Genomic DNA, 66648 nt, shown 5'->3' with positions numbered 1-66648 from the left:
AATGTGAAAGTTGGACCATAAGAAAGGCTGAGCGCCAAAGAATTGAGGCCTTTGAACTATGGTGCTGGAGAAAACTTCTGCGAGTCCCTTGGACTGCAAGACGTTCAAACCGGTCAGTCCTAGAAGAGATTCACCCTGACTGCTCTTTAGAAGGGCAGATCCTGAAGTTGAAACTCAAATACTTTGGCCACCTAATGAGAAGGAAAGACTCACCGGAGAAGGGCCTAATGCTGGGAAAGATTGAGGGCAATAGAAGAATGGGACGACAGAGAATGAGGTGGCTGGATGGAGTCACTGAAGCAGTAGGCGTGAATTTAAATGGACTCCAGAAGATGGTAGAGAACAGGAAGACCTGGAGGAACATTGTCCATGGGGTCGTGATGGTTCGGACACGACTTCGCAATTAACAACAATAACAAAGAATTTCTTTTTTTTGATTTTTATTGAAACATTGTGTATGAAATGCTCATTGCCCTGTTCTGTGTATTTTAGCTATGAGTTTGCAAGGCAAATATTTGACTAGACCTGAAAATAGTTTGAGTGGCATCTTGGCCCTTGACAAAGAGTTTTTACTTGCATATGATTCCCTCAGAGAACAGATGATAAGCAAGTTACTGTATTAAGCTATTGTAAAAAGTGTACTGAGAGCCTGAAGTTTTATTTGAAAAGTTTGTTTTTCCTTGCTTCCTTGTAAGGGAGTATTCTGCCCTTGGATTATGAATTATATGATGCCTGGATTCCTATAGTAAGTAACCATCAGGATTTTAGACTCAACAGCTCTAGCAATCTACTTGAATTCCAAACTTTAACATGAAATTACATTATATTGTGCATGTTCTCTTGTATGGATAAAATGCTATTTCTCCATAATTTTCCACCAGTGTTTCCTCTACTGTATGCTGTAAAATATGAATTTAAAAACTATAACATGATGGATGACGTGTGCTAGGGACTGGAGGGAGAGGAAACTTGGAGAATTGGTAATGCTGCAAAGTAGACAGAACTCCTGGTGGTTCCTGGACAACCAGTTGCTGCACATGATGTGGGTCTCCGATTTTGGACCGGTGATATCTTAGAGAACTCTATAACCTGATATTCAAGAGAATATCAATTTATCTGATTTCTAAAAAAACATTTCTTACTTATGAGAAAATGTGATTAATGAATCAGAGGATTATATTTTATCTGCTAAATAAAATGACAAATATTATTGTAACCAATCACTGTGTTTCTATAGAAGTCCAACTGAAATGTATTTGTACTTCACTTGATAAAGTTCCATTGCTGGCATAACCTCTTAGCTGCTATTTAATCTACAGCCTTTTGTCAATCACTGAGTGAATTATATCCTTCCTAGTGAAGTGACTAAAATTAGATTAGCCAGGAGCACCCATGTGCTCACAATGGGCTTGATTAAACTCCCATCTGTGCATTCTTGACATCTGAAGAGTTGATTTTAACTAGTATTGTGAAACTGGGTGTGGGAAGAATAAAGACAGAAACATCATAATGGAGTCTCTTATTAATACGTTCAACTTATTAATGTCTCCTAAAGGCAATATGTTATTTATAATTATCAAAGTCAATCTGGTGCTAACTACTTTTCAGTATTATTTGAAAAACTAAGATTACAGTCTCTATCACCTCCGAGAACCTTTGACTATGTTGATAGTTTACAAAATATAATTTTATTGACTTTTTTCTTGTTTATTGAATCTTTACTGCAAATTAGGCTGCTAGATTTGGATTAGGGCTTTAATAGAGTCTAAATAAATATCAGTTATATTCATTGCTGATTGGTGATTTATTAAACTGATATGATTAAACTTTATTAAATTGTGGAAACACTTTAATACTTTTTAAAAAGAGCCGAGTAGTTATACTATACTAAACTTTAGAAACAAATAAAAACAAAAACATTTAATTGTTCAAATTATCAAATTATTATTTAATCAGATACATAAGTTTGGGGAGAAAACAGATAATTTGATAATTACTGTTTACTTATCTTTGGTGAAACTGCATTTCATTGATCTAAAGTGGCAGAATTTTTTCTAAGTTTTCTTTGGCATTAATTTAATATAATATAAAATTTCATTGCCATTATCCTAAAATGATAAGAATTCTTATGCTGAAACTTTCTCCTTTCTTATTGGCTCCTGTCTTTATAGGGAAGCATCTGTGATGCAAGGGAGGAGTTGGTCTTTATATTCTATCTCTTATTTATTTGGAGAATGAGTTGTTTATAAACAATTAAAACTTTAACAATAAACTGGCATGACAAATTTGTATGAAGCAAGTATATTTCTCTTTAGAAGCATAACAAACAGAATCCTCTATTTTATTTATAAAATGATAGTTATTACACTTTTTTACAGAGCCACCACTGTTTTTATTTCATGTGCTTTTTGAAATTTGCGAACTGTTTCTCCTCTCTCCTCTAAGGTCCCTTCCATTCTCTTTTCCTTACAAGGAAGGCCAATCAAATTTTTATTTATCTTGGTAGGTTTCAAGGAAACAATCATTTCATTTTTCTTTTTTGTCTATAATTACTTGAAAGAACCATTTCCAGAACCAAAAATCTGTCTATTACTGAACTACCTTGCAACGTATCAATGAGAGTTATCCATGGATGGACAAGGGTACCTGCGGCAGAATTGGTGAGGGGACTGAAGGAAACGGCTGGATTTATGTTTTAGCACCATGGAGAGCTCCTGCATTTGCTTTGCTTCCAGTAGGACAGTAAGCCTAGGAAAATAGGCTTTCCTTGACCAATACATTTAAAATTGTACTAAGTGTTATGCAAAGTTTGATTGGGTTCTCTGCTTTTATAAAGCTTTAAGAAAGACATCTTTTGAAACTGCTTCTGTTTGAGGTGTTTGTATGTATGCTGAGCATATGCAGAAGACTCCTCCCAAGCTTACTCCCAAGAATTCAGAAGGATATGAAGTGCTTCAATAAGACAAACCACATCATTGTTGCATCTCATTGAAGAGAATTGTGTCATTAACATGACACAAAGCATCTCAAGTTAAAGCCCATCAGCCTTACACAAGGTCTCATATCCATTTTCAGATTTCACAGAATTATTCATGGACATGGTTCAAGAAAACAGAATTCTTGAAGTAGAAATGCTAATTGGATAATAGATCCAACAAAGGAGGTAATATTTATTAGGCCTGTGTGAAGTGCTTGTAATTTGTCACAGCCTTATGTTTTGTGCCACAGGGGTATTGCTATTCACAGTGTCAAATCACAGCAGTGAAAGTATGTGCCTTGTCAAGGTGTTTTGAATTGCTGCAACAACTTCCTCTGGCTCATCCATTCAGTACAAGAAAAGACTGTTGGAGTGATGCAAAGCAACACAATGCAGTAACTTCACATTAGCCTTAATGATGGTGATGAGAATGTATTCCTTTGCAAAGGAACTTTGAATGTGATTTGCTGAAAGGTTAATCATTCTTCAGAGTTTGTGCAGCCCTAATATCTATGCTGTTTATTAAAGATTATTATGTACCACATTATTTTACATAAAATAGTTATTCCCATTTCTGATGTTTTTCCTACGATAGCAAAAGGCAGGTTATGTGACAATCTTCCTTCATTTTTAAACAAGAAGTAGGTTAAGTAGAAAGAGAGTAAAGTATCACTAAAGTTTCATCTCAGCCCTTCCACATGCTTTGAATCTGATTCTTAACAATATCTACCCTTGGCATTTTGGTCCATGAAACATAGTGGAAATCTTCCTCCTCCTTCTTTTTCAAAAAGATCAATATTTCAAAAGTTGTGCTGTACCAATCATTCTGCAATTCCTATAATTCCTACCATACGTTAAAATACAATAATCTTTTCTGTGATCCTTATCCTGATGCGTAAACTGAAAAGATGATCCATAAAATAACTCATAAACTCAAGGTCTTTCCTTATGTGGGCCTATGTATGGCAAATAATTATTCTGATATCATCTTTTTTCTGCCATGTCCCCATGATCTCACCTTCATCTCATCCCCAGTTATGACTGAGGGTGTCCCATTTATTTAATTACCTGAACAGGAAGGCATCCTTATTTTTTGTGGCCTTTCCAATAGTTAGAAATAGAAAAATAGTTTGGTCTATGCTTTCTTTGCTTTTTTAGTTCATCTTTCTTTTTTATAGATTCTAGTCTCTGTAAAACAATTTAAAGTTCTGTAATCTCCCCCTTTTCCACTTTTTTGCAAGTGAAATACCTTATGCAGAAATGAGATATATGAATTCTCCTGGAGGGGCTTGGCCAGTGGGAAAAAAACTATTAACCTAATAATTCTTATAAGAGCATGTTCTATCGTAGAATTTTGGAATGTTTGGAATTCTGGATCACTCCACTCAATGGCAGGTATTCTTTTAACACTGTTAAAAATCTTTCACAGCTCAGAACTCAGATAGCACAATCCCACAGAATCCTCTCCTACATGCAGGATGAATAGGGACAGCCAGGCAGCAATAAAAGTGTCATGATTGTCTCCTCGGCATCATTGGGTTACATACAGTATTTCAGGAAAGCAAACAGCACAGAGGCTAATTATTGCTTCTCTCCACCCTGACTCGCTCCCAATTTAAGATGGATCTGACTGTCACTAGTGGTGACAGATGAAGACAAAGCACAGGTACAGTTCCCATGAACTCTAGGCCTGGCTACAGCATTGGAGAGCGGCTCAGAGTACTGGAGAATGGAGGCTGTTCTATAGAAACATTAACTCTTCTGATTCTGGAATACATGCAGACAAGGGAATTAATAAGTGCGAAACTTCTGGCTCCTTGTTAAATATCTCTTTTCTATATATGTATATGAATATCTGCTCATCTGATAAACCTTTTACATTGTGGAAACTACAGTCCCACATAATCACTATCAAATGTGCTCAGAAATACTTGGCTGACATGCAGCGTATGGGCTACAGTGGCATAATAAAACCTTCTCCCAGTCTGAGACCCACCAGGTGTTTTGAACTTCATTTATTTTCAGTGGCTATGATGGATGGAGTTGATGCAGTTATAGTCCAAAACACCTGGAAGGCACCATAGTGATACCCTACAACTTCCTCTATAACTAAGATTGCCAGTGCTAAAGTTTTATATTCTGGAGGCTTATCAAATCTGGTCACTTTTGAACAGAAATAGATGTAGAAAAATATATTCAGATGTACAGAAACAGAAATATGAATACAGACCTCAAATAAAGAAGCCAGAATCATTTTTCTCAGTTATTAAAATATTTCTTGTAAGTTTCTTTGGGTGTTGCCAAGAAAAGCACTACATTTAAATTCAGCCAATGTGAAATTCAGCCAGTTTATTGTGTCTTCTTTCTGAAAAACACATATGCTGTCATCTTATATAAAGCTCTTCAGAATTGCACCGTGTATAAAGCTCTTTAGAATTTAATTAACCAGAAACATTTTCTATTTGCAAACCCAGGGATGCAGTCATAGGGGGATTTGGCATTGTGAGATGATTTTTCTCTTTCTCTTGCCTTGAAGGACTTCCTTGTCTTTCCCACCAATGAATTCCCATAAGGCTCTGGTTCATGACATGAGTCTTTTCTATAGCAGTGCCCAAAGGCTATTTAATGTTTATCCCCTAAAGCCTTAGTGTGAAGGATATATTATATCTGACTACCTTTACTTTTATATTTTGCCACAAAAGCAAAAGGAATGAAGCAGATGCTTTTTCAGCAGATTAATGTTCCAATCATAATAGGACAGAATAAATAAACATACTAATTAACAGATCAGATTGATTTATTGGAATGGTTAATAAGTGTGATACCAGAATTATTTATAAATAGATTGGTGTAATTGTTTTATATTGAATATCTGAAAATATCATATCTTCATTGAATTGACTTTAGCACTTTGACTGAGGTTTTAGGGAATCAGAAATCCTTCTTGATTATTTCATATTATGGATAAAACCTATTGCTTTTCTAACCCTGATTATATTTTTGGTAGGAGGCTATCATATTATATATGCATTGTAATTGTCCATTTCTAAGGGGCTATAAAATTGCTGCTACAGTTTTTTCAGAATTTTTTTTAAATCATTTTTTAAGGTTTGGATGCTGTTTGTTGGAGTGCTGTAATGAACTGACTATGTCTCCCTCTGAAGTTCCCAAAGGCCAAAAAGGCAGAACACAATATTGTCTTTGTGCAATTCCTATTAGACTAAGAAGCAGGATCCCAAAAGTGTAAATTACTTGGATCTCTTACAGTTGTTTTATTTGCCTGACTTGGCCACTGCTCATCCCCGTCACAAGAATACAGTCATGACTAATTTCCGCCCAATGTTGGCTCTGTTCTTCATCAGCTGTTAACAAAAGGAAGTGGCTGGATTTTCCTTCTTTTCACAGTTTGCAGATAAAAAAGCTTAATTAATGATAGTAGGGATCAGGTTATGAAGCACTGTCTCAGGGGCTTTATTGACTGTAGCTGCTATTGGTGTACCAAGATCTCATCCAAGCATGCTAATAAAACTCATCTCCTTGCGATTTTGATTCAGTAATAACAACCAAAATATTATTCAGAAATAAGAACTTGCACAGAAAACAGGAAGAACTGGGGCAGCTATTTCAGATACAAATTACAAGGTTTGATCATCATCATCATCATCGTTATCATCAACATCATCTTTTAAGTTCTAAAAATATAATTTAAGAATTATTAGATTAGTTATTATGTGTTATTTCAAATTGATATGATAATAATAGCAATATTTTTAAAAGCCTAATTTTTTTCAGTAGGCAAGAATTCTAAATGTATTCATAATGGAGTAATGAAAATGTTTGTAATGCATGAAATTTGGATTCCTTTGGGAAACAAAACTGCCCCGGTCTAAATCCAGCAGAAAGAAAGTGAAATATTTATGAATTCCAAACAGAACATTAATCGACTTATTTTTTACTTAAAATAATACTGATATTAAATATATCAATTCTTTCTTTTCTGATTTCTCAATTTTTGCTCAGATCTAACAGTTTCATACTGAAAGGAAATTAAATTGTTTCTCTCTATGTTCCGTTCACATGTCACCTGCTTTGAATTTAATTGTGCTTTATTACACAGTTCAAAGCAGAGGAGAAGCAAAAAATAATGGCTAATCTCAACACAGTGACAGACTGGCTAGTGGCAACTTCGGTCCAGAGCAGTACCAGATAGCTATGGCAAGTATGGAAATGAATGTGTAGAAAGACAACAAGCAGCTAAGCAGATTCCCGATAAGGCCTTTCTCCACAAAACAGCACATTACTCAAGTAGATAACCTGGGGCTGAGTGTCAAAAAGTAACTAAAACCAGAACTACAATTGGTTTTATGAATGGAAGCACTCTTAACTGACTCTTAGGTTAAGCCATGTGCTTCTTTAATTTCTCCACTGACTTTTTATTGCCCTATATCATATTGTCACTTTTAGTTTTTCCACAACCACTTCCATCCTTGAGTAAAAATAAAAATCCTCTCCGCAGCATTGATTCTAGCAGGGCTGAACAGAAGATAACACGGAAACTAGCAAATATTTTCTGTATGCATGACTAAGCTAGCTGGGGATGGTGGCTAACATAATGGACAAAACTTCTATATGATACTATCTATAATTTACAATGAATTGCCTTTATCAGTGAAAAGCAAGATATTTTCACAAGTGACATGAAGCTCAGTTTAATTACCACTTGTTTTTTATGCCCTAATTGTTATTTTACAGATTGATAAGGCTCATCTTTTAATAAGGCTATTTATAATTCTGATTCAGAAAATAAAGTAAAAAGGCATACTTTATGACTGCTCCTTGTTTAAGACCTCTTCTATTCCCATCTAGCTATGATGTCACAAGTATTTCATCACAAGATATATGCTTAGTCTAGCTTTCTCTAGCCTGATGTCAGCCCTTTGAGGTAAACCAGACTAGGAAACCAAAGTTATGTAGTTTAATACTAATTTTATTATCAAGTTACCATAACAATATCTTGCAAGTTTGAATGCACTTCCCTCCCTCTATCTTCATGAGAACTAGGGAGGGTCAAGCCTAAGGCATTTTCTCAAATTATTTTTATGCCTCGCATTCAAATTTCTTTTATTTGATTGTTGTCTTGGTTGCAACTCTTCCTTCTGTTACTTAAGACTATCCTTTTAGTACATTACATCTGGGTAATCCAATTCCCAGAATTCTTAGTAATAGTTATGTTGCTTGAGAAATTCTGGGACTGGCTGTCCACATATCCAGAAGGAACCAACATTAGGAAAGATTACCTTAAAATGAAAAAAAAACCAATTATATATTAAATATATTACTTTTATAATTAATATAGAATTCATGTATGTGGAGTATAGCTCTCATTGAGTGCATTGTTTGCTGCTTTTTTTCTTATTTACTTATTTGTTGATGATTCATTCACAAACAATTTTGCACATTAATCCCTTCCTCATTTTTGGTACTCTTAAACAGGGCTTTTCAACTGGTGGTACACATACCACCTGTGGTACTTTGCTACATGGCAGGTGGTACGTGACTTCTAGCCAAGTGTAGCAGGGGAGGGGAATGAGCCAAAACGACCCAAGCCTGAGGGAGAGGCAGCTGCAGCTGCAGGACTGTCTGGGCTTGGCAGAAGCCCCAGGAGCCAGCAGGGCTCCAGCTGATTGACTCCAGCCTGAAGCAGCTGGGAGCTGGAGGTGAACTGAAGAAAAAGGGGGGAGGGAGGAGAAGAGAGGCTATAAAAGGAGATGGTTTGGGTGGGAAAGAGGAAAAAAGATAAGGGAAAGAGAGGTCAGCCAGTAGGGAGGAAACAGGGACAGAGAAGCAGCAGCTGCTGCTATTGCTGGAAGAAAAGGTCCCCTGGTTTGTTTTCTCCAGCCAGGAGAATGCAATCAGTACTGATGAAATGAAAAGCCGGCATGTCAGAAAGGAGGTGGGTTTATTTAGTTCTGGATCAGCTGGTAGCTTAACTGGGTTACCATAAGGATTTTTGTACAGTTTTTACAGTGTTTTGTAATTCTTTATGTGCTTTGGTTATTGGAATATTTTAGTCTGTATTTTAGGCTAGCAATGAGTCCAAAGTGTTGACTTCCGTAGGTTTAATCCCTTTAAACAAATGTAATTAGTTTTACCCCTTTATCTTGAGTCTGTCTATGGCTTTTAGAAAGTTTAAGGTTTAACAGGTTTAAGTTAAAGCTAAAGCTTTTTGCAATTGCCAGAGCCTTTCAGTCTTAGATTGCAACATTGTGACATGTGACATGCCTGAGGCAGCTTAAAGAGAAAAAAACCCCAGAGTTTAGTGTTTCTTTATTTTGTGAGCCTTTCTTGCTTCACACTTGATTCCTGTGTCTTTAAGGGTACAGGGAAGGGATTGGGGGGGTGCATTCTTACTACACTGTGGAAAGAGAGCTAAGAAGGGCTGACCACCTAGTTCAGGGGTCTACAAACTTAGCAATTTTAAGACCTGTGGACTTCAACTCCCAGAATTCCTCATCCAGCCATGATGGCTGAGGAATTCTGGGAGTTGAAGTCCACAAGTCTTAAAAGTGCCAAGTTTGAAGACCCCTGAGCTAGCTGGCAGTGGTGCATATCAATAAACATGGATAAATTCATCATACATTTGTCAGTGCAAAGGGAAAGTGATTCAGCAAAGGAACAGCCATCAAAGAAATTAAAACTAGTACTTTTTTTCCTTTTTTTCTACAGTTTATAATATTTTATTAGATTATAGAATAAAATACAAAAATACAAAAGCAAATAGTAGGACACAATGGGGAGGAAAATGGGGGGGAAAGTGAGGGGGAGAAAAGAAAAAGAACAGACTTCCTCTGTTGCAATAGAAGGAAGCATTAACACTGAACTTCAACTTTTTACTTTTCCATAATATTATAAACTACAGTAAAAACCAACCCCCCCTTTTTTTAGTCATCAAGTTTTTGACACCTTGCTAAGCACTGGTGGTACTCAAATATTGTCATGTCCTAAAAGTGTACAATCTGTGAAAAAGTTGAAAAGCCCCGCTGTTAAATATCCAATCATTTACTGCATTACAAGGTTCCAGATTCTTCCTGAGAGATAATAGTGGAAAATGTACAAAGTCCCCGTTGTAATCCAAAATCTTACATTTTTAGCTCTGGCCCTAGCTCACAACTTGTTATTTGGGATTATCTAAGTATTAATAGGATGTCTTAAGCAATTGGTGGGCTGGTAGCAGTCCCACTAATTGCTGTGAGTCTTAATTCCTTGTTGATGTGTTTACTTAGTAATGGCCATATCTAATGTCAGTGGAGCAGTTGTTTTGAACTGACATCCCCTCTGGAGCTGACAGTAAGTATGGTTTGAAACACACAGTTCAGATGAGCAGGGCAGAACTACTCCTCTCATCCCTGCCACCACCAAACTCGTGCCTTTTCCCTGCATGTATCAGGGGACCAACTTAGATATTATTCATTAAAAACCTCAGCCAAATCTGCAGCCTTCATCCATTTGCCATGACTAATATCAGGCATTTGAACGTTTTTATTAAACTCTGCCATTTCCTCTCCTTTTTAAAATTTAATAATAAATTGGATGTCACATTATAGCTGCATTTATTAAAACCCACCAGAGCTCGCTCACTCAGTATGCTGCAGTCATGTGAATTATTAAAGTCACCCTCAACCCCTCTCACCGGGCTTTTGCTACAACTGCACAAGGTGTTTCTCCCTTCTCCATTTTATTTGCCAGACAGAATAAGTGCCAGCAAGAGACAAAGGTAAAATGGGCTGTACTATTAACTGAAATTAAAAACTAACATTCAAGTAAAGGATGAATATGGCACCAGTGCTATAGAACAGAAGCTGTTCTTAAAGAAAATAGTCAATGTTAAGAAAAGTATTTCAGAACAAATGCAAGTAGAAAATCCCAATTTCTATGATGTGTTGTGCAATGAAGCTAATTGTCAGGTATTGTGGTCTGTGAGGATGTAGCTGAGAGATAGGAGAATGAGGAGGAGGAGGAGGATGAAACGCATAGATTAGGTAACTTGCATGATTATGTTTTTGTAAACTAGGAATAAAGATAATGTTAGTACACATGCTTGGTACGTCTTGCCTGGACTGTTTTGAAGGGCTATTTTGTAAATTTGAAAGTACACTTATCACCCGTCACCTTTACAGTCCAAGAAATTAGGGAGGGTCTCTGCTGAGACATTTGCCAAACCACCATTCCTTCTGTGGGATAAGCTGCCTTTACCTCAGTGTTGCTTAGTTGCTTACCTCTTGTCTCTCAAGAAAATTCTCACAGGCAACTACAGTGGGGCATCTTCCACAGGCTAAGCAGCATGGGATACATTGAAAAATGTATCTGAACAATTCTTCATTAAGCCAACTAAATGTCATAACTTTTTATTATATGCCAGAAATGTTTATTATACGAGACACTGAAAAGAGTAGAAAGATGGATAAAGAAAAATGTGGATCAATTAAGTCATGGGATCTGCATTTAATCATAATCTAAAGATGGATGGGGAAGGGGAAGGAAAAACAGCAGACATTCATAGTCTTATCAGGTGCCATGCTGATACACAGAATGTTATCCACAGAATTCTTAAGAAAAAGAAATCAGCAAACAATAGTAGCTCATCAATATTAAAACATAAAATCCTCCAGTAGCAGGACTGGAACATTGCAAAACTGTACATTTTTTTAAAATTCTGTTGGTATTTATCTATATAAAGTCATTGCATTGTTTTCTGAAAGAGTATCAGAAGAAATTCTGTGAAATTCCTACAAAGAAGAGTAGTAGAATAGTACTTAGAATGCTACATGTTCCAGTGGAAAATTAAATTTAGAGCAGAGATTTCAAGTAAAAGGATCAAGCTTGAGACGAAATACACTAATTCATTTTGAGAGTGACTGTGCTTACTCAGCTTACTTAATATACAAAATTAAGTCATATAATAAAGTAAATCATCAGCTAATCCAGTGGTCCTCAACCTGTGGGTTGGGACCCCATTTGGGGTCGAACGACCATTTCACGGGGGTCGCCAAACAACGCAGTCCGCTATTTTTCCCCCCTTTTCCTTAGCTGTGCTACTCCCTTTTATTCTACTGGCTTTTGAAAGCCAATAGAAGAGACTCTCTTGAATAGAATCTAATTCTATTGGCTTTCAAAAGCCAATAGGAATTGTCCAGGCTGTCTCTGCCCTGCTGAGCCCGCCAAAAGTCCCATTCTGCAAATGGTGCTGCACCAGTTGAGTAGTCCTTGACTTACGACCGGTTGAGTAGTCCTCGACTTACGACCGGTTGGGGGTCGCAAATTCTGGGTAGTTAGTGATTCAGCGTTCATGAAAATTCAATGAAATGCAAGTTCAAATCCCTTTAAAATCATCAGATCTATGGGAGGTTGGTCATTTGAGGAGCGACAAACATACACTATTTCCAGGGACAAACTTAATATAAATCAGTATTATTTTCTTGAAGCTGATAGAGTGGGAGTAATTGGTGAGAAAAAAGTTAAGACTACGATTTCTCTTTATTGGGTGATTTTTCACTGCAAATTTTATAAAGAAAGGATTTCCTGCTGATAGAAAAGGTGTTTACACCTTTTATGTCTGAAAAGATAACACATCTGACTCATCAGCCTAAGCAACAGGAATGGAAGATCTCAGTATAAACGAAACATTTGCCAGCAGGTGGCACTATTTAGTGATCAATGATTTAACAACAGATAGGAAGAGGAAAAATCTAGTTTTAAACAGGAGAATCAGGTTGTTCATACAATGAGCATGTGGAAAGGAAAAGGAAAAGTATAGGCAAGCACATACTCAAAGTTTGTTTGAATAGTAAAAATATTGGTCGTGGTGGTTATTTTTGCAAATAAATAAATCTGAGATCGAGAAAGACTTTTAATTTACAAGGCTGGATAATTCTCATTTTTCCTGCTTGCTATTTTATCATACTTATTGTCATATATATTCTAGGATAGCAAATTTCTCCAGAGTTCTGTACTTGTTCTGCAGATGATAATGAAGCCCCAGGTTCAGTCAGCAGGATTCAGACCTCAAGAGAATATCTTTCTTGATAGGAACTGATAGGAAAATTCACTCTGGAATGTCATGTTTGTCCATTGTTGTTTTAATTGTATTATGAATAAAAAAAAATTTTAAAAAAAGAAAATACCTAAAAAAAAGAAGAATAAAGAGAAAGAAAGAAGAAAAGAAATATAAGAAAGTAAAATAATAATAAAACATATAAAGAAAAAGAAAAAATAATACAATCTATAAAATATTAAAATTGGTATATAAATTATTGATAAACTAAGTAATATTTTTTATATCCAACTTATGTTGTATAAAATCTATCCATTTTTCCCATACCACAAAAAACTTCTCTTGTGATTGATCCTTTAAAAAAGCCGAAATCTTTGCCATTTCCGCCAGATAGGATACTTTAAAAAACCACTCTTGCAAAGTAGGCAAAGATTCCTTCTTCCAGTATTGCCCTACTAACAACCGTGCGGCTGTAATTAAATTTAACATCAATATAACCTCCTTAGTATCACAATCGGTAACAATACCTAGCAAAAACAATTGTGGGTTAAATTTTACCCTCCTTCTAAAAATTCTTTGAATATTCCACCATATCTTAATCCAAAAGGCTTTTATATTTTTACACGACCACCAAATATGGTAATAAGTAGCATCCAAGCAACCACATCTCCAACATTTGGGCTGTAAGTCAGGATACATATTTTTTGTGGATCAAGGTGCCATCTATAAAACATTATATAAAAATTCTCCCTTAAATTCTGGGCTTGTGTAAATTTAACATTTCTCACCCAGATGATTTCCCAGGTATCTAGTAGAACTGGTTCACCAAAATTTTGGGCCCATTTAATCATACATTCTTTAATTAATTCTGGTTCTGAGTCCAATTCTACTAGCAACCCATAAATTCTCTTAATATGAGTTCGTCTTTGATCTTTTACTTGTTTAACAAAATTTTCATCTTCTCTAAGCAAGCCCACATTATGATCTATCTTCCATCTGTCCGCTATTTGTCTGTACTGAAACCATGAATATATAATATTTTCTTGTGCTAAATCTTCCAAAGATTTTAACTGCCAAATTTTACCATCCCATTTAAGCAATTGTGAATAAGAAACACTATCCATCTTAACTCCTCTCCTTATCCCCTCTATCGCATGCCAAGGTATAGCCCATAATGGTATTTTAGAATCACTTCTGTAGTATTTCCTCCAAACCCGGAGTAGAGAAATCCTTATAATATGAGATTTAAAAACCCGGTCAACTTTTTTATTAAAAATTAAATAGGCATGCCATCCAAAAAGTAAATCCCAACCCTCCAAGAGGAGTATTTCTACATTTGTTAAATTAACCCAATCACTAATTAATGTTAAGGCCACAGCATCATAATACAATTTCAAATTCGGTACCTTGAGTCCACCTCTCTCATGAATATCTTGTATAATTTTAAGCTTTACTCTTGTTTTTTTCCCCGCCCAGATAAATTTATTGATACCTTTCTGCCATTCATTTAAATTGACCTCATTCTTTAAGATAGGTATCATTTGAAATAAGAAAAGGAATTTAGGCAGGACATTCATTTTAATCGCCGCAATTCTTCCCAAAAGAGATAATTGCAACTTCTCCCAATTTTTCAAGTCTCTTTGTATCCTGACCCCAACCTTTCATAATTATTTTTATACAATTTTACATTAGAGACAGATAAAGTAACCCCCAAATATTTTACCTTATCAACAACCTCAAAATCTGTCAGATTAACCAAAGTCTGCTTATCCATATTAGTCATATTTTTGGGTAGTATTTTAGTCTTATTGTTATTAATTTTAAAACCCGAAACCCGTCCATATTGATATATCAATTGTAATAACTCTATTACGGAGTGAGTAGGTTGGGACAGGGTAACCACCAAGTCATCTGCAAAAGCTCTTAGTTTGTATTCTTTTTTGTTAACTTCTATTCCTTTTATTTGCTGTGATTCTCGAATTTTAATCAACAATATTTCCAAAGTTAAAACAAACAGCAAAGGTGACAATGGACATCCCTGTCTAGTCCCCTTTTCTATTGTAAAAACCTCTGACAAGCCCCCATTAACTATAAGTTGTAAATAGCACCAAGAGCTTGTGAAATTTTTTCTCCAAAGTTCATTTTATCGATTAGTCTTAACATAAATTGCCAATTCAATTGGTCAAAAGCTTTCTCAGCATCTAGAAATATCAATCCTGCAGAGACTTGATTATTTTTATCTAGATATTCTAATAGTTAATAATTTGTCTGACATTATTCTTCATATACCTTCCAGTTATAAAACCCGTTTGATCCTTATGTATAATCTGACACAAAACCCTCATAAGCCTATTAGCTAATATTTTTGCAAAAATCTTATAATCTACATTTAAAAGAGATATAGGTCTATAATTCTTTGGTAGAGTAAGATCTTGATCTTCTTTTGGAATTAAAGATATAAAAGCTCTGCCCCATGACGGGGGAATCTCTAAACCCTGTAATATATTATTAAAAAGCTGTCTTAAAGGTTGAATCATCTCTTGTACCAAAGTTTTATAATAAATAGATGTCAAACCATCCGTACCCGGTGCTTTACCTAATTTTAGTTCTTTAATCACTGTCTCAATTTCCTCACTAGTAATTGGACTATTAATTTCTTGTTTCTGATCTTCTGTTAATTTAGGGAAGTTGGCTTCATTTAAATAATTATCTATATCTGAGACCTGTATTTTAGTACTCTTATATAATTTTTGATAATAATCTAAAAAGATTTCTTAATCAACTCCTTCTGATATACCAATTTACCATTATGATTTATTTTATCTATAATTCTCTGTCTCTGTTGCTTTCTGAGTTGGTAAGCCAACCATCTCCCTGGTTTATTAGCATTACAAAATGTATTTTGTCTCATATACAGTAAGTTAGTTGCAGTTTGATCAGCCATCAACATATTAAATTGTGATTTAAGCAATTTTATAGATTCTTTAACCTTTTCATCTGTAGGATTTGAAATCAAAAATTTTTCTTTTAATTTAATCTCATCTTCCAAATCCTTACGTTTCTGAATCTGCTTTTGTCTGTGAGTATTATTCATTTGTATCAAGATCCCACGCATGAAGGCTTTACCTGCATCCCATACCATTGACATTGATGTTCCCTTATGCATATTTAAAACAAAATAATCCTTTAAATGCTCCTTTAATTTTTGAACATTCTTTTCTTGTCTAAATAAGTTCTCATTAATCCTCCACAATCTCCTCTCCTCTTTTTCATCCGCCAACTCCATCCAAACTGGACTGTGGTCCGTCAAAGTCCTAGGAAAAATCTTAACATTCTTTACCCTAAAGTATAAATCAGTTGTAATCAAGAAAAAAATCAATTCTTGAAAAGGATTGGTGTCTGTCTGAAAAGAAAGTAAAGTCTCTCTCCTCCTGATTGCGTTCCCGCCAGTAGTCTCTCAGCTCCCAGTCCTCTTTCAAATCAAAAAAGGCTTTAGATAGTTTAGCCTCTTTAAAAAAAGGTAGAAGATCCTTTTTTGTCTCTTTGTATATCTAACACACCATTCCAATCACCCATTAATATCACAGATCTATAATCCAACAAAGTTAATTTCTGATGTAACAATCTGTAAAATTGTTCCTGTTGTTGGTTTGGTGCATACAACCCCATTATAAGTATTTTCTTCCCATATAAACCAACCTCAATCATAACATATCTCCCTTGAAGATCAGATTCTACCAAACAGGCTGATAAGTTTTGCTTAACATAAATGACTACTCCCCGTTTTTTCCCAGGAGCAGAAGATACAAAATGAGATCCCAAACGAGCATTGGCTAAATGTTTTTGGTCTTTAGATAAAATATGTGTTTCCTACAAACAAATAATATCATTATTATGTTGCTTTAAGTAATGAAAGATTTTCTTTCTCTTTTGGGGGGAATTAAGGCCATTAGCATTCCAGGTCAGGAGCTTTACCATCTCCCTTAACCAAGAGCCTGGAGAAGACTGCTTGAAGATCTGCCATAGAAGAATGTGCTGCAGAACTCTTGGGTCTTGCTCCTCCCACTGGCAATGAAGCAATTTCTTGAAGAGATTCTTTAACTTCTTTCTTCTGTTGTTCCTTTTCCTTGCGTCTATGTGCTGCACAGGTCATTCTTTGCTCTTTGATCTCTGTTTGTCGCGACCAATCCACCTGTGGCTTTCCAGCAACCATCACACCTTGTCCTTCAGACTGTTGTTCCACCTCTTTACCATCCAAAGCTTTCTGCATCATAAATGATGGTGAGCCTGCTCCCAGGACCGAACTGTAAAACTCCTTTGCTTTAGTAACTGTATTGAGTCTGTAACGCGTCCCCGCATGGCTCACAACAATACCCGTCGGAATCTCCCATCTAAATGGCATCATTCTTGTTTTAAGTTCATTAGCTAGAAAAGCAAAATCTTTTCTCTTTCTTAAAATTTTAGATGGGATCTCCTTTAAGATAATGACATCTTGAGCAGCAATCTGAAACCTCTTATTATAGAAAGCTTGTATAATTTCATTACGCAGAGATCTCTTTGCAAAATAAATCACCACATCTCTTGGTAAATTCTTCTGTTTTGCGACCCAGGAATTAACTCTGTAAACTTTTCCCACTTCTCTAAGTATTCCATCTTTCTCCCTATTCAGAATAACAGCAAAGTCATTTACCACAATTTCTGCCAGATCTTGTTGCATATCCTCTTTCAGACCCCTGATTCTTAAAGCATATTCCATTTCCCTATACTGAGACATAACAATGTCATCTTGTGAAATTTCCATCTTTTTTTCCATGCCTTCAAATTTATCTTCCAGGGTATCAACCTTTTCTGCAACCTCTTCAACCCTTGAATCAAGCTTCTCAACCACAGAAGCCAGTCCTGATAGAGCCATAACTATATCTTGCCTCAGAATAGTGTTATTCTGCTCTAACAGGTTCTTCATTTCTCCTCTGATTTGAGTTTTATCCTGATCTAAAAGCTCCTTCATTTCCCCTCTAATTTCAGTTTTGTTCTGATCTAAAAGGTCCTTCATTTCCTCTCTGATTTGAGATACAGCATTTCCCATTATATCTTTCATGTCTTGTACAGATAATACTGGCAGAGGAGGAGAAGATGGTGGTGTAACTTTAGGTTGTTGTACCGGTGTAGCTTTAGGTTGTTGTACCGGTGTAGCTTTAGGTTGTTGTACCAGTAAGATCGCAGGGGAAGAAGCCACCTTAGGAACTGTAGAAGCTGCTTGCCTCTTTGAAGCCATTTTTTAAAAAAGGAAAAATCTTATTTCCTCTTCTTCCTTCTTAAAGAAAATACAATAAAAAATCCTGTAGAAAAAAATTAAAAGCAAAGGAGAGTTTAAAAGCTATTTCAAAAACACAAAACCACCTTCTAAAAAAAAAGTTTAAAAAGTTTAAGTAGAAAAAACTAAATAGTCCATAACATTCCGTTTGACTCGCTTTCTTCCGAGAAAAAAAAAAAAGCACTTTCAAATCGCCATTTTACTTTCACTCTCCACACAAGCAAAAAACAAAGAAAAAGAAAAGAAAATCAGCCTAAACTAAAAAGTAAATAAAAATTCAATAAGTCCAATCCTTTATCCAGCTCTGTCCGCTTTTAAAAATCACTCACCCGGTCCTTTTAAGCGTGCGGAGATGGTAGCGGCATTTCCCTGCTTGCTATTTTATCATACTTATTGTCATATACATTCTAGGATAGCAAATTTCTCCAGAGTTCTGTACTTGTTCTGCAGATGATAATGAAGCCCCAGGTTCAGTCAGCAGGATTCAGACCTCAAGAGAATATCTTTCTTGATAGGAACTGATAGGAAAATTCACTCTGGAATGTCATGTTTGTCCATTGTTGTTTTAATTGTATTATGAATAAAAATTGAAAAAAAAAGAGAATATCTTTCTGATAATACCATGAATTGTCTTCTGTACTATATTTAGCAAAATAAAACTATTTTTTCTTATGTATTGCTATTCATGTGGCATTTTAAACAGGCAGAAAGAGCCTTTATATGTTAATCCTTTTTCTTGCTTACACATTCTGCTTACACGGATAGTCATATGCAGACCCAAAGTGGTGCCTTTGTCAAGTGACAAAATCTGCACAACATCCTGATTTTAAGGACCCAGTTTTCTCATATATTTTTTCTTGAGCATAGGTAAGACTTATGCTTGGATCCAGTTAGCTGAGGCCTTTTCAGTATGAATCTGGGGCTATGCACATCCCATTTTGGACTATTTGAGAGATATTTCCTCTGTTGAACACTCTAAAAGCCACAAGAGATGAATACTCCTAAAGACCTGCCAGTGGCACTGAAGCCTATGCTGTTTCTTGTAACCAACAACAGAACCAAATTTTGATCCTCCTAGCTAGCATCTTTTAATTTACAGGGTAGGAGACAACAATGACAAACAATGATATGAATATATCTAATCTGGGTTAATTGGCCATTTTGATAGTTTGACCTTTTCCAGAAAGACTCTTGTAATGTGAAGGAAACCAGGAACTGTCCTTTGGCTTCTGTTTATAGAGCAAGGGCACATACTGCTTTGTTTCCTTCTCCTTTCTCAGACTTGACACTGAGGCGATGAATCCTTTCTACCTGATCTATATTTCTTTCTTTTATGACAAATGATTGTGTAGCGGATACATAATGAAACCCAGACCAAGGAACCATGATATTTCAGGGCTAGGCAAGAGGCTCAGAAATTTCTCTGCTGCACAAACACTAAATTATGTGTGTGTGTGTGGGGGGGGGTTTAATGAAATGGTTTGCCAATGCCTGCATCAAAGGCTTAGAGTTCTTTTTCTTCTTCTTTTTCTCCTCTCCTTTCTCTCCCGCTGCAGTTATTATTGTTAAATATTAGTAATGAATAAAGTATACTAAAGGCTTGGTTTAGTTTGAGCAACACTTCTCTTAAAACATTATTAGGATAGTGAGCCTCTCTAGGGCATTATTAAAACTTTGCAGACTTCTCCAAGAATAACTAAGACAAAAGTTAGTACTGCTTGCTTTGGTCCATTGCCCAGAGGAAAACCCATTCAAATAATGACGAAGGAACAAAGTTTTCCCTGGTTCATCCTGGCCTGCGTGGTGGGCAGCACAGTAGAGGGACAGTGGTGAAGTTGAATGCAGGTAAATAGAGGAATTTTCCAATTGGGGTCCAGGGCTGACTGACTACCCCAAGTTGCCCATAGCTATCATACTCTCTTGGCAAGGGGATAGTCAGAAGAAGAAAGCACTCGGTAGTCCCTATTTTTTTTCTCAACAGATGACATTTCCTTCCAGACAGAATTGCAATGACCCAAAGTATTTTTTCTATTTTTCCTCATCACTTAAGGTCTTATGCCAAAAACAAAACAAAACAAAAAAGAAGTTTGATTAATTTACTTGAAACAGTGGGTAATTGGGGGTAGATTCGGGAAGTTTAGCCACAGCAGGGTTAATTGAAGCTACCGAAGCATCTCTTGGAGATCTGTAATGCCCCAGCAGGAGCGCCAAACCAGCATATTTTAACGTAACAACAAATAACTTTAATTAACTTCTGTGGCAGTGACAGATTCCAAACAATTAACCTTAGGTCTGGTGCTGAGGAGGAGGTGATTTTCTTCTTTTAATTTTTAAGTGGTGTTGAAACAAGAAAGAGTTGTTTCCCTTGAGACTCTTGCTGCAGCAGAAGAACAGGCAGTCCAGTGTAACTGCAGCCTGAATTAACTCCCCAGTTGACAGATTTGATGATGGGAAGGAATCAAAGTCACCTTTCTGTACTTTAGCTACTACTCCAACTGGTACAACAGGAAACAAAGCACGGGATTATTATTTTTGGTTATCTGGACAGCTTGTCAATGGCAAATATTAGTTGCCAACAGGGATATCTCATGGTTAAATAAACTGTGATGATATAGTTCAGGAGAAATCTAAAACAGTCACATGTAGCTGAAAAATGAATCAGGCATAATAACACAACAGTAGTATAGATCAGTTTCTCAGCAATGGCAACTTTAAGATATGTATGGATTTCAATTCTCAGATTTTACCAGCCAGTATGGGGAATGGCTGGGGGGTTCTGGGAATTAAAGTCTACAAATCTTAAAGTTGCCATGGTTGAGAAACACTGGTCTAGATACTTCATAACGTTTATGATCTCCTTAGAAACACTTTAAATCATGAATGACTAACATCTGGCCCTTGGCCACAAAAAATGTGGCCTATTACAGTATGTTGCTGGATTGCTTATTCCCAGGCTGAAGGATAAGCAGAGTGCTGGTTCTTTGCTGTTAACATCAGAAAACCAAATAATATGAAAGAGCATCTCTGAGACAGAGTGTAAAATGTGTGGCTTCCATCTACTCTCCAGTGTTTCAAATTGCTGGGTCACTGACTAGAAATGGGAAAGCTGATGAACAGGGATACTTGAATGGTGAAGAATTATATATATATACAATAGAATTTGTATGCAGTCCTTACAGTTATATTCATAATAGGGCTGAAGTAAATCACAAACATTCACACTCTTCAATGTAATATCATGTAGCTTCTGTCTCATAGAAATAGCCATATATATACATACATACTTACATACATACATGCATACATACATACATACATACATACATATATATGTTAACAATTACACTAAAAATATGATCCCTGGGTATATCCATATTTAAAACTAAACAAATAAATGTGAGCACCAGGGAATACTATAAAATTTTAATAAAATTTAGTAAAATACCAATAAAATTTCAATAAAATTATAATAAAACGCCTAGCTTTCGTCAGCAACTGCTGACATCATCAGGGCTCAAGATGCCGGTCAGTAGGAGAGTCCCCTTTATAGATTGGCCAGGGTCTGCACCTGGTTCCTAGATCTTGTCATCGGGCCTGATGGAATAGGCTGTTTTCCGGTTGCCGGTTTCTTATTAGCAATTATTGCTTTCTTGCATTTCTTGCTTGTGTAAATGGCATCAGATGTTTTCTCTTTGCTAAATTTGGGATTTGGTGGAGTGTTTCCTCTCTTTTTTGCTTTGTTGCCACACCCACTTTATTTAGTTGTGTATTTCCATCGCCCCCTCCCCCGCTCCATTCAGATTGCCCCGTTGAGATGCACTGTCTCTTGTTTTCTTTATATTCCCCCCCACACACACAATCATGGTCACTGCAGGTGTTATTCAACTTAATTACACCTGCGGTGACCATGATTGCGGGGGGGGGGAGAAATATGTAAAATTCCAATTTTACGCGGGAGAAAACCTGAATAACCAAAGACCTACACACACACACACACACACACACACACACACACACACACACACACACATATATATATATATATATATATATATATATATATATATATATATATATTTTTTCTGAGGTTTTCGCGGGTATTTGTATGTAGGTCTTTGGTTGTTCGGGTTTTCTCCCGCGTAAAATTGGAAGTGTCTTGGCAACGTTTCGACGAAGTCCCATTCGTCATCTTCAGGCTGGTGTTTTCAGCTTCGTGCTTTGAGCAGCAATGTGTGGTCTTAGCTGTTTCTTCCTTTTAACTGCCAGTGGGGGTATGAACTGATTGGGTGGGAGCTTGGCTGTGTTCTGATTGGGTGGAGGTGTGTTCTGAATGGTTAGGGGCTTGGCTGTGCTCTGATTGGCTGGGGGAGTGTTCTGTTTGGTTGTGCTCAGGTTAGTCTGAGTTGCAGAGGGGTTTAAGATTTTGGGCTGCCTTGCTATTTTTTGGCTTCGCGTTCGTGGTCGTGCCTCCTCTTCATGGAGGGTGTCAGTTTGCTTCATGTATGGATTGGAGGGGTTTAAAGTGGCTAATGATGCAGCTGTGGTCTGGCTTCTGGTTTGTGGTCGTGCCTCATCATCGGTGTGGCTTTGGGTTTGTTTTTTGCGTGGATGTGTGGTGGTGACCTCCTGTGTGGTTTTTGTGAGTGTGGGTCTGGTATCATTTTTTGTGTTAGGGAGTCGTTTGTCAATAAGGGCGGGTTTCCAAATGGCTGGTAGGCGGGAGGTATCATCTCGCTTGTTCATGCTGTGTGGGCGTTTTTCTATCTCGATGGCTTCTCTGATTATTCTGTTATTAAAATGTTCACTTTTGGCAATGGTTCTGGTATTTTTAAAGTCAATTTCATGTCCTGTGGCTTTAAGGTGTTGGACCAGGGAAGATGTTGGTTCCTCTTTTTTGACTGAGTTCTTATGTTCTTCAATGCGTGCACTTATTCTTCTGTTGGTTTGTCCGATGTATGTGGTGGGACAAGTGGTGCATGGGATTTCGTATACTCCTTGATTTTCTAATTCAATTTTATCTTTGGGGTTTCTAAGGATGGTGGATATTTTTCTGTTTGTGCAGAATGCTGTTTTGATGTTGTGTTTATGGAGGATCTTACTGATTCTGTCTGTGGTGCCTTTTATGTATGGGAGGAGGGCTTTGCCGTTTTCTTGTTCTTTGTCTTGGATTTTAGTGGGGGTTTCTTTTTGGATTAGGTTTGTAATCTTATTTCTATGGAATCCATTGGATGTTAGTACATTGGTGAGAGTGTGTAGTTCGGGTTTTAGGTGTTGTTCGTCAGCTAAGCGTTTTGTTCTGGAGATGAGTGTTTATATATATATATATATATATATATATATATATATATATATATATACACACACACACACAGTTGTGCATAACTGTACTGCCCATCAGATGGCTGTTTAAGCCTTTCACATTTATATTCTGCTCACTAGGCATAAATGGTGTTTATGTCAGAACCCCATTTATAACATGATTAATTGCAACCAGACTTGAAAACAACCAATTTCCAAGAATCAAATGAACCCATATGGATCCTATCAAGAGACAATGCTGTTCTTCTATTGTTTGCTGATCCTGGTTCAAGCAACAGATTGTCCACCAGATTTTTTTTAACTAAAACATTGTTCAATTGAGGGCACCCAGAAACTATAGCTTTGTCTAAAGTTTTATAAGTTGTGACAATCAGAAAAGAAGTGCACTTAGTCTTTGGATTTCTTTCTTTCTTTCTTTCTTTCTTTCTTTCTTTCTTTCTTTCTTTCTTTCTTTCTTTCTTTCTTTCTTTCTTTCTTTCTTTCTTTCTTGATTTCTTTCCTGAGAAAACCTTTGAAAGTTAAAAGCAGATTAGGAAAGTTTTCTTTTGATTAATCAGGATTGTTTATCAATGTTTCAAAAAATACAATTTGTTCTATTTTGTAACAGCACTAATATTTTCAATTCAGCTGGACAATTAGAAAAAAAATGCAAGTTTAGGTCAGAAAAGTGCTGGCTAAAGCTTTGTAATGGTAAAGACTAGAGATAGAAGATGCAGAAAGACTTGGAAAAACTAGTGTGTATCAGCAACACAGGCTTCCTGCTATGCTGTGAGCTTAAAAAAGCCCTAGACCAAAATTATAATGTGGGTATTGAGCTAATTCTTGAGCCTGCATCCCATCGCTGAGCTATTCTCTAGAGGCGATACAGAATAGATTTGGGTACCATCAACAAAGCTGGTATGAAATTATTTAAACTGGTATGAAATTATTTAAGCCTTTTGACTGATACCTAAACAACACGGTGTAGATCACTTCTAGTGGCCATAATGTGCCTGCTTTGAAAATTATTCCAAAGAAAAACAGAATAATAAAATAACAGAGTTGGATGGAATTTGGAGGTCTTCTAGTCCTGCTCAAGCAAGAGACCCCCTAATCATTTTTGTTACTGTTCTCTGCACTCTTTCTAGAGCCACAATATCTTTTTTTAGATCATGGTGACCAAAACTGGATGCAATATTCCAAAGACAGTCTTACGAAGGCATTATAAAGTGATATCAACACTTCATGTTATCTTGGTTCTATCCCTCTGTTAATGCAGCCTAGGATTGCATTGGCTTTTTTGGCAGCTGCCGCATACTTCTGGCTCATATTTAAGCAGTTGTCCACTAGGATTTCTAGATCCCTCTTGCAGTTATCATTATTGAGCAAGTACCACCTATTCTGTACCTGTTTCATCATTTTTAATCACGTGCAGCAGCATGAATGAAGCTGTTTATTAAGTTTTCTTGCATGAAGAATGAGAAAATAGCTTACAGGATAAAAAAGAAGACACAATGTTCTGACCTCAGAAGGTCATAAACAAATACCTAATACTCTTTTTTGGAGGCTATATTTTAGGAGGCTATACTTTTAATACTTACTTTTTATACTATTATCCAGTCCCATATGGAAAGTGAAGTGCAGTGGTTTTGCATCGTTGTACAGCTATTATACTTCACTGTCTACACATGATATCTACTCATGATTTCTTGAAGAGTCCACAACTGACTGGGTTTGTATTATATGCTAAATCATAAATCATGCTAAATCATAATTAACAATTACTGAATTCACACGCCATCCATCCTCAAGTAAACCGATCAGATTATGGGTGTACTGAATAAGTTGCATGAATCAGGCTCATATTGTTGTTTCAAGACAAAATTCTTATTGTGTCTGCATTGTATGTATAAAACACAGGTTACTCCACTGTTAAGACAGAAGTGGTGCTTTCACTTTAAAATGGTTAGAATTGTTCAGGATGGCTGGATCTTATGCCAGGAGCCAGGCAGAGTCCAGGGATTGTCGAACAAAAATAAGTGGAATCAAAAAGAAAGTCGGCAGGCCAACTCATTATCTTTTATATATACACAGAACACATAAATACATCCAAATACCTGTTCTAAACATAATGCAGAACAACCAATTCATTTATAAAGACAGCCATTTTCATACATAACACAGACCAATGAACATGTTTTCTCACCCACACAGACAGTATAATATAAGATTTATAAGTCAAGAGCAGGCCAGAGTTCCTCACTCCTGACTTTGGGCAAGTGCGGGATCACTAGGGCTGTGGTGGAGGCTAAGAGCCGAATCACATTGAGATAATAGTTTAAGAAACCATATATCGTAGCTAGGAAAATTTAAAAGGAGGAATAAATGATCAAACTGCTCCACATGTATGAAGGTGGGAATAAATACTATGATAACAAGACTGGCAAAGCATGCTTATTTTTTTATGTCTGCATATTCATATCTGTCAACTCATGCCCAACTTTCTTCTGGAAAAGAAGGCAGGGGAAATACCCTCCAATAGGGCACTCTGACAGATTTATGAGCTTTTTTAACAGATAAAATGATTTACAATATCTTGTATTTGGATATCTTTAGGGCAGAGTTTAGTGAGATGACTCAGATGACAATTTGCAAGACTATCTGGGGATTATTTTGAGTTTATGGAGAGGAAGGATGTAACCTGGGTCCTCTGTGGCATACAGTATATCCCAGTGCCTGTAGATAGGATCCGTGCTTACCAGACTGGGGATCGTCTATCACAGCTTGCCAAATTGGGGACTGGAGGCACTGTTTCACAGTGTTTCTGCTCCTTCCTTAATGGGCAATCTCCATTTTTGTGCATAGGGGTACAACGATCACATCTGTATTTGCTCCATTGTGAGATGTCTGGGTTCTGTTCTCCTCATGTACTATTTAGCATCTATTTGAATCAATGGAGGCTTTATATCACTTTATGTGAAATATAATCTTTGTGCTAATGATACTGAGCAGTAATTGCATGTCTAGGCTAGGTTGTGGTTGCAATCAAAATCCTGGCCTGATGCCAAGAGGCTATGATAATGTGAATGAGCCCAAATTCAAAATAAATCTTAGCAAGACACTGTTTTCAGTGCCTGACCTATGTAGCTAAATTCTTGTTCTACCATTGGCTGTGGATAGGATTACACTTCTTTTGAAAAAGCAGGTTCCTAGGTATGGAAGTGTGTGCTCTGGAACTCAAGATAGATGCTACAGCCCAGATGCCTTCGCCCAATAACAACTGCAATCTTTTCTAGACTGAGTGGGTGTCATCACTACAGAGCTAGACCACTGCAATGCACTCTATATGAGACCAGTCTGCAGAAAATTCAGAAGCTACAATTGGTCCACAATGCTATGGTACATCTGCTAAAAAGTATTAAGGGATTTAACAGGAATACACCAATTCTAGTATTACTGCATTGGTTTGTTGTTGTTAATTGCGAAGTCGTGTCCGACCCATCGCGACCCCATGGACAACGTTCCTCCAGGTCTTCCTGTCCTCTACCATCTTCTGGAGTCCATTTAAATTCACACCTACTGCTTCAGTGACTCCATCCAGCCATCTCATTCTCTGTCGTCCCTTTCTTCTATTGCCCTCAATCTTTCCCACCATTAGGCTCTTCTCCAGTGAATCCTTCCTTCCCATTAGGTGGCCAAAGTACTTGAGTTTCAACTTCAGGATCTGGCCTTCTAAAGAGCAGTCGGGGTTGATCTCTTCTAGGACTGACCGGTTTGAACGCCTTGCAGTCCAAGGGACTCGCAGGAGTCTTCTCCAGCACCATAGTTCAAAGGCCTCAATTCTTTGGCGCTCAGCCTTTCTTATGGTCCAACTTTCACAGCCATACATTGCAACTGGGACAACCATGGCCTGGACTATACGCACTTTTGTTGGCAGGGTGATGTCTCTGCTTTTTAGTATGCTGTCTAGATTTGCCATAGCTTTCCTCCCCAGGAGCAAGCATCTTTTAATTTCTTGGCTGCAGTCCCCATCTGAGGTGATCTTTGAGCCCAGAAAAATAAAATCTGTCACTACCTCCATTTTTCCCCATCTATTTGCCAGGAATTGAGAGGGCCGGATGCCATGATTTTGGTTTTCTTAATGTTGAGTTTCAAGCCAACTTTTGCACTCTCCTTCTTCACCCGCATCAAGAGGCTCTTTAGTTCCTCTTCACTTTCTGCCATTAGAGTGGTATCATCTGCATATCTTAGGTTGTTGATATTTCTCCCGGCAATCTTAATTCCAACTTTTGATTCATCTAGGCCTGCCTTTCTCATGATGTGCTCTGCATATAAGTTAAATAGGCAGGGTGACAGTATACAGCCTTGCCGGACTCCTTTTCCAATTTTGAACCAATCAGTGGTTCCGTGTTCGGTTCTCACTGTTGCTTCTTGACCCACATATAGGTTTCTACAGAGACAAATGAGATGGTCTGGTACTCCCATCTCTTTAAGGACTTGCCACAATTTGTTGTGATCCACACAATCAAAGGCTTTTGCATAGTCAATGAAGCAGAAGTAGATGTTTTTCTGGAACTCCCTAGCTTTCTCCATGATCCAGCGTATGTTGGCAATTTGATCTATAGTTCCTCTGCCTCTTCGAAATCCTGCCTGTACTTCTGGTAGTTCTCGATCCACATACTGCTGGAGTCTAGCTTGTAGGATTTTAAGCATAACTTTACTAGCATGTGAAATGAGTGCAATGGTGCGATAGTTTGAACATTCTTTGGCATTGCCTTTCTTTGGAATTGGAATGTAAACTGACCTTTTCCAATCCCGTGGCCACTGTTGAGTTTTCAAATTTGCTGGCAAATTGAGTGTAGCACTTTTACTGCATCTTCTTTTAAGATTTTGAATAGCTCAGCTGGAATACTGTCACCTCCACTAGCTTTGTTGTTGCTCAGATTTTCTAAGGCCCATTTCACTTCACATTCTAGGATGTCTGGTTCGAGGTCAAGGACCATCTCATTGTGGTTATCTGGGATGTTAAGCTCATTCTTGTATAGTTCTTCTGTGTAGTTTTGCCATCTCTTCTTAATCTCTTCTGCCTCTGTTAGGTCTCTGCCATTTTGGTCCATTATCATGCCCATCTTTGCATGAAACGTTCCCTTCATATCTCCAATTTTCTTGAAGAGATCTCTGGTCCTCCCTATTCTGTTGTTTTCTTCTATTTCTTTGCACTGTTCATTTAAGAAGGCATTCTTATCTCTTCTAGCTACTCTCTGGAATTCTGCATTCAATTTGGTGTATCTTTCTCTTTCTCCTTTGCCTTTTGCTTCCCTTCTTTCCTCCGCTATTTGCAAAGCTTCCTCAGACAGCCATTTTGCTTTCTTGCATTTCTTTTTCTTTGGGATGGTTTTAGTTGCTACCTCTTGTACAATGTTGCGAACTTCCATCCATAGTTCTTCAGGCACTCTGTCTATCAGATCTAATTCCTTAAATCTATTTGTCACCTCTACTGTATATTCATCAGGAATATGATTTAGTTCATACCTGAGTGGCCTAGTGCTTTCCCTACTTTTTTCAATTTAAGCCTAAATTTTGCAACGAGAAGCTCATGATCTGAGCCACAGTCAGCTCCTGGTCTTGTTTTTACTGACTGTATAGAGCTTCTCCATCTTTGGCTGCAGAGCACATAGTCAATCTGATTTCTATGTTGACCGTCTGGTGATGTCAATGTGTAGAGCCATCTCTTGGGTTGTTGGAAAAGAGTGTTTGTTATGACCATCGTATTCTCTTGACAAAATTCTATCAGCCTGTGCCCTGCTTCATTTTGTACTCCAAGTCCAAACTTGCCCGTTATTCCGGTTATCTTTTGGCTTCCTACCTTAGCATTCCAATCCCCCATGATGATAAGGACATCATTTTTGGTGTTAATTCTATAAGGTGCTGTAGGGCTTCATAGAACCGGTCACTTTCATCCTCTTCAGCACCAGTGGTTGGTGCATAGATTTGGACTACTGTGATATTGAATGGTTTGCCTTGGATTCGAATAGAGATCATTCTGTCATTTTGAGGATTGTATCCCAGTATTGCTTTTCCTATTCTTTTATTGACTATGAAGGCTACTCCATTTCTTCTGAGGGATTCTTGCCCACAGTAGTATACCTGATGGTCATCTGAGTTAAATTCACCCATTCCTGTCCATTTTAGTTCGATGATTCCTAAGATGTCGATGTTCAGTCTTGTCATCTCTTTTTTGACTACGTCTAGCTTGCCTTGATTCATGGATCTTACATTCCAGGTTCCTATGGAGAAAAAATCTTTACAGCATCGGACTTTCCTTTCACCACCAGATATATCCACAGCTGAGCGTCCTTTCAGCTTTGGCCCAGTCGCTCCATTCTTTCTGGCGCTACTAGTACTAGCCCTCTGCTCTTCCCCAGTAGCATATTGGACACCTTCCGACCTGAGGGGCTCATCTTCCAGCGTCATATCTTTTTTCCTTTTAGTATTGTCCATGGGGTTTTCATGGCAAAGATACTGGAGTGGTTTGCCATTTCCTTCTCCAGTGGATCACATTTTGTCAGAACTCTCTGCTATAACCTGTCCGTCTTGGGTGGCCCTGCACGGCATAGCTTATAGCTTCATTGAGTTACGCAAGCCCCTTCGCCACGACAAGGCAGTAATCCATAAAGGGGACTGCATTGGTTACCAGTTTGCTTCTGCATTCAACAAAGCCCTACATGGCTTGGCCACTGAGTACTTAGAGGATTATCTTCCCCCAAAGACCTGTCCCATGCATGTTTTCAGGAGGAGATGCTAAGAGTCTCTTTCCCATATGATATGAAGATATTGGTGTGTGTGTGTGTGTGTGTGTGTGTGTGTGTGTGTGTGTGTGAACATCCTTTTGGTGGCTGCCCCCATAATTTGGACTACCTTGACTTCTAATGTCTATGGAGCTCCTAAGTTTGCAGCCCATAAGAAGGCATTTAAGACCTTTCTATTTTTCAGCATACTTGGGTCAGAATCATGATAGGATGCTTTTAGTTTATTATTTGTAGCTATTATTTATTGTTTGTAAACTGTCTTTGGTTTTGTGAATTAGGTGAGTTCATACATTTTTACATGAATAAAGATAGAAAAAACAGCATGGGGGAAAAAGCATCCAGAACTGATGGAACAGGACTTTTTGAGTAGGATAGAGAGAGACCAAGCTGAACATCCAAAAGTGCTGTTTTGTTGAGCACTCATTAGTTATTATTTTTATGTATTTTAGCCATTATACGTAATATATAATCTTAAGTCAAGGTGACTGGTTGCCCATATACCCTGCCTGTTTTAATTCTGCCAGCAATACAAAAAATAAGATAGGTTAGACAGAATAATTAGCTCAACATCACCTATTTATTTTGATAGCTGAACAGATCAATGCAGTTGTCATACCTTAAATTCCAATATTCAAATACATTCACTGTTTCACCATTTATAGCTTTGTGTGGCTTATCATGATCAGATATATTTAGGTCCTAATCGAAATGGAATCATTCATGCTCATTTCATTTTAGGTTTTTCTGGATGTCTTTCCAGATTTCAGATCTGAAACAAACCCTTGAGACAATTTTTTTTCATACATGGTGTGTATGGAAAAAAAAAAAGTAGCATATTCCAGTTAGCACTGAAGCTGAAGAATAGTTAAATTCACAACAGAGACACTGACCAGTATTACTATTTTTGGAGGACTTCGGTTGTGGTCTCTTTGATCAGCACTTTTTAATTAACATTCATTCTTCTTTCTGCAACGAGGAAACCCAAAGTGGTGACAACATAGGCCTCGCCAAATAATATACTGCACCTATCATCCAGTTTATATACAGTATGTATTTTGGCACACTTTGAAATCTGGTTTCCCTTTTAAAAGTTGTTCCCAAACTTGTTGAGCAGTTTCCTTCTCGGTTGATCTAAATCTTTCCTCTAAATTCTTGAGTGTACCAAACAATTAGTTAAATTTTGCTAGAGATTTTAGTTCTTAGGCTTGGCTCTTAGGCTTCCCATTAAAAAAAAGAGGCTTCTTTTTTTCTCCACGATCTCTGCTACTTGAATTATAGTCATCAGTGTTGTCTAATATCTGAGCAATTAGAAAAGGAACAATTGTGAATGTGATGCATCAAATCAATGAAATTATACACTCCCAGAAGCTAATCAAAATCCTTTTTAATGTCCATTTGATTTGCATTAGTTAAATACAAATACTTCTTCTCTTCTACCTGCTTTGATGTACTTGTCATCCAGGGATAGGTCATACGATTAAGTATATTGATTTTGTCTACCCAGAATTAACTTATATTGTACTAAAGTTCTCCATAGAAAAATTTCCTTTGGCTTCCTTAAAATCACCTTAAAGTTTCCATATTAATTATTATTCTCTGGAACTGGGGCACCAGTTGATGATGAAATAAATGTTCAAATGGGAAAGAATACACATGACCCTGCATTCTGAGTGCTATTCTATATACAGTATGTCCTTTTCAGTAATAATCATATGATTCATCACTCTCCCAGTCATCATTTGATCCCAGGTTGGTCCCTTTGAGTAGAGCCAATGAAGTTGAATTCAGTTGATCTGCAAATATAGGACACAAAGCATACGGTTACCATCTGAAATGAGTTACTGTCCTTCTTTATCTACTGCTAAGAATAGTTGACTAAAATAATTACATTTCCAAAAAATAATGTATAATAAATCATTTTAACTGGATAATGGGTGCTGTCTGTGAATTTTACAATCTATCAGCATAGTTGTAACTGTTAAACAATTTGTCAGGTAATTAGCATATTGACTGCAGATGTTTCAGATAATTTGCAGTGACCACGCTAGCAGAATCTGATAGCAGCTGAACTCCAAAACATCTGGAGGAAGTCATCTATCCTTTTGCTAACAATGGGACAAAGGCTACTATTTTGATGGCAATGCCATGCATTTACAAAGTACTGTTTGAAATGCAAAGAAGAAACATAATTCCATTTCTTTACAAAACACTATTTATATTTTTTAATATATCAGCAGCATTTTATGGAGCACAAAAATAAATAATTTACTTGGGAAATTAGAGAAAGATTTCCAAATTTTCAGATTTGGAAAGATATATAAGATAAGAAATAATGGCTAGGTAGACATTAGCAGCTTCCTGAATATACATAGAAGAAACATGTGGGTACTAACCAACTATTGAGACAAATAAGTTGGCTAAAGAAATGATTTAAGGCTAGTTTTTACTTACCAGGAGTGAGTACCATAAGGCTGGCAGGAGCTGCCACTTGTCCAACACTGTTCCTTGCATAGCAATGATACCTTCCTTCATCAGTCAACCGCACAGCTTGGATTTGAAGCCAGCTGGTTACCTCATACTTCTGAGGACCTCCCCTAAACTATAGCCAATTAAAATAAGACCATTTAAATCTCTCTCTATAAATATTTCCATTGGATAAAAACCTTTTTAAAAACTTTACTCTGGGATTTATTTATGACTCTCCTGCCATTTTTCTCCATGACTGTAACACAATTTTGACAGGTAGGTTTGCCTGAGAGAAACTAAGCTTAAGTCACCCACTGACTTCCATAGATAAAATGGCTACAACTACTCTGCATTGGCTTTGGTGTAGAAGATCTTTACCTTAATAAACACATAATAGAATAATTACAGTAAATATCAGATGGTGTCAATTTTCAAACAACTTAAAACTTCACTATGCAAAATCATATTGATTCATTTACCCACAGTCAGTAGAAAATATAGGGATATCTTCTATCTTGGATTTTAAGTTCAATACACTAGAACAGGGGTAGGCAGCCTTGGCTCTTTTATGACTCGTGGACTTCAACTCCCAGAATTCCTGAGCCAGCATGGCTCAGCTTGGAAATTCTCCCTTTCCCCTCAGCATGGCTGGCTCAGGAATTCTGGGAGTTCAAGTCCACGAGTCATAAAAGAGCCAAAGTTGCCTCCCCTGCACTAGAATTGTTCACTACTCTTAACCACTGCCCGTGCATGATAAATCCAAACTCCTCATTTTTTTTCAGAATGTACAGTAATTCATATTCAACATCTTTGACTCATTTCCTTTCTGAGCACTCTAAACATTAAAGCAACCAGGGATACTGTAGAGCAGGTCCAAAACATACTTCCTTTTTAAAAAAAATATTTTATTGATTTTTAACAATTATAATTTTTAGTGCTTAGTAAACAATGTGTTGTCTAGGTTCACATATTTAACATTAACTTCTTCAATATCAATCAGCACAAGCCAGTGTTTTTCCCTTGATCCTTCTTTCTTCCCAGATTGTTTTCATTTTCCCAATACAATGCAAATACAATTCTTGCTATTATTAATACATACAAAATTTAATATAAACATCCTCATCATATTTTCTAGTATTATACAAATAACAATATCAGTTTATAACCTCTTTTCTAACCAATTTATATTTCAAATGTATTTGCAATTAAAATCTCCTTATTAAATCAATATTCTGTTTTTCATATTCTTATTTAAGTTTAATTTCCCATCAATATTCAGAATATCTTTGTCAGTTATAGTTTTCTCAAGATTAGTTACATTTATATAGCTAAGAGTTTCATTTATATAAGCCATCCTCATATTTTCATATTTCCCATATAAAAAAGTGCTATTCTAATTATAAATCATATCTTTCTTATTATAAAAGTCTAATTATATCCAAGGGTTACCCATTCTTTTAATCTTATTCAAACACATGTTTAATCATATAATGTCACCTCTGATAAATCAAATCTTCTGTTTTTTAAGTCTAACTCTAGCTTTCTTCCTTTGCCAAATAGCTTTCCAGACCAAGGCAATTAAATCGTCAAAGAATTTTTCCTCTATTTTTGTGAAAGTTACTTGGAATGAGAAGGACAATTTATGTAAGGTAATTCTGAGGGGGAATTCCACCCATTTATATTCCTTAAGCAACTCCCACTTTCCTTCTCCCTCAGCTTCTCTTTTCATTTTTTGTCTTCCAATTTCTTGCATTTCCCCAAACAGCTCTATAGTCCATTTTTTAAAATCTTCTTTCTTGTCCTCAAGTGTATTTTGCAGACCTAGGAGGTAAAGTATCTTTTCCATTTTCATGGTTATTTATTTATTAATTTATTTATGAGACTTATATACCGCTTTAAGTGCAAGCACTCTCTAAGCGGTGTACACCAGTAAGCAATTTGTCTGTGGCAGTTTGTATTTCCTTTCTTTTATGTCTTCCGGATCAATTTCCTCTGATTCATCTTCTATTTTTGGGGTTGTTTTTCATACTTTGCAGTCATTGTCTGGGAACTTTCTAGTAATAGATTTAAATAAGAAATTTACTCATTTATGTTAACTAAATTGTTTTTAATCTCATCACAATTTCTTCTTGTGTCTTCTTTATGTGAAACAATTGTCTGGTGAATTAATTGTAGCATAGAATATATCTCCTTCTGAAAAGTGTTTGTTTTTTCTTGAGGCATCACTCCTGCAGATCCTTGATAAACCTGGCTGGGGGCTTCAAATGGAGGTGTTGAGTATGTTTTCCCACCACTTTTGGCTGGGTATGAGGCCTCCTTTTTGTTTCCCCCCTCCAGATAGCCTGTCAGAACTGTTGTGATCTCCAAATACAAGTCTTATCTAATATCACCAATCCTGATAACAATAGATAAAAGTTTCATCTAGTTTTTATATATAGCCTTTATAATCCAATAGGTTCCAAGATATGAGTCCAGCACTAAAAGCAATGTTTTGTAATAGTCCTTCTGCTCCGGCGTCCAAAAATTATCAGTCAGGCCAGGTTGCAATCCATAGTATTCAAAGTGTTCAAAATATTCAACAACCCTAAAAACAATCCAAAGCTCTCTCCCAGCCTAACGTAGCCAAAAATCAAATTTTTCTTTTTCTTCAAATAGTTCTTGAGATTAAAAGTCATAGATCAGTAGGTATTTATAGTCCACGAAGGTCAGGGTGATAAGTATGTCAAAATATTTTGCTCTGTTGCCAGCTGTTCTCTGTTAAGCTAGGAGTCACCAAGCAGCCAAGAAGCAAGGTTATTTTCTGTTTCTAAGCTTCTTACCAGGTCAGCATCAGTCCTTTCAGTTGTAGTGCTATTCTCTAATCCAGGGGTATCAAACTCAATTTCATTGAGGGCTGCATCAGCATTGCAGTTGCCCTGGGGGGGCTGGGTGGGTGTGGCCAGAGTGGGTGCAGCCTACTGGATGGTTGTTGATGGAGTGGGTGTGGCCTACTGGGTGGGTGTGGTCAGTTCTACATCATTCGCATCAAGGGTGCCTATGGGGGCCTGGGCAGGAGTGGGACAGATCTGAGGGTCTCTGGCAGAAGGGGATGGGAATGGGGCAAGTGCCAAGGCATGATCCACTGGGGCAAGTGCCAAGATGGCCACCACAAAATTGTACATTGGCCCCCAGCTGGCCTGAGCCAATGCAGCAGGGGCCATTCCCTCACTGTTTCCAGGATGGCTTCGCCGGCCACATGAAACCACTTTGCGGGCCGCATCTGGCCCCTGGGCCTTGTGTTTGACATGTCTGCTCTAATCCATCACTTGATGTCATTCTATATCCATTTTCCACTCTCAAAACAGAAGGTTGATTTCTTATATTTCACCCTAATATTTTTTCAAAGAGAAAATTTTGACAGTTATTTCAGTTTTCAAATTTGTCAAAGCTGTAGCTTTATATTGTTTCCACTTCAGTATTATATATTTCTGTCCCCCATAAAAAAAATTTAAATGCCACTTCAATTTCTCTGGAAGGGTGGGGCTACAGTCCCCTTCCTTCTCACATTCGGAGGTTTTTGGCTTCTTGGGAGCCTTTTCCAGGAAATTCAGTTAAAAATAGTAAAGAAAGGATCAATATTCTCACCCAATTCCAAACACGCTGTTTACGAACTGCTAATTAGTGCTTTGTTTCTTCAGCTGTCAGTAGCTGGAGGCTGGCCACAAAGCTGCAACCAGTATTTCCCCTGCTGGTTTGGAGGGCTTTCCTCAGATCAAACGGAAAGATTGCTGTCTCTCCATGATCAATGAGGCACCCCTCCTTATTCATCGCCTCTTGGGGCAACTTTAGGCCCTTTTAGGGCCCCCAGGAGGGCAAAATCAGGTGCGGAAGGCAAAGCTCTGCCTTCCTGCATCCATATAGCTATAATATCATCAAAACATACAGAAATTAAAAACAATCTTTACTATACATCTTCTGAGGGATCCAGTATATTTAAAAAGTATTTTGCTGAATTAACTCCATTTGGCTTAGGATCTGGATATTTGTGAAACCCCCTACTCTGGGTTGAATTTGCTCAACTGATGAGATCACAAGCAAAGGCTTGCTGAGAATCCCTCCACCAATGCAGAAACCACTTTGTCAAAAGTTTTCAGTGATAGCCCCCTCTTCTAGAACAGCCTACATCAGATATTAGGCCACTCCCTCTTCATTAGCTATGAAGATATTTCAAGACTCTCCTTCTGAAGCAGTTTGATGAAAGAATGTCCAATTTGCAGATCCTCTGGGCTGGATGTTATGAGCTGTATTGTGTTTCTTTCTATTGCTTTTATCCTACTTTGTATTTGGTTGTTATAAACCACTCAGAGTTTCTGAACTGGAGTGACACATACGTGCCAAAAGACAAAGTAATAAATACAAATTACTTGCAAGTTTCCCATATCTAAATTCATATAACTTCAATTTTGAATTTAAACATAATTTAACTTTAAAATAAATTAAATGTTTTCCTTTACTTTTCCCATGCTTTATTTTTTTGGTTCATCTTCTTTTGTTTCTTTGTAACATTATGCTTGTTTATGTTATTCTTTTGTTACACATGAAAAAGGAATCATGTATCTGTGAATTTTCACAGAAAGCTATATAATCCACATGTAACATAAATAGTTCATTGCTTAATATTCTAAAATATAACTCATCCAGGTCATGGTTGTCCCAAAGGTCCTTTTTTCCACGAGATAACTGGACTTTCTTGTTTTCTTTCTTTTCACTTCTCATCCAAGAAGCTTCTTCAGCTCTGACTGGATGGTGGGGAATCACAGGAATTATATTCCTTGCAGACAATGATATAAATTCTGCATTCCCTACCATTCAGTCAGAGCTGAAGAAGCTTCTTGGATGAGAAGCAAAACATCTTCAAAAAAGAAAAACAAGAAAGTCCAGTTGCCTCCTGAAAAAAGCACCTTTGGGATAACTCATCTAGGTTTAAGTGTTGGCTTCATCACAGCTCCCTGAATCATATTGTTTTACACAATCACATCTACTCATTTGTGCAAATGCATGCTTTTAATCAGTATATCTCAAAAAAAAAAAAAAAATACATTTGGCATTTTTCTGAGTTCAAAAAGCTGCAAACCTAGAATATCAAACATGTGATCAGTCTTTTGGCAGGACAATGATGCTGAGCATTTTATCTGAGAAAGTCTCCATCATCATACTACACAGTATTTTGAAAATTTGTATAGCCACCTAACTCTATGTAGTATACATCAAATAAAAATTCCCAATCATATTGCAAATAAAAAAACACCTTATATCAACAAAAGAAATGAAATTGATTACCAACACATCAGATAACATATTACACCTATCATACATACTCCACCTCCCAGAAGATGGATTCATCTATCATTTTAGATTAACCTTGGAGTAAAAGCCACGTTTTTAAAGTTTTCCTCCAAGCTAAGTGATTTGGGACCATCTGAATCTCAGAGGCAGATTGGTATGAAGGGCGAGCACTACAATAGAAAAATACGTTTAACTATTAAATTCATGGTCATATATTTAACACTGACTTTGAAATTTGTCTTCTTACAGTTTTCAGCCCTTTCTCTTTTTGTATTCCCACTAGTTAGGGAAAACAGCTCATCCCATCACTATATATATTTGGAAAGTGCTGGATTCCATCCTATTTTTGACTCTTTCTTTAGCCTGATTCCAAAGCACATTGTGGGTGTGTGATTACACATACAGTACATAATGCATATGGAACTTAATTTTTCAAAGAAGCATGCATTTAATTCTATTTGCACATAACATGCATATGTATTTTGCACTTGAGCATGTGCTAGACATTTCAGACTGATGTAAAATACCAATCTATGTTGCTGTTCTTTCCATAGTGGAAAATAATCTAAATTATTTACAGATGGAACTAGCAGCAGTATACGTTCTCTTTCTTCTTTTAAAACCTAAATGAGAAAGTGTGGAAGTTGCCCACATACTGTCTTCATTCTTAGTCTTCTCTGTAAACAGGATACATGGAATCCATGTCTGTGTGTGAATGCCTATATCCAGATTTTTCCTTTCACTGTCAGGTCAGAGCAATGAACTGCACCCAAAAACAAGGATGTTGCATAATCAATTGACAGATTAAAAAAACTGCCTTGGAATAGCCATTTAATTATCTAATAGCACTGCAAAATTGAAACAGATTCTAAAATGTGTGATGTTTTGGCAGGGGCTGGACCAGAGGAGGAATCGTGAAATCATGCCATGACAGCTTTTTCATTTGAGTTTCTTCCTTATAGAGGGTGGATTCTACTATCAGTTTCCATTGTAGTGTCTCTTTACTATGATCTGATAAATTCTTTCTCATCAGCTGAAGTGCCTCCTTATTGCTCCAATCTTCACTTTTTCCTCAAGAAGTACACAAGTTTGGACCTTCTCTGAATATAGGTTACGATTCTCTCAAATAGGTACACAAAAATACCACACGCACTCCAGGTTATAACTACAGGTTTCTATCCACTCATCTTTGCCAGGGTGTTGGGGGGGGAGTCAGCACTAGAAGAAAGGCTTGTATTTTCACCTTTTTCCGGTTCTCATGTTACCTTAACTACAAATTTTCAGCTTCCAGAGAAAATTTATTAAAAACTCTTCTGCCAAACTCTGCCAGCAAACTCCTGTTAGCAAAAGTCAAACTCTTTGACTTGCTGAATGAGTCAGATTTAACATTTATACATGAATCAATAAAATAGCATGATCAGCCTTTTTTCATTGCAGCTATACAAAAACTGGCTATTATGTGGCTAATAAGATATTTCATCTCATAAAGTAACAGCCTGACATAAAACCCAACCATTCTGCTTCAGTATTGGCATGGCATATTCCATGGCATATTTTTTATGGAGATCCCTATAAAAGATGCTAGTATGTTGCATTGTTTTAGTCTCCAGTTCAAATGGACACATGCACTCAACTAAAGGGATTTTAGAATATCTGCCTTACAGAAACACAGGAGAGAGAACGTTGATCAGCATCCAACATTTTAATTACTTCACCACTGTTAGCAAAACAATCTTTACCCTCACATAACAGCTCCAAGTCACACTGTCCCTTGACATAGCTCATACATCTTTACCTTCTCCAACTATCTGTTGGATTAACATCTCTAAGTGAGGAAACTTCGTATGAACAATTGCAAGTGTGAAGATTTATATACATGCAAGAAAAGCAATTATGCAAAAAAAAAATTGCATGAGGACAATGATAAATACATAATGATAGGGTGGAACTATTTGTATGTGAAAGTCAAATCTTTTGTAAAGCTTGGAGGGCACATATGCCTGTACAATCATTCTTTTTCCTACACTTCACTTAAGATAAATGTATGTAAGATAACATTCTTAAAATCTCACTGTCTAAAAAAGGGTCTCCAAATCCCATACTGCATACAAATTAAACAGTGCATTAGGACCTTGGTAATCTTGCTTAATATCTATTCTTCCACTGATGCAACATATTCTCTAGCATTACATCCAGACTATTTTTAATTAACTCATAACAGCAGACATTCTCTCTGGAGATTTCCCCATTGGTTTTGCTTTTTCTTGTAGGAAAGCAATTCCTGGTTCCAGTTTAATTTGTCTGGTTGTATTTTCCACATCTGTTTTCTTGGACCACTGTGACTATATTTATGCCAAAGGGGTAGTTGAAGTTTGATGCAACAATGCTAGAAATAAAAACACCTCTTATTCTAAATGATAGATGCTATCGCAAATATTATCCTACTGTTTCCCTTGACATAAATAATATGGAACTATCCCAGCCCCCTAACCAGACTGTGACTTGACATATGCTTTTACCCCACCCAAACATTCCATATAATAGTAGAAATTTTAGTTTCCAGAAATGATTCTTAGGATCTTCTCACACACCCTCTAAATGGAAGAGTGTAACACTAAGTACTTTGCAGCCTTTTAAGTTCTGTTTTAGGCTGGCTTCCCAAGCTTGTTAACCTCTGTGAAGATCCATGTTAGGAACATTCAAAGATCACCACAATATTTCCAATTGCTAATACAAATGTGTGCAATTGTACCCAATAAGAGAACAAACAATAAAAATGGAATAGTAATTAAGGCTTGCAGTAAGAAAAACAAAAGAAAAATGGAGACATGTTCATGGGTTAACTGTATTTTTAGCAGCACCAAAAATAAAACAAAGCAAAACAACAACAACAATAAAATCACACAAGGTTATATGAAGAAATCTGCACATGTCACAAACTGGCTGTCATATGTTAAACAAGTTGATCTTTTGTTAAGCAAGCAGAAGTTGTAAATGTATAGCAAGCAATGTATAGGATAGAAGATCTGAAGAATTTGGAGAGCCAATTTGATGTTCTTATTTAGGAGATTCAGGTTCAAGCCCACCCTCAATAATGAAAACTCAGTTGATGACTTGGATCTGTCCCTCTCTCTCAGCCAAACTTCATCCACAGTGTTGTTGTTGGAACAAAAAAAGAAGTCAATACTAAATATGCCATCTTGAGCTTCTAGGGGGAAAGTGGGAATAAAACTAACAAAATAATTAAATACAAATAGTGACACTTTAGGACCATATACAAAGAGTTAAAGGGAAAACCCTATTGCCCATACACACAAATAACCACTATCTGAGAGCACACTAGATTTTCAGGGTTACCTGAACTGAAATGTGAGGGTCATCTCCAGGAAGCAGCATATCCAGACCCTCTTTCCTCCATTCAATAGATGCCATGGGAAATGCAAAGACTTCACAGCCAAAGATTACATCCTGCCCAGTGGTGTTCCAGATATCATAAGGAGGAGATATAATACGGGGTTCTAGGAAAGGCAAAAAAAAAAAAAAAAGATCTGAGAAGCCAAGAATCTCTACATTATTTGTCCATGAAGATATTATCTTTTCTGATCTATTTTAGAGATGATGCTTCCTACAAGTTACATTTAGTACATATTTCAAGAGATCCTTTAATCATATGGTGACTAAATAATTTTCACCTTTTGACAGTAAGCTTATAGTCAAGGCCTGTCTTATTTTTATTTTTTCTGTAACATCTAAACTTTTAATAATGGTATGGGCATGGGACCAGGTTACTTTCAGGACTGTCTCTCCTCACCTGTCTCATGAGGTCCAACAGGAAAGGCTAGTTCTAGGTCCCATCCACTAGGGAAAGTCATCAGGTGGGTCCATAGAGGAATGCCTTTTCTATTGTAATGCTTGCCCTCTGGAACATCCTTCCTCTGTAGATTAGACTTGTCCCTACCCTATAAGTTTTCAAGAAGGCCTTAAAAACCTGGCTTATAACCAACCCTAGGGCTCAAGCTATGTGGTTAAGCCTATTATATTGATGAAGTATGTTGTGGTTTTATTTACTCTCAGCTCCTATATTTGTTTTTTATTATCTTTATGGTATTTTACCTTTTACTTTTTGATCACTGCCTAGACTCATATGTTTGAGATGGATGGTCATATAAATAAAATAAATAAATGAACTATTGCACTAGACTCTCAATTTCCTTTCAGCGGAAACCCTTTTATGATTGAGCTAAATATTGCTGCTTTGCCAGGCCAACAGCAGCTGTTATAAAGGATATATTTGCATCATCATGGCACATCTGTGAACAAGGGCCCTTGGCCCCTAAACGGTGGTCCGGTGCTTTGCCGCAGTCGTTTAAATGAAATGCTTTCTAGGGATGTTGCTGCTGCCTCCTGTTGCTGGGGAAACATGACAGCTTTGTGGCAGCTGCTAATCAGCTTGCTTTATTGTCAAATGCTTGGATTTGACTTAAGCTTTCCAGCTACTCACTTTTCCTCTTATTTTAAGGTTTGATACCTGGGGAGTGACTGTAGCTGGCTGGTAGGTAGAGCACAAGCTTTGAATACAGAATGACTTTTATTCAAGCTCTGGAACCTCCAGAGTTTTGTTCTGTTTTTTACAAAGATCAGTAGCAATGAGATAGATTTTTACCTCAGCATGCCCTGCCAGTTAGATATTAGATGCCAGGCTAGATTAATAATTTATGCTTTGTTAGAAAGCAGCTTCTAATCTACCAGTGTTTTTTTCAATAATATGAGTAGCTTTGTGAGACCACATATTAGACCAAATATTAGAAACTCTTCCAGTGTCACTATCCTGTCTCTCCACATTCTTTTCTGTTTCTCCACAGCCAGCCTAAATTTGTTTTTCATTACCACTATCAGTATGGAATCCTAGTTTATTCTTCTGTTTCAGGATATCTCCTTTCCTTGCAATAAGGAGATCAAATTAGAGACAGTTCCTTCAGCACTTGCAGGTCTAACTCCTGTTTATTACCAGTTTGTAATAGTGTCATCTCAGTATCTCTGGAGAATTTGTACATATTTTTTATCATTGGTAACTTCATATTTGGTGAGAAGAAATGGAATACTAAGCCACAAAGTAACTTAGCTTGTAGCAGTCATTACTGTACAGTTATTACAGAAGAGATTTGTAATATGTAAATGTTGCTTTAGTAGTAGACATCTAGAACAACATCTAGTCTGGTTTGATTGACCAGGTTCTGCTATATTATGAATTCCTGGAACAATATATCAGTGTAGACAAATGTGTATGCCAGGTGATACTTCATATCCCTAATATATGTCTGTTATACATGAAATATCTCTGTCACTTACCTTAACTCTAGCAATTACTTTTATATACAATTACTTGGGTTTGTCTAGCTCTGGAAAGTAATGGTCTGTCATCTTAATGCTGAGGACTATTTTACTTGGGTGAATTCATCAATTGGCATTGATTCCTTATCTTCAATTATTTACCGGTAATTCTTTTTAAAATCTTTATGCTTGCAACACTCCATAGAAACAATAGATACACACTGATTGTGTACTATTAAGAAATATGTTCAGTCCTTGTAGAGAAAGATGGTAGATAAATGGCAGTACATGCAGAAAACCCCTATTCAATCTTTGGTACCAGAGTTAGGACTAGATAGCAGATTTTGGGGGGGGGGAAACACTTCTGAGAACTGCAAAATTACTGAAACCAGGTTGTTTTGACCAATCTCTTTTACCCAATTTGAAACTATCAGATTATTTACTTCACCATACATTTTTCATTTTGAAAATATAAGAGCTTAGAATCATTGCTTCCCATTTATTTTCTTTTCAAAACATTTAAAATAAGTCCTTTCTGGACTCACACAGAAATTGACGAAGAGGAGCCTACAATGGACCTTACCTGATTCACAGGGTCCTTCATGAGCTACAGTGAGATTAGCCTCAGGGTTGGAATTAAACACCTCTTGGAATTTGCAGATCTGAGTATACGTTTTGCCATCAGAGCCACAAAGAGCTTGGTTAGACAGACAAGTGCACTGGGGCTCAGGCACTTCACTATGTTGCAGGTCTTCTGAATCAAGACGGCACTCTAAGTGATCCCCACACTTGCCATAGAAGTGGTTGGTATGGTCCAGGTCACAGATCTGTCCCTCTAGATTTGCACATTCCCAACAACAATCACAGGCATCCAGGACCACTCCAGCCAGGCAACCACGAGGGACAGGGCATTCTTCCAATCTACATTCCACACAACTCTCCCCTTCCTCTAGAAGCCTCTGCCAGCCACGCTGCAAGTAATCAGGACCAATGGGCAGTGCCGAAATAAGTGCATCCCAGCAGAGAAATAGCACAAGAAAGGTGACTTGTAGAGAAGCTAAGGTAGCAGGTTGAGACATTCTCCCTAGCTCACTGGATCTTGGCACCCGTTTGTCAGATTTGCATGTCACCATCCCTAGGGTGATAGAATAGCATTCACTACTTGCTCCTTTTCAAAACCATGAAGTCTTCACTGCCTGCAAAAAAGGGAAGAAATTCAGATGCAGCAATTATCTCACCAGTCAGTTACTGTAAATGAATACTTAAACTGGAACATTCTCAGAACAGTCTTTCCATGCCTCCCATTGATGATCTAAACCCTTATTGTGATTTTTCTGGACCAGGAAGAAAGGCTGACTCTTCTCAATGTAAGAAGCTCTCAAGCAAGTTATACTGCCAAGAAAGTATTCTAGTCTTTAGATCAACCACTGAGGGAGACAGATACACCTCCCATCCAGCTTGTTGCAAAATGACGGTGACACAACAGCAAAAAGCATTGTCATTTATGCCCAAGAGGTATAACAGGTTCTTGAGCAGGGTCACAGGGCTCCAGTTTCATACCAATATCACCATAAGAACAATGAACATAAGACACAGAAGTGTCTGTGATCATTTTGGTTCTTTTATTTATAGTTTTGTTCTACTTTATTTTGTTTAGCTTGTACCATATTAAATTCAAGTTGATAGTAACAGGTCCATAGGTAGAGACTCGAGTGAGGAAATCTAAAGCAGGGCACAGAATCATTGCAGAACTCGTAGGACTTAAACACAGAAGCACACCTACCTATAGGAATATAGTTTTTATTGTATTACTTCTAAGCAAGTTGTTCGGAAAATATAACTAACACGCTTTTATTTATATCTCTTCAAGTAAGTAAAAAGGATTCAAGGTTCATTGTTTAAATGACAGCTGATCAGTGAGGAGCTGTCAAATTCCTATAGCTCCTCTTTATCTGTGGCACTAAATGATTTGAAGGAACCTCATTCAGGTTCAAAACTTATTAGTCAACTTTTTATATTGTAATCACACAACTGGTATGGAGTTGAACATGGTGACTTTTTATAGATCTCCTAATATGGGGTTTTAAAAAGTCAGCTGTATTGTCTTGTATGTCAGAATGAGCAAATAGGTGGCTCTTAGATTTTTTTTTTCTATCAATGAGTTGTGCAAATTCAGTTTAATAGCTTTGCTATTGCTAAACCAGAGGGTGAGACTGTGCCATAAGCAAATGAAAATATGCTTTTCAATCAGCCACCAAAAAGCGATTAAATTTAAAACAATATGTATCCACATATAAATTTGGAAAAATAATATAAAGAACAAATGTCATACACAGGACATGCAATAGAAGGGCTTCTTGAAAGTTTTCAAACTGCACATTAATTGTACCAGCATATTTATATTTTGCAAGTCTTTTTTTCCTGGAACAAAATGCTTCTCTCCTTCAGCATGTTGGATTAATTTGTCCCATTTTTTTAATAGGGCGGGCAGTTTTTCTTTAAAAATTTGGAGTTCTTTAATTTTTTTATTAGGCAATGTGACTGGTACAAGATGTGTGTTCTTAATGGAAAAGCAGTTACTGCTATGATTAGTTGCTCTTTTAATGAAGTACTAAATTGTCTTCAGAGATTTAATATAACTGCCTTTTTTGAAAAGCAGCCTTGCTATTTCCCATTGCCCAATTACATAATATTAAATTACCGAGTTAAGTCATTTAAGGTTAAATGTATAGGCCTGACTTCAAATATACCTTTTCAGGAGTGGAAATATTTTTTCCAAGCATTAGGATAAGTTTAGGATATTGTATAATTTGTTATTCAAGACAACATAAATTCAGTGTTGTCTTTGACAAAATTCTGATATTTCTATGATAATTTTTTGAATATTACCACTCCTAGAATGTCTTTTTCTTGAATATCTCTGGATTTAGTTTATTAGTTTGTGTAAAGGGAACCTGTTTATTATCTACCCTCAGTGTGGGTAACTTACAGATGAATTAAACCAGTGGTTCTCAACCTTTTTAATGCCATGACCCCCAACCGGTCGTAAGTCGAGGACTACTCAACCAGTCGTAAGTCGAGGACTACTCAACTGGTGCAGCACCGTTTGCAGAATGGGACTTTTGGCGGGCTCAGCAGGGCAGAGACAGCCTGGACAATTCCTATTGGCTTTTGAAAGCCAATAGAATTAGACTCTATTCAAGAGAGTCTATTCTATTGGCTTTCAAAAGCCAATAGAATAAAAGGGAGTAGCACAGCTAAGGAAAAGGGGAAAAAAATGGACTGCATTGTTTGGTGACCCCCGTGAAATGGTCGATCGACCCCAAATGGGGTCCCAACCCACAGATGGGGAACCACTGAATTAAACTAAAGCCGCAGAAAAGCATATATAAGAATTTGGGGATGAGATGGAACCAAGCAAACAAACAATAAAAAGGCTTCAAAACTAGTGAAATTGTAAAGCTGTTGGCAACTTCACAGTAAAAATAATACAATGCCATCCAGATGTTGCCCAGAGCATAAGCACTGATACACGTTTAATAAATCTGTCTTTTGGATATTTTAGTCCCAGCCCACTGACTGTACTGTTAGCAACTTGAATTGGCCTCAGAAACAAACTAGTATTCAATACAGCTGGAATTGTATAAGAATAATATGTTCACCATAGGAAATGTTTGTTGAAATATTGTTTCCTTTTTTAACTGAACAGTTTCTCAGCTGAGCACTGTACAAAGACAGCCCCGGTGAGACTCTACTGTATCGTAATAGTTCGAGCTACATGTTATTGCTGTATAACTATAGCCAAGTCTGCCTTCATTCCAACTGGCATGCCAGCCTAAGCTGGGGAGAAATACCCCTGTTGTGGCCTTCTCAACATCCAGGAATGTCAAATTCAGGAAGCCTTCAACCAGCCAGATTAGTTTTTGGAGACAGAGCACCTATATCCAGAACAAGCTGTACATACTTTCCTGGATCAGTCAGTTCCTAAAAGCAAGTAAGTACAGCATCTTACTTGAATCATGTTTCAATTTCTTAACTCTCATCTCATTTATTACTCATTTCACCAATCTATAGCCTCAATTATTTCCCCAAAATTTAATGGAAAGGAAGATAGAGCTGCTTGATTTCCTGTAAATGTCTAGCACACAGGTCGGCAACCTGCGGCTCCGGAGCGGCATGCGGCTCTTTGAGCCTTCCCCTGTGGCTCCCAGCCTCCTCTGCCTTTGCAGAGAGAGACAGAGACAGACAGAGGCAATTGCGCTTCCCTGCTTCTCTCTCTCTCTCTCTCTGGGTGGGTGGGTGTGTGAGAGTGTACTCACAGTATTCTCTGAGGAGCTGAAAAGCTTACCGGGCAGAGCTCCTCCCTTTGCTGCGTCTCTGCAGGAAGCAGCTCCTCCCTTTGCTGCATCTCTGCAGGAAGCAGGAAGGACAGGAGAGAGCTAGCTAGCCCAGCTAGGCTGACTCAGGAATTCTGGGAGTTGAAGTCCATGAGTCATAAAAGAGACAAGGTTGTCTACCCCTGAGCTTGTTGGACAACAGCTTGAAACTTGCCAGGTGAGCAGCAGATAGGAGAGGGGGGGAGAGAGAGAGAGAGGGAGGGAGAGAGAGAGAGGAAAGAGAGAGAGAGAAAGAAAGAGAGTTGGGGAAGAGGAGTGGCAGACCAAGGGCAGATAGAGAGAGAGGGAGGGAGAGAGAGAGACAGAGAGAGAGAGACCCTTTTGACATCTAAAATGAAGATAACACTGCATATATCCTTTTTTTTAACCTCTGTGTGTGTGTATGTATGTGTGTGTGTGTGTATATATATATATATATATACACACACACACACACATATACATACACACACACATACATACACACACACACACACACCTATAATAAAGGTAAAAAAGGATATATGCAGTGTTATCTTCATTTTAGATGTCAAAAGGGTTTTGCGGCTCCCAGTGTTTTGTTTTTGGTGGGAAACGGGTCCAAGTGGCTCTTTGAGTGTTTTGGGTTGCCTACCCCTGGTCTAACAAATGTTGTCAGTGTGCTAATTTTCCAAGATCTTAAATATAAGCGATAGCTACATGAGAGAAATAAGGTCAGAAGAGCTAGAATGCAAGAAACAAATAGCCCATGGGTACGCTTTTGAAGTACAGAGAGAAGCCTAAGGGAGGAAATTCCAAAAACCCAGTCTCCCCTGAACTACTATATAACATGCTCCATATGCTGGAATTATTAGCAGAGCTATTTGGACAGAAAGTGCAAGGAAAAAGACAAGTACAGTATTCAGAAATATTTGAAAGGGAAAGGATACATGTAATAGTTGACAATAAAAGTTGACAAATAATTATAAAATATTCTTGTTACTTCATGGTAAAACATTCCATTTTTATCAGTTGCAGTAACCATAATATTAGTCAGCAAAAATAGTACAAGGGATAGTTAACACATAAAATAAAAATTGACAAATCACACATCAGAGTTGGATACATGTGCAGTTAAGAGTTGTGCTTAGGTCAGCTATTTTACATTATCTAGAAATTTAAGAAGATTGCCCCTAATATTTATTTAATCTTTTTAAAGCATCTCCTACATAGCAATTGAATTAAAGTCTTCCCTCAATGGCCCAGATTATTCTTGAATGATACAAAAAAAAAATTTGAGATACAAATTTTGTTTTGTATTGTTTTTGAAATAATTCTACCAAAATCAATTAGTCTATCTAGTACCTTTTCAGTAGTCTTAATTTTTCAACCCCTAACCCAGTGGTGGCGAACCTATGCACAGGTGCCAGAGGCAGCACTTGGAGCCCTCTCTGTGGGCACACGTGCCGTTGCCCCAGCCTTGCCTCCCCCATGACCCCCTCCTCAGCAGCAGCCCCCCTGGAGGAGAGTCGCCCCTGAGCATGGCCGATGTGGAGCAGCGCAGCCAAGAACATGACAGCCAAGCAGCGTAGACAAAAATCTGGCCTCACGCCTCATCGTGCACAGTTGATGCTGCAGGGCGTGGGCAGAGGGCGTGGCCGCCATGGTGCTGCTGGGCTGCCTGGGCAATCTGCAACGGGCCCTGGAGGTGGTGAGTAACCCTGAGGGCAGGCGGGGTGGGGGCGGGGCAGGCGGTGGAGCGGGGGTAGGGCCAGTTTTGGGGCACTCGGTCTCTAAAAGGTTCGCCATCACTGCCCTAACCTTTTCAATTTAAAATTAAATTTTGTCAGTTTTAAGCACCGTCTGCATGTCTCTTTTTCTCACTGATCACAAAACATATTTCCATAACAAGGATGTCAGTCTAGAGTAGAACATTGTTTTTCAAACTTGGCAACTTTAAGATGTGTGGACTTCAACTATTGGAATCCCCGCTCAGCATACAGTAAATGCTCCTTGTGCACATCAACCCACTGCCCTAACCAATAGGTTTAATTACAGGGACCAGGAAACCATCCGTGAAGAATCCAGAAAAGGTACATAAGCATTGCTGCAATTTCTGAAGAAACAATCATGAAAAATGAAGTTTTCCTGTCAAGGTCTCCTGTAAATTAAGGAGAAAGATTTCTTTTCTTGTTTTGTAAATAATAATAATAATAGTAGTAGTAGTAGTAGTAGTAGTAGTAGTAGTAGTAGTAGTAGTAAAGTTGGAAGGGACCTTGGAGGTCATTTAATCCAACCTCCTGCTCAGGCAGGAAACCCTATACCCATGGTGGCGAACCTATGGCACGCATGCCACAGGTGGCACGCAGAGCCCTCTCTGTGGGTACACATGCTGTCGCCCCAGTCCTAGGCCTTCAGCTGAGTTTTATAGAACCTTTAAGCTTTAGCCCTCCGCTGCCATGTGCAAAAAAAAAAAAGGTTCAATCAATCAATCAATTTCTCGCAGGGAAAAAAAAGATCTCGCAAAGTTGCAATTGATTGAACGTTTTAATCCCACCCAGTCTGCCATTACCGCCACAGCCACGCCCACCCAATGGGCCATGCCCACCCGGCACTCGATGATGTATAAGTGGGTTTTGGGTTGCAGTTTGGGCACTTGGTCTGTAAATGGTTCGCCATCACTGCCCTATACCATTTCGGACAAATGGCTGTCCAGTCTCTTCTTAAAAACTTCCAATGTTGGGGCATTCACCACTTCTGGAGGCAGGTTGTTCCACTGGTTAATTGTGCTAACTGTCAGGAAGTTTCTCCTTAGTTCTAGGTTGCTTCTCTCTTTGGTTAGTTTCCACCCATTGCTCCTTGTCCTGCCTTCAGGCGCTTTGGAGAATAGCTTGACTCCTCTTCTTTGTGGCAGCCCCTGAGATATTGGAACACTGCTATCATGTCCCCCCTCGTCTTTCTCTTTGTTAAACTAGACATACCCAATTCCAGCAACCATTCCTTATATGTTTTAGCCTCCATGGCAAGAGTTGGCCCACTGACTGAAAGTGACCTCAAGACCCTTTTCTGTACCCCTCCCCATGCATTCAGAAATCACTCTACCAAGTCTTGACAGCAAACTGTAGAGAAGCATTAGTGTAATTTTCCACTAAGTTATAGATGAAGATAACACAAAATAGTTGTACATTTTCACCTAAGCATAACTCACCTAAAATAAATCCACCCGCAAATTCCAACTTCGCAGAAGTCCTAGATTTGCCTATTTGTTGACATCTTCATGTCAGTGTTTTGCCTAAAGCTCAGCCAATTTGGTAGTTGTGGGGGGGAATGGAAGGAGAGAGACAGACAGACATGCCCAAAGACAGACACACAGATAGAGAGAGAGATTGAATGAGAATCCCAGGTACTCATTGCTGGAATTTGGAATGCTATTTAGAATTAAATCTGATTTAATCCTAACGCTTATCTAAATATTTTCCACACGATTTTAATACTAATTTTCTTGAGAGAACAGTTTATATTCTCCATTGGTAATCAGTAGTTTGCACACTGGAAATATTAGAAATACTTTTTTTATGGAAGCTGTGCTAAGAGTGCTGAAATTTGGGATCTTTGGTTTAGATAAGTTGATATAAAAAATCCTCAAAGACATGCAGTACAATACAATTTATTATAGAACTCTTTAATTGACAAAATTAAATGTTGGTTATATCTCAAGGACTGTATGCAAAGCAAGAACAACACAGAAAAAGGTAATTATTAAGTGGGGGAAGGGGATCATGTTGATTCCTGGCAAATGTCTAGACTAGTCCCCCTGGATTTCTCAGTAAGAATTTCAGAAGTGGTTTGCCACTACTTTTTTCCTAGAGCTGAGGGCAAGAAATAACCCAAGGTCACCCAGTTAGTTTTATGCCTAAAGAATTAACAATCTCCCAGTTTTTAGTCTGATGCTTTTAATTACTACACCAAACTGGTTCTCAGTTAAGCAGGTAGTTATGGACTATTGCTGAAACTAGCCAAGAATGCAAGCTTGTACAATATTTATGTCTGTGCTATTTCTCTGCCATAAAGCTAGAACTGTTAATACCCAGGATTTCCATTCAAGTTTATTGCACAGGAGTCCCTTGTAACAAAGGCTGAAAGGTCAAACAGGGACTAGTCATGCTGGGGAAAATCCAGTGTTAACATTATCCTGATCCACCATTTTTCTCAGCTAGTTCATTCAAGTTCGTAAAGACTGTTTTGCCAGAGACTGCAATAATCACACCTCTTGCATTACATCAGAGAGCTAAGTGTTGTTCTTAAACATCTAGCCCTTGGGTAATGGCAGTGTGTGTCTGATTGTGCTATTTTTATGTCATGGGCAGGCTGCCTGTAAGGAAGTTATCTCTTCCTTTCTCCATTATATTAGCATCACTAATGGTATCCATCACTCTTTTGTCCGGATTTTTAAAAAGTGAATGACATGGAATTACACAAATTCTGAACATTGGGGCTAAATTGGTTTGACAGCCAAGCCTTCACAGAACTGATAGTCACTAGTATTGGTAAACAAGGAACAATATCAGTAATAAGACAGAAACTGACTGATCATGCCATATAATGGACTGTAGTTAACTCCTTAGCATAAAAAAAGAGTTTAAGAAGGTTCTTTTGCCACAGTTAAATCACAGAATGAAGCTAAGTGCAGATCAGAATAAATGGGATACATTTTCTGTATTCCAAACAGACTCTTGATCAAACCTCTTGATCAACATTATTCTCAACCTACTCATTCAAGTTTGATTACAGTAATCCAATTTTTAAAGTCCAGTTATCCATGAAATCACTAGAAAAGGATCTTATACTTTATAGGAACTTCAGAGACTAACAGCTTCACCCCTAAAAAGAACTCTCTGGCATAATCCAGATGTTTATCCCATTTATGCTTAATGGATTCTAAAGATTATTTATCTAATTTAATTGAAAATGTGAAATACTTATTTTTTCAAAAGTTCAAATGCTTCAGAAATGTAAAGAAACATCATTTCAGGAACTCTTAAGGAACTGAGCTGACTAAAGGAACATCAAGGAAAAGTTTCTGGATTTAAAAAGAGATCATTATGTAATTCCCTAGGCATACTTCATTATTATAAGACTTATATCTGACCTAGATAGCTGGAATCTGATCTAGATAAACACAGCAGTTCCAAAATATCCCATAGTTTAAATCTGGCAACAACTCTGCTCTTTAGGCTTTGATGGAAGTTGGAGGCACGTACCTCATGTCAGACAGGGCAAAGCTGATCGTTCATTCGAAATCCACTGCTCGGTTGCTTCCAGTGTTCCAAGTATCTCTTTCAGCTTAAGTTGTGCTGGTGGTGTTCGCCTTTTCCAAAGGATTAGTTTTCTGTTTCACTGCTTAAACAAGGACCAATGATGTCACAATGAAATCTGATCCCCTGGACCCAGAGTTTATGGAACTCCCCCAACATATGCACATCTACAACGATGAAAACTTGCCTGATTAGCCACTAAATTTTCTTGTATGCTGAACAGACAGAAGAAGTAAACCCCAGCAGCAGCCTCTCTCTCAACTCCACTGAGCAACTACAGTTGTAACTAGATACCTTGCTCACTGCTGGTTTTAGAAATAGCCTCTAGGAGAAAAAGAACCCCCAATTTCTATACTATAAAGTGGAACTCAGCATCTCTAAAATATATATATCTTGGGAGATAGGTTTGCCTAAACTGCCAAAGCAAGAACTACCCAGAAATTTCTGATGTGCCTATCCAGATCTATGGGGGGAAAGCTTATATTTATAGAAATAATAGCAAGATAAAGCAGTGTTAGATGGCTTGATAAAAGTGCTAGTATTCCCAAAAAGTATTCTAATATTGCCTTAGTTTCTCTTCATTTGCACACTCCCTTTATAAATACCATCCATCTTATGAAGGCAAAGGACTTTGGAAAATTAATGTTTAAAACCCTGCATCTAAAAAAATATACTTTTAAAATAAGCATGCCCTACTTTAGGTTCTATGTCCATTTTTTTTAACCTAAGCAGCACAAAACAAAGCAAAAATTGTACTCTAAGAAATATGAGAACCAGAGAGAAGTCCACAATTGACTCTTTATACATTTTTGTGATTCTAAAAAGAATAAAGGCAGCTGTGTTACCATGATTAACATCAAATCAAAATAATAAATTTACAACAACAACAACAATAATAATAATAATTGCAAAAGGCGGCCTTACTAGGAACTGCTTCCATCCTGCGACGATACCTGTAATACCATCAAACATCTCTTCTCTCTTTGGTTAGTTTCCATCCATTGCTTCTTGTTCTGCCTTCAGGTGCTTTGGAGAATAGCTTGACTCCCTCTTCTTTGTGGCAGCCCCTGAGATATTAGAACACTGCTATCATGTCCCCCCTTGTCCTTCTCTTTGTTAAATTAGACATACCCAATTCCAGCAACCGTTCCTTATATGCCTTAGCCTCCAGTCCCCTAATCATCTTTGTTGCTCTTCTCTGTACTCTTTCTAGAGTCTCAACATCTTTTTTACATTGTGGTGACCAAAACTGGATGCAGTATTCCAAGTGTGGCCTTACCAAGGCATTGTAAAGTGGTATTAACACTTCATGTGATCTTATAATAAAAATAAAATCCATATTAAACCAATGCCTTTAGGAGGCTCACAAAAGGTTTAGAAAATAACATACAAGTTTTTGATTTTTCTGAAACTCCTGGGTGGGGGACAAGAGGGAGAGAATGAGACCATTGGTCAACTCTTGCCTGTATTAAGCTATATTCTTAAATGGACGAATGGAATAATCTGCTAGGGTCTTTATATTCACTTTGGATAAAAACCTAGTATGCTGTTTCTTTTTGAGATAAGCAATAGAATATACAGGAAGAGTAAAGTGTGTAAAAAAACATTAAGCAAAAAAAAAAATTGAAAGCATGAGATTTAAAAAAAAGTAAGCAAATCTAAATTATATGAAGACCATTCACTGTTCCTCTTCATACTTTTCTATCCTTGCAACCGTCTTTGCTTTTAGCACCTCTATGCAACACTTCATACACTGCCTTTTGTTCTTCAAAGTTCTCACATCTCTCTTTCAGAGGATCTCATCAACTGCATGGCTTTCTCAAGCCCCTCGTTCTTCCTGAGCTATTCACTCTTCTTTCATATATTTGTTTAGTAATTCAATCCTAATAGTTCTTTCTATATGACCAAACCATCTCAATGTACTTCTTATGTACAGTAGTGATCATTGATTTACATTTGCATTCAAGCACATTCCTTTAGAAGATATTCATTCATGGCCCATTTGTTTTACCCTATACATTTTCCTCTGCCTTCAATTTAATTTTATGTTACTCCTGACATACTGAACTTTGACTTGTAACTTACTTTGTAAGTTATGTAGGCAGAAGCAATCTCTCACAACAGATGTGTATTATCTTTTACTTTTTCATTAGCATTTCACGCATCTCACAATTTCTCTACGGTATTGGTGTCCATGATGAGGGGAAGGGGCTGAAAATTAGAGTTTCATGATTCCTTCCCAGTCTTTGGAGTGTGTGTCATCACACACATGTTTGAAAGAATACTGCTTACATCACAACATTTTGTCTACCATCGTACACTTCCTGCCTCCAGATGCTGATATCTCCATCTATTTGCCTATTGCTGTTGTCTTTTCTGGCTAGGAATATACTGAAGATGAAGGGTAGAAAAGCCAGATTATCCCAAGTTGCATATACTAAAATCAAGACAGCATCATTCAATAAAGTTTGGGAGCAGATGCAGTAGAAGCAGCATTGTTGTTGTTGTTAATTACAAAGTCGTGTCCGACCCATTGCGACCCCATGGACAATGTTCCTCCAGGTCTTCCTGTCCTCTACCATCTTCTGGAGTCCATTTAAGTTCACGCCTACTGCTTCAGTGACTCCATCCAGCCATCTCATTCTCTGTCGTCCCCTTCTTCTATTGCCCTCCATCTGTCCCAGCATTAGCCCTTCTCCAGTGAGTCCTTCCTTCTCATTAGGTGGCCAAAGTATTTGAGTTTCAACTTCAGGATCTGGCCTTCTAAAGAGCAATCGGGGTTGATCTCTTCTAGGACTGACCGGTTTGAACGCCTTGCAGTCCAAGGGACTCGCAGGAGTCTTCTCCAGCACCATCGTTCAAAGGCCTCAATTCTTTTGCGCTCAGCCTTTCTTATGGTCCAACTTTCACAGCCATACATTGCAACTGGGAAAACCATGGCCTTGACTATACGCACTTTTGTTGGCAGGGTGATGTCTCTGCTTTTTAGTATGCTGTCTAGATTTGCCATAGCTTTCCTCCCCAGGAGCAAGCATTTTTTAATTTCTTGGCTGCAGTCCCCATCTGAGGGATCAACAATTTAAATTTTAAAAAAATGCACACCAGTATTGTTCTCTGCCAACCCAAGGAGTAAATACCACATTAAGCTAATAGAAGGGGGAAATCCAGAGTGTCCCTATGTGCCTTCTGATAAATTGTCTGCCTTAACCATTCTTTTCACTAATAAACATCTGAAGATTTTAGGCTCAACCTAGTGGTCTGCTTGCCAAACCAGAAGATGGATTTATTCTTTGGTAAATAAAAGGAGTCAGATTTTTGTTGTTCTTGCTGTTTATGGATGCCTGAAAGTTAATTCCTCTGGATTTTGAAAATGAAGATTATCTTAGAGGTGGTAGGATGGTACCCATACCCACAATACTGCATTTATATTAGTCTACTTTGTTTACCAGAAATAAGGACTGAATAGAAAATCATCACTGAATTAATATCAATTCTACCACTATTTCCTGTAGTATAGGTAGCCCAATGCTAGCATTTTCAGCATTATACCATCATTAAAGTGATCTTCTCTCATCTACCTCCCTACTCCAGCAACAAAATGTATGATGGGATACTAATATTGGGGGAAAGACAGCAAGGAAATAAATGGAAATATTGTAAGGATACTGAAATATTTCCATAAATCTTGAGGTATCCCCATTCCTCAATATCATTTTGGAGAATAACAAATTTCCCAGATTCTACATATGGAGGGAAAACCATAAGTATGATCAGATGGATTTATACCTCTTTATTCAAGTTAGTACAATTAACAATTACAACATAGTAGAAAATATTATTTTTATATTTGTGATTTATCCACATAGCGTTGTTTACTGAGTGAGAAGACAACAGGCATCACAAAACCAAATCTCTTCTTTATTTATAGCTGTTGTCATAGTTCAAATCAACCTTTAATTCAAAATATCCTATAACAACATTTTGAAGCTCCCCCTGCTTAACATTTACATTCATAGTGGAATTTTGAAATAAAAACCAGAAACTTTCATTATAATTTCAAATATAACCAGAGGAACTAGAATCCCAGCCAGAAAAAGTCTAAGCTCAAAGAAAATTCAAATGTCAGGAAGGGAAGAAGATGATTTCACCCCACTAAATAGAGAGAAAGGGAAAAAAGAGTATGGATAACTCATACACATGCACAAAAAAATACTTATGAGCCAACAAAGAAGATAGAGAAACAATGACAAAACTTTGTGAAAGAAAATAAAAGTCTTAAGTTGCATCCATTTCCAGATCAAGCTATGCCCAGCATTTAAATTTGGGCAGAGATGTAATTAAATGCTCATGATTGCCTCTGTTGGATGCTTGCAGTTGTTCTCTTGTGTACCTTGGAAGAAGAATCCGTCTCTTATACTGTTCTTTCCTTTAAACATTTAAGGCATTTTATCTTTTGACTCATATCCTCCAAAGAGAATATTCAAAGAGATGTTTGTATTTTGTTGATTTTTTCCATTCTAGGTCATCATCAGAGTCTTGAATAGCGGATATGTTTTATGGAGATTACAGTGATTAGGGAGGCTGGCAGCTCAATTTATTTGAAAAGAAATTAGTCTAGGGAATGATTTGAACAAGAGGATGACTGCAGAGTATGTGTTCTATCTTTCAGGAAGTCTGGTATCATGTCTAAACTATTCTTAACTCATGGGCTGTTTTGATGAAAATTATTTTTGCACATTGATGCTATATACATAATTAAGAATATTCTTAAACATAAGACATAGATAAATCAAACCCAATAAATGCTATTTTATTCCACCAAAGTCTTGCTGATTATTTCCAAGTAAATATACTTAAGGTTATTTATTTATCTGCTTTTATCTATAGGCTGTTCCAATGTTAGACTCTGGATGGTTTACTTAATACAATAAACATGCAATAAAACCACAGAAAAATATTATCCAAAGAGAGTCCAGAGAAAAGACCAAAATTTTAAGGGCTTGTTTAAACAGAGCCAGGGTGTGGGCCATGCAAATTTTGGGTGGGGTTAAATTTTACAATACACTAGCCTTGTGCCAAAAAGTACATAACTAAAGCAATGGAGATAGTCTGTCATAGAAACATCAGAAAGGGTCGGTTGACCAGTTAGTTAAGTGTCTGTAAGTTAAAACTAATCTAAAATAAATTCAGTCTTATATAGGGTAAAATTATTCCATCAGATGAGTTGTGGGAACAGAAAAATAGTCAGTTATCCAGGTTTGTCTACTAGTCATCTAAGAAAAAGCATTAGAGTGAAAGTGTGCCTTAAAATGTCCTGGTTTACATTTTGCAATGGCAGAGGAATTTGGGGCATTCATGAGGAATTTAGTGCTAATAAAAGGTTTAGTTTTAGCCAAAAAGACTTCATTAGTATGATGCAAAGTTAGCTGAAACAACACTGAACAGATAAATGTTTCCCATGCTCACACAGGTGCAAGGGTGCAGTTTGGGTGGAAGTACACAGTATCCACGAAACTACTGCTATAGATAAGGTACAATCCTGTAGTATGTTGCTATGGGAATGCTACTACAGCATTACATGCATGTGCAAAGGTAAATTGGAGGAAGAGGATTTCAACTGGTTAGAAATATGTAAGTGACCAAATGTGGACTAGCCAATGAAATGGCACCATTTGATATATGGTATATGAAATTGATTATAGAAGAGGACTTGTATGTGTATTTGGAAAGCCAGTTTAGTATAGAAGTTAAAGCATAAGGCTAGAAATTGGGAAACAGTGAGTTCCAGCCCTGCCTTAGGCACAATTGGGTGACTTTGGGCCAGATACTCTCCTGCAGTCCTAGGAAGCAGGCAATGGCAAACCACATCTGAAATCTTTCCAAGAAAACAGCAGGAACTAGTCCAGGCCATGACCAGACATAAACATTGATTCAAAGGAATCTCAACACCCCCCCCCCCAAAAAAAGAATGTATTTGTAGTGCTTAAGATGTCCTGCCTATTTGACCAAGACTGTAGATTCTAAATAAAGTTTTGAAGATTTTTAATCGATGCCTGATTGACTAGAGGAGCAAATCTGAACCTTGTCAGGGGGCTGAGGAGAGGTTCTCCAACATGTCCTAAGAAAAATTGGCTGCTGCCCCCTTTGAATCACCAGCAAACACATCTCCTGCAAGCTCTTCCAGTCAGCAATGTGCCATCAATAGGGGGAAACCCTCAGCATAGGTTCTTGTGCCTAAATTCTGAAAATAATCACATAGATGCACTCTAAATATAAGCATGCTCCAAAAGTGCTTTTGGGATGTACTGCTTGCAGGCTTATTGAGGGCAGCAAATGTAGAAGGGCTCTTGTATCCATTCCCCTATTTTCCAAGATGGGCCAATGCTGACTTTGCATCTTGAATCTGAGGGATATGATGTCAGTTATTTGTGTGTTTTTTTTAGCCCAATTACCATAGGCCTCCATGGAATAAGGTTGTCTCTTTTGTTGTTATTTTTCTCCCTCATTAAAGTTTTGCGTTCCTTACAAAAAATGAGGATGTATTTTTCTTTTCCTAGGGCAGGGGATGGGTTGACCTGACCTTCAGAGTGATGGGAGAGAAGTAGAAGACTTCTAGTGCTCCATCAGCTTGCCTTCTGTGGCCCTTTTAGAGAAAGAGATGGAGAAGATGCTGGGCAAAGATTGGCTAAAAGGATGTTAAAATGGTAGCAGCAACAAGGATAGATAAAGTGAATAGGAATGTGGAGCTTGGTGTTCCAGTGATGATGTTATCTAGTCTGGTAATGAAACATCTGCAAGCAAACAATCAGGCTGAAAAAGCACCAAGGAATCCACAGTTCAACCTGAGCTACATAGGCTAGAAATATATTATCTTCTTTGATCTATCTTCCCTTTCATGTCCACTGCTTCCTGCTTGACCAAAGAGAGTGGGATTACTATTGGTTTGATGTTTTGTTAATATCCCCCTGTCACTTCCTAAAGAAAGCAGGTTGAAACTTTGAAGTCCCTTGACCTAGTAGATACTTAGTGGAAGAACCACATATTTAGTGCTGACTATGTTTAAGGAAAAGGTGACTATTTAGCAGAGGGGTCTTCAAACTTGGCCGCGGGCTGAGGAATTCTGGGAGTTGAAGTCCACAAGTCATAAAGGGGCCAAGTTTGAAGACCCCTGATCTAGCATATGGAAGGAAACAGGCTTGACTAAACTAAATGGTTGTTGTTTAAAGTATCAGTGTAGCAAAAGGCTTCTCAGAATGTGAACTACTAGCACAGGACTGCCTATTTGCAAATGGCAGTCGTGTGCAACCATAGTCCTGGAGGAGGAGGAATGCAAGCTCCTATCCTGCTCAGTGATGGGATTCAAATATGTGAACAACTGGTTCTCTGTGTGGATGCCGCTTCCGGAAGTCCATTCTGGGCCTGGGCAACAAAAAATTAGCTACCATTTCTACCGAACTGGTGTGAACTGGCTGAATCCCACCACTGACCCTGCTCCAGGACTATAACTTTTCCTGTCCTGTCCTGTCCTTTTCCATCTTGATGAAGTCTAAGATGAAAGTAACTCTCAAGTTAAATGATAGAGGCTTGTTTCTGTTGTGTGGTTTGCAAGCACTGAGTTGCCAGAGCATTCAGATCTCTTCACTATGGCTATAAGAATTCTCCTTCCTTCTTAAAGTCTCTCTAATTTGATTAAAATACCAGCACAATGCAATGGTTTCAATTACTATTTTAATCTACTGAAGACCAGGTGACTAAACTAGCTTGTGTCAGGTATATTATTTTTAAAACAAGCCAGAAATTAATACACTGAACAACCATATTGGCAATTGTACAGATATCAGAGGAAATGAGCTGACAAATCTGCTTCTTGCCAGCACCTGATCTGGAAGCTCTTCCTATGCAAACACAGAGAAATCCAAGGGCTCCAGGCCAGTAAATTCAAAGACAGACTTTTTATCCATTGTTTGTTTTATTTCTTCAAGGGATTTCTATAAAGAAACCAGGTGGCTCAGGGATCTAAGAAGAATTTTGATTGAAAAGTAAGAGCATAGTCAATGTATTTCTTGTGGGATACTATACCAAGGATATAATAACTTTCTGAATCCAGAACATTTCAATCTATTTTTTAAGTTTCCAAAATTTATCTCTAGAGTTCATGAAGATGTATAGATGATTTGTTTGAACTTTCAGAAATGAGATTATCCATGAATGATAATCTCATATTCTTTCATATTATCCACAACATTCCAAATTTCATATATCTTTTTCTCTACCCATTAACTCAGTATGAAAAAATGCATGCCATCTGTTGAGTCCTCGAGTCAACGGCGAATGAAGAACACACATTCTGTAATTCCAACAGCCTTTTATTCTCAGTAGTTCTCTCTCCGACACAACTCTGAGGCTCGCAGGCCTCTCTGTCTCCTTTAATAGAATCCCCGGGCAAAAAGATAACAATCTGGCACACTTCCGCACCTCACTCATGCGCGCAAGGCCGGCGCCACTCAGTCTGGTCCCGGGCAGCTTGCAACAGCCCGGGACCATTGCAACGTCCCGAGCCTGCCTTTGCAGGCTCAGGACACAACACCATCGATTCAACTCTAAAGGATGACACCAACTTATTCCACACTAAAGAAATAATGCCAACTTATTCCATGTTAGAATTTAGATCTTTATTAGGAATAAAAATCAGGAGTCTTTTAAAAGGATGCTTGTGGCATTTGATCCATTCGGGAGTAAACTTTTCAATTATATTTTTGATGGCGCATAATCAATAAACTAATTGCTCTTTTTAATTAAAAGATAGCCTTTTTATTTGCATAGATGTAAGGTAAAGTCTGCCAACAATATTCTATTGAACTGGTCACTGAAATGCAATTTAATTAAATTAAAAAGTGTACTAAACTGTAAATCTTCTACCTGACCTGGGGCCTGTAAAGAAATCTAATTGCTCAAATACAGTATTATCTGCTTCCTTCAAGTTTCCAGAAGGGGAAAATGTACAACAGTAGCCATAAGGATCCCCTTCCCAGATTAACAATCTTAGCCATTAAGTAAATGAACTATAACTGAAAAGACTTGAGAATTCAAATGTCTATTTAATTCAGTCTCTGATCTGTCTGCCCAAAGATAATTCACTCCACCTGATCATGGCACATCATGCCATATCTGCAACTTTATTCTCCATTCCTGGCAATTTTACATCCTGAGATTTCTGGCCTTTCAACAGCTTTAGAATAAAAACAACGAATTAAGACAAAAGAGAATGGCAGTGGCATGCATAGGGAGAGTCATACAATGTGAAGTGAAAGGTTTAAACCCTGTAAATCAAGACAGTTGTGGAAGTTGGTTCTATTAATATTGGATGTGACAGAGCTCCTTTATGAGATAAGGAAATATATTTTGCATACAGAGCATTTTCTTTATTATTCATCATGTATATCATACTAAATATTGGTAATGGAGATTTGCTTTAGAATTTAAACACTCACTCACTCCTTCCTGATAGAAGGTCAACTTAAACTTGATCTGCCCATCAAAACTAATCTGTCAATCTAGATATAAGGCAGAGACCAATCAAGCCCAATCAAGAAAAATGGGCTTTTAGAACTACTTCTCATGGGAAAACCAGGCATTGCTCTTCCCAGCTGGCCCAGTCAGGTAAACAGTGGCCCAAATTTCCAGAGATAAAGAACTGGAGATCCAAGAAATAAACTGCAAACCAGGAACTAATGGAAGCTTGATATGAATTAGAATGTTGATTTTATTTTTGGGGGGAAAATAATCTGAACCTTATTTTGTTCTGTTTCTATTCTGAGTTTATAATTCTGGCTGGAGGGGCAACCCTTGACATAAATTGTGCAGATATTAGCTGTGGCTTTCCTCCCTCCCTTTTTGCTTCATTTCCTGTTTAGTTCCCTAATCCTAATATCTACTCTAAAAACTTGCATTTCTTATTGAATCATCCCCTCAATCTGAAAAGGTTTAAATTTTAGGACACACTTCCCTCCTGCTTGGTTAATTCCTTAGAGGAGAGAGATGAAGACAGGAAGTTTACCAATTTCCTCCTTCTGAGTAAATTAGTGCAAAGAGAGATTTGATTAGCAAGAAAGAGGGATGGCAGCATTTACAAGTAGGGCCTCATCTATGTATTGGGAAGAGGCAGGATTGTAAGTGAAAGATCTAGACGCTGCTATCATGGAAACCAGGAGGCCCAGCCCACCACATCCTTTTTTATAGGATATGCAAGCATGCTCCATGACACCAGCAAAACATAATCAGAGCCTAGATAATTCTACTCTCATTCTGTAGCCCAATCTGTAATACAGCAGCTCTTCATAAAAACATTCTTCATTCTCGCACGTATAATTCACCCTCTGCTTCCCCCTCCCATTGGATGCTTTATTATGCAATGCATGTCTACTCTTCAATTCACCTCTTAATCTGTTCCAAAAACTGTACAGCATCCTTGACACAGGGTATATTCAACACTACTAATGAATCTTGGATTTTAGGAAAACATGTAGGAAAATATATACTCCTCAACATATACAGTGCAACATTTTCCTCCCTTAGTAATCTGCATATTTAGCAGATTGCTTTCAAACATACATTTAGACAAAATTATCAGAATAAAGGCTGAACTTACAAATTCCCCCTCACACCTATACTCGCAAATCTATTCAAACATTTATTCCAGCCAATACCCTGATGATTTTATCTTTCCTTAATTTTGTATCTTCTTCTTCCTCCTCCTCCTCCTCCTTCTCCTCCTCCTCCTCCTTCTCCTCCTCCTTCCAATACTCATTTTCAAAGAATATATTTGGACCAAGCCTGTCCATTTTGATGATATTTTAATTAATGAAGGGAATTAATGGGAATCAGACAGCAGTTTTGTCACTCAAACATTTCCTTCTCTCTTTTACTTTGCAGTTGCTTATCTTCTTCTTGGAGAAGTAGAGAGCGCCAATAATAAAAACATACAATTTGTAATTAATCCTAAAAGCTTTGGCAAGGACTTTGTAAATGTCATTATAAAAACATTTTATGCACATTGCCTGCTTCAGACTACAATAATCTTCCTCAACTGGTGGCCACCAGATGTCTTTGGCTGCAGCTGCCCTATCCCCAATTGTACAAGCTTTGTCTTTTCCAAACTAAGAATCCTACCATTTGTTTTCTCAAACAACAATAGGAAAGTGGGAGATTAAATAATTAGTCTACTGTACAATTTTGCTTTTGCTATACTGAATGGGATACCAAACTTACAAAGCTCTCTGTTATCAATCTGAAAGTAGCTTTGTGGCATTTATCCAGAGTTTAAATGTTAGTTTCCTTCAATATGTAGAAAAAGGAAGAAGCAGAGAAGGGAAGGAGGAATGTATATCTGAAAACTCAAATTTCCAAGGATGGATTTTCCCCTCGGATATGTGAAAAAAATTGTTAGTCTTTTTTCCAAAATAGGCAGCTGCAGTAAAAGAAGTGCTGGGAAATCTCTCTTGGAGTTTGTTAGTCCCCATCACAGAAGTGCAGATGCTCCATGATTCCTAGGGCAACCTACAGGAAACAATGAAATCTGTAAAAAAAAACCTATAAGTTAACATGGACATATTAAAATCAGCCTCTCCATGGTCTCTGCTGCTCCAAAAGCAATTCTTGCTCTTCCCAAGCTGAACTTTCTCAAACCGAGAAATCAGATTCTTTCCCCATCTGCATTAACTACAGGAGGGATAAGTAAGGGGGCTCTGGCCTATTGGCTTATCCTGGGCATATTCTGGACTGTCTTCCTGGTAGAAAGTTCCCTCTCAGCAAATTCTTCTAGAAACCATTTTGCATACTGTGGCCAACCACGCTAACTTCCCAGGGTTCTTTTCAGAGCTAACACTCAAAGGCTACTAAAGATTGGCCAGATCTGTTCCTAAACGATTCCATCCTTTTCCTTTTGGAAATGCTTTCTATACACCTTTCTCTTTCTAGGCCAGGGCTGGATTTTCCACAGGCCAGTATATTTCTATCCACAATTTAGTAATTGGCACATTTTTAAAAGGCCATCAAATAGCATTGGCAAAGGAGCTGGCCAAAGCCTCTCTTTAGCTTTCCGATACAGTATGTTCAAAAGGCCCCTACTCCATGGGAACCTTGTTTTGTTTCCCAAACCTTTACGAGCATGAGATTAACAGAGGCTCCAGTCCATGTGAAGCTTAGCCAGAAACTCCACTGAATGTGTTGTCTGCCAAACATCACATCCTGTTAAGAGAGGCTCTCACAACACTTACCTCGGCCCGTGCTGGGGCACACATTTTGTTTTTCCTGCTGACTATTATAGACAGAGCTAGTATACTGTATAATTGACAGTATTTTGTAATGTGATAAATTATTTTTCTATGGTTCGGTGATGTATGTTTGTTTGAGTGTATATAATAATATATACATTGAATGTTTATTATTCCCATTCCCACTGATTGTTCTGGGATAGTCTGGTCAGTGTTGGATCTAACTTGCAACTTCCTACTTGATCCCTGCTTTCTCCATGTGCCAGTTAAACTATTCCAAAACAGTCTTGGATATATTGGAGGCCACACGCTACAACTCTGTTCCCCAGCTGCATTGGTTGCTAGTTTGAATCTGAGTGCAATTCAAGTGCTGGTTTTGATCTTTAACGCCTACATGGCACGGGACCAGATTACTTGAGGGACCTTTCCAATTACATTTACACATCCACCAGATCAGGCATGAGAGGTATGCTATGGGTCCCATCTCTAAAAGAGCTCTGGCAAGACCTACTGTAGGTGGCATGTTTTCTCTGTTGGACGATCATTCCCCGTTAGTCTTCCAGAAGGCCCTTAAAAATATGAGTTTTCCCCCTTGGGGATCCAAGGGACAATCTTTTTGAAGCAGGTCATAAGCTTGTAACATTCTTGTAGCTGTTCTCTGCCATATCATCCCCCCCCTCCAGTATGGATTAGCAAGAAGTCATGTCATTGAGTTTGATAGTTCTTGAAGATGATACAAGTAATCCTCGACTTATGACCACAATTGATTCCAAAATTTCTGTTGCTGAGACATTTGTTAAATGAGTTCTGGCTCATTTTACGACCTTTCTTGTCACAGTTGTTAAGTGAATCACTGCAATGGTTAAGTTAGTAACATGGTTGTTAAGTGAATCTGGCTTGCCCATTGCTTGTCAGAAAGTCACAAAAGGTGATCACATGACCCCAGAACACCGCAACCATCATAAATATGAATCTGTTGCCAAGCTTTTGAATTTTGATTACGTGGCCATGGGTTGCTGCAATGGCCACTTTTTTCAGAGTTCTGCATTTTATAGATGAAGAATTGTTATTAATACAGCTGTGATTTTCCTAAGACTACTAACCAGGGAAAACATTTTTTTTTTGGGCCTGGCTA

General features: G+C 37.7%; 1 protein-coding gene across 3 annotated transcripts; it reads right to left on the bottom strand.

Moving 5' to 3' along the window:
• Window positions 1-31814: 31814 nt before the first annotated feature.
• Window positions 31815-53447, bottom strand: KAZALD1 (Kazal type serine peptidase inhibitor domain 1). Of its 3 annotated transcripts, XM_039361729.1 has the most exons (6): window positions 53188-53447; window positions 51135-51218; window positions 44155-44767; window positions 41598-41758; window positions 32901-33048; window positions 31815-32242 (listed from the first exon to the last, which is right to left on the bottom strand). In XM_039361729.1, the coding sequence occupies exons 3-6, from the start codon at window positions 44702-44704 to the stop codon at window positions 32148-32150; spliced, it is 954 nt and encodes a 317-aa protein (XP_039217663.1). In that variant the 5' UTR covers window positions 44705-44767; window positions 51135-51218; window positions 53188-53447; the 3' UTR covers window positions 31815-32147. The 3 variants fall into 3 exon arrangements, with proteins under 3 accessions (XP_039217663.1, XP_039217662.1, XP_039217664.1); XM_039361728.1 differs by lacking the exon at window positions 51135-51218 and having other exon boundaries at window positions 53188-53445; XM_039361730.1 differs by lacking the exons at window positions 51135-51218; window positions 53188-53447 and adding an exon at window positions 47891-47909.
• Window positions 53448-66648: the final 13201 nt, after the last annotated feature.

The sequence above is a fragment of the Crotalus tigris genome, unplaced genomic scaffold (genome assembly GCF_016545835.1).
Source record: "Crotalus tigris isolate CLP2741 ecotype Arizona unplaced genomic scaffold, ASM1654583v1 scf7180000019328.220996217465:2438092, whole genome shotgun sequence".
Taxonomy (NCBI): domain Eukaryota; kingdom Metazoa; phylum Chordata; class Lepidosauria; order Squamata; family Viperidae; genus Crotalus; species Crotalus tigris.
The sequence above is the reverse complement of the archived record's forward strand: the minus strand, read 5'-3'. Positions and strand labels throughout refer to the sequence as shown.

Coding starts and splice junctions, on each gene's coding strand:
- KAZALD1 (XM_039361729.1), bottom strand. CDS start 44,704: ATGGTGACATGCAAATCTGACAAACGGGTGCCAAGATCCAGTGAGCTA. Junction 41,759..44,154: donor TGAAGGACCCTGTGAATCAG/GTAAGGTCCATT, acceptor TGCCTTTCCTAG/AACCCCGTATTATATCTCCT. Junction 32,243..32,900: donor CCTTATGGTACTCACTCCTG/GTAAGTAAAAAC, acceptor CTATATTTGCAG/ATCAACTGAATTCAACTTCA.